The sequence below is a fragment of the Pinus tabuliformis genome, chromosome 2_2, assembly GCF_031772625.1.
Source record: "Pinus tabuliformis cultivar Carrire ecotype Pingquan chromosome 2_2, CPIR1, whole genome shotgun sequence".
Lineage (NCBI taxonomy): Eukaryota > Viridiplantae > Streptophyta > Pinopsida > Pinales > Pinaceae > Pinus > Pinus tabuliformis.
Genome location: NC_142300.1, coordinates 1,053,311,233 through 1,053,383,321, shown reverse-complemented (window position 1 = coordinate 1,053,383,321; position 72,089 = coordinate 1,053,311,233). Strand labels below are relative to the sequence as shown.

The window sequence follows — 72,089 nt, the reverse complement described above, 5'->3', positions numbered from 1 at the left end:
GAAAGTTGATAAACATAAAGCTCGTCTTGTTGCTAAAGGTTTTTCACAGGTTGAAGGCATTGACTACACTGAAACCTTCTCCCCTATTGCCAAAATGAACTCTATCCGCCTTGTTCTTTCCCTTGTTGCCTCGTTCAAATGGGAAGTCCATCAGATGGATGTTAAATCTGCCTTCTTGCATGGGGACTTGCATGAAGAAATCTACATGGAACAACCCATTGGCTTCATAAAAACAGACTCCAGCCTTGTATGTCGGCTTAAGAAATCCCTTTATGGTCTCAAGCAAGCTCCTCGAGCTTGGTATGCCAAAATGGATAACTTTCTTTTAGAATCTGGCTTTTCTAGGTGTCATTCTGACAATACTGTTTTCACCAAGAAAGTGGGCAAGTCTCTTATCATTCTTGTTCTTTATGTTGATGATCTTATCCTTACCGGTAGTGATCCCAACCTTATAAACCATGTGAAGTCCAGCCTTAAAAAGAAATTTGAAATGACAGACTTCGGACACTTACATTATTTTCTCGGTCTTCAAGTCTTGCAATCCAAGGAGGGTATTTCCCTTTCCCAGTCCAAGTATGCCTATGATATTCTACGCCATTTTCACATGGAAGACTGTAAGCCAGCCCCTTCTCCCTTTCAGTCTGGAGTCAAACTTTCAGTCACTTGTACTTCTCCTGAAGTTGATGCTACCTTATACCGTCAACTTGTAGGAAATTTTTGTATCTAACCCATACTCGTCCTGACCTTTCCTTTGTTGTTGGCCTTGTTGCTCGGTTTATGCAAAACCCACGTGAAAGTCATTGGAAAGTAGCTAAAAGAATACTTTGTTATGTTCGAGGTACAGTTCAGTTTGGGATTCATTACAGTGCCGAAGCAACTCCTCTATTGGTTGGTTTCACTGATTCTGATTGGGCTGGTGACCCTGATGATCGGAAGTCTACTGCAGGTTATGTGTTCACTCTTGGTTCAGGACCTATTACATGGGCTTGCAAGAAACAAGGTGCCATTTCTCTTTCATCAGCAGAAGCAGAGTATCGTGGTGCCGTAGAAGCTAGTAAGGAAGCTGTGTGGCTTCGTCAGATCCTGTCAGAGTTTGGCTTTCAGCAGCAGCATCCGACTACACTTTGGTGTGATAATCAAAGTGCCATTCAACTATGCAAAGATCCAGTCCAACATCAGCGCAGCAAACACATTGAACTGCACATGCACTTCATCAGAAAGCTCATTCACGACCATGTTCTTGAAGTGCAATATTGTTCAACGGATGATCAAGTTGCAGACATCTTCACAAAGGCTCTCACAGAGGCGAAGTTCACTAAACTTCAATTTATGGTTGGAGTTCAGGAAGTTGTCACTAAGGGAGGATAGGCTCTAGTGCCTCCTTCCTTCTCCTATTGTGTCATATTTGTAAATCCTATCCCAAGTTGTTCTTAAGGGGGGATGTTAAGATATTCTGACACATAGGAAATAGTTAAGTACAACTTGGTCTAGTATAGAGTTAGGTATAGAGTTAGGTAAAGTGTGTTTCTTTACCTTGTACATTTTGTAACTTACAATCCGACGGTCACAATATGTAGTGATCTGACGGTTCATTCTCTCCTCGATATTACCGACACTTGATCTGTGGCTTGACACCCGATTGGTCCATGATTTCTATTTAAAGCGCATGGAGGGTCATTTGTAGGGTAATCCATGCATGAGAGAAGCTTATGTAAATTTTCATTCTTTTATTAATAAATTGCCTGAAGTGGTCGCGTTGGCTCAGGCCGTGGACTGTTTCCTTCTTTGAGGGTTTTAACCACGTCAAAAATACTGGTGTAACTAGTGTATTGATCTGCGATCTGGTTGTGAGCGGTGTCCTTTGGTGTTTTGTCTGAGGAACTTATCCTGTAAATTCCTACAGTAGATCCATCCTAACCCTAGATTTATCAAATGCCAAGTGTGATAAAATCTCTTGAAATGCAAACTTCTCTTGAAGTGCAAAATTTCAAAACAAAATTGCATCTCGAGAGATTTCATTCCTCTCGACACTTGATAGACCCAAGATTAAAGTAGATTTATTTGATTCTTTATTTGTGTGTGTGTGCAACACTAAGAAAAAAGTTCATGCTAAGCATGAAAGGAATTATACACCTCCTTCATTTTGAGCAACATATCAATAAAATGTTTTAACTGTAAAAAGAAAAATTATTTTCAATTGTTTTGTTTTTATAATAATAATAATAATAGTATCCATTTTTAAGGTCACGGCCAAGCCAAACACCAAATTTGTGTATGAGACCCCCTTGTTTGTGGGACAAGGGACCCACCTCCGCGCAGTGATTTCACTGCTAAGTCTACGAAGGCATACATACTCTACCCCCCTCTGGTTTTGACCCTGTGACCTCTTGGGAGGAAACACATGCTCTTATATGTACATAATTGATAGTAAAATATTTTATTCAACATGAACATTGAAATATTTTATTTATGACCCACATTGTCCACATTAAAATGTGTTTTTTTGTTAATATTATACATCTCTCTCATACCAAGAAGCACACACTCTCTCTCTTTCTCTTACATTGATATAAAATTATTTTACTTACGACAAAATATTTTAAATATATGTGAAGTTGATATTGCCCCTGAGGCGGGCCAATTGGTGGTGGTTTTGTCATGTTCATGTTCCTATATATATGAAGTTGGTATTACCCAATTGGTGATGACCATGTTGTGAAGTATTATGCTTCATCTGTCCTACTCCCCTCTCTCGACCTGCCCCACTCAACACCCCCACAAACATTTAGCATGTAAGCCATGTATTGGGGTGGGTGTGTATGATTATAAAATATTATATTACTTTTATTAACTTTTATTATTTTTTTAATTGAGTCAACATTATAGTTTTTTACTATTAATTTTTTATATAACACTTCATTACAACATCTCTCTTTATTTTTTCTTCCCCACATTGCATAACACCTCTTCACAAAATTATTAGCTTGAAAATCTTGTATTTAAAACCACTAATCTTTTTGGACAAACATTTTATATTTGTATCTTTCCTATGTAGTTTCATTTATCAATGTTAACAAAAGCCTCATTCTGTAAAACCTAAAGAAGTTCACTTTATTTGATGCAAGTGTGTGTTCTTCAAAAACTAAAAATAAAAAGCTTAGTTTTGAAATTCTAGCCTGTTTGAATGTGATTTTGCGTTTGCCTATTGCACATTGGACTTCACTTTTGGAATTGAAACACTCTTCAAAATTTACTCACAAGCACATATTTTTGGTGAAATATTTTAAATAGTAGATATGTTCTCAAATATACTAGAATTAATGATTCTCATAGCAACTTGTGAAAATTTAATTGATTTATTGAGCTCTACAACCCTAACGGTCATGCGGCCATGAGCTAGGCAGCGCAAAAAAAATAGCAAGAGATACAGTGGACGACAAACACTGGTACCGAGATCTAACAGCAATGACAAAGAAAGGGAGGAGGGGAGAGATCCCCTCCTATAGAGATGCAGCAGCAGGGGAAGGACAAAACAATAGCACCTAGACAGAAGAAACAAGAAAACCGAGACCTGTCCTGGGGGCACAATGGCAAGGCGACAGTAGAGAAAGTGTTTACCTTGTGCTGCGGAGAAACCAAGATTTATCGTCCCAATGAATAAACGGGAGTGCTACAGAAGCTACATGAAAGATCATGCACTAATATGCAAATTCATCGGAGTATGGCCGGCAGAAAAGGACCTCACCAGATGGATCCAGCAAAAGTGGCAACCGCGAGGCCACATTAAACTAAAGCTGGGAGCACGAGGATTCTTTACGGTAATTTTCTCAAACCTGCAAGATAAATAAAAAGTATTTGAAAATGGTCCATATTTCCATTATAATGTGGGATTGTTTATGAGATATTGGGAAGAATGTTATAACCCAGATAAGGAAAAAAAATTAGCAGCACCAGTATGGATAAGATTATTCAGACTTCCAATGGACTTTAGAGATCCAGAAATACTAGAAGGAATAGGAAACACTATAGGAAGCTTTGTTAAAATAACAGAAACTACAAAGAAAGGACGATACACCTCATACGCAAAAATCTGTGTCTACATGAACATAGCTGACCCGATTCCAGACACAGTCGAGTTAGAATATCATGAAGAAGTATGGCAACAAACCCTGGATTACGAGCACATTCCTTTCAGATGCAGAAGATGCCATGAGTATGGCCACCTGTTCAAGGAATGCCCGCTCAACATAGAAGAAGAGGAAAGAGGAAACAAACCACAGAAGAGAAATCAAGAAGACAAGAAAGGGTTTCAAAAGGTAAAAAATAAAAAATAAAGATACACAAAGGAAAACCCCAAATAAACAATGAAAGAACAACAAATCAAGACAAGTTATTGAAATAGCTTTGAAATCCTTCAAGAAGAAGAGGAAGAAATGAGACTCAAATAATGGATTACCAGGGAGAAAGAAAAAAAGAAAATAGCACAAGTCAAGGTACAGCACACATCAAGTGGAAAGCTCAAGGCAAACCATCAGGTAAGGAGGACAAGGAAACAGGGGAGAAAATGGAAAATGTAGTAATGGAAATTGATACAAGCAGGGGAGAAGAAATAAGTTCAGAAGAATAAGTATTACGAAAACTCCTAAAAGAATGGAAACACCTGGATGAAAGATTCATCCCAGAGGAGCACAAAAAACTATATAGAAAGACCTTCCAACAATACCATGAAAAACAGGGCAAGGGAACGCTAGGAATGGTAGAACAACTAGACCTCCAATAGGACAATACTCAGGGCCTTCAAAGCAAAACAAAAGGAGGGAAAAAAAGAGGTAGAAGGAATATACAGGAATCAATACAACTCATGGGTGAAATGCTAGTGAATACTGAAAGAGTAGTTCCGCTCTCAGCGGTATTCCACCAAACCAACCCAACCACCTCATGATAGTCACATCTTGGAATATAAGGGGCCTGAACAGTCAAGGCAAACAGAGACACTTAGCGGAAAGGCTAAGAAGAGAAAAACCCCAAATAATGTTGTTACAGGAAACAAAAATCCCAAGGAGGAAAATGGAGGAGATCCTAAACAAAATCAAACCAAAATATGAATGCATGACCATAGATGCGAATGGAAGTGCGGGAGGTATTGCGATTTTATGGAACCCAACAGAAATCACAACTAACTATTGGATAGGAATGAAAAGGATTCTCACAGGGAAGTTCTGATTAATAAGAAACAGCAACTGGTTTCTAGTCTCGGCAGTTTATGGACCACATATTCCAATGGAAAAAGGAAGTTTCCTCCTCCAGCTCCAACAATTAGGTAACCTGCATAAAGAAAAATTGTGGTTGATAGTAGGGGACTTCAACATGACAACAGCAAAAGACGAAAAGAAAGGTGGTTTGCAAAGAGAAGAACCAGAAATGGAGAAATTCAGGGACCTACAGGCAGAACTGAAAATGATAGATATCCCAACTATAAATGGGAAATACACCTGGAACAATCAGCGAGGAGGGAGCAATCAAATAGCTTCTAGGTTAGACAGATTTCTTGCAACAGAACACCTCTTAGGAAAGGATATTTTCTACGAAGCTACAATCCTTTCATGTCTAGGGTCAGATCACTGGCCCATTAAACTAGAGATAGCTATGAATCAGCAGAACCAGAATAGACCCTTCAGGTTTGAGGCATTCTGGCTGAGAGATCCCAAATTTATAGAAAAAATGAAGACTTGGTGGAAGGAAAATGAGAACGAGAGGGAAGGAAGAAATAAAATGCACACTCTCCAACTAAGATTAAAAGATCTCAAAGAAAAAATTAAACAATGGAATAGAGAAGAATTTGGAAATATTCACAAAGATAAGGAACAATTGCAGATTTCAATGGAGAAAATACAACATAAAATCATAGACGAAGGAAGAAGTGAAGAATTAGCTAAAGAAGAGGGACTGGTGCTAAATAAAATAGAGGAAAAAAGAAAACAAGAGGAAATCTTATGGAAACAAAAATCCAAAATGCAATGGTTAAAAGAATAGAGAAATACGAAATTCTTCCATAAGGCAATGGTACAACACCAACAACAAAATAAAATAGTTTCCCTAAAAGATAAGCAAGGCAACAGGTTAACCCAAAAAGCAGCATTGGAGAATCTAATAGTGCGGCACTTCAAAGAAATCCTGACAGAACCCAACATCAGCAAGGAGGATGACATTGATAAAATAAGTCAAAACATCCCCAAAATTGTAAATAGAGAACAGAATTTGGCTCTCCTAAGAGTCATAAAGGAAGCTGAAGTGGAAGAGGTAGTACAGGGAATGGCAAAGAACAAAGCACCTGGACCAAATGGATTTAACTCGAAATCTTTCAAGCCATGTGGAGTTTCATGAGCCAAGACATAGTGAATGCAGAAGTAGAATCCCGCTGCACCAAAAGAATGCACCCGGATTTAAATGCTACTTTCCTAGCTCTGATTGTTGACACCTAATCCGAAACGGATGAGGTGAAGCTGGACAGTCATCTAGAAGATGAACTGATCCGTTTTGTATATGTATAAATAACAATTGTCTGATGAATAAAATCAACCAGTTCTGTCTTGCGCTCATTAATTGCTGGAGTTACCCTGGCCTGACATGGTATCAGAGCACAGGTCCCAGATTCCTTGTAACTCCTCTGGTCATAATGCATCTGGCCATAACGCCTCTGCCTGACATTCTGTTCACTGAGCGCTCCTCTGTCGTGAAAGATTTGCCACTGCCATATTCCCCTCTGTCCTGATGATGGACTGTCAGAGCTCATTCCGCTTCTATGCTAAAAGCTCTGTCGAAACTCTGCGAATCTCACTCATTCCTGAATACATTCGTTGAAGCGTCACTGCATTGGTAACGCCCTTCCCTCTTCCCTCACGCCTACTGGAATCATTCGAAACCCTAGCATTCTAGAGGTTGTAGCTCTGCGACCAATGTTCTTCAACATGGAAGTCAGGTTACATGCATCTGTACGTTTTTGCTCAGCTGAGATCCTTTCAGTTATTTAGCAGATGTAGAATTGGGTATTGAGTGTTGTCACCATAACGCTGCTTGGTATTGCCTCCCATACCACTTCTCTTAATGCCACCATATTCCCCGGCTTTGCCCCTTTTATTATTATTTCTCGGTCAAATTAGAGACGACGCAGTCTTCGAGCAGTAGCACCCTGCTGCTCTCGGATTTCTATACACACACGAGAAGGAGACCCCGTCTCTGGATTCATGGTTTTAATTATAGGCTGCCAGGGATTTAGAATTCCACGGATCTGTTGTTCTGTGTTGTGGGCCGTTACAGACTCATTTTAATGGCACAGTAAATAGATAGAACGGCTCTGTGGAGTGACATTCGTTCAGCTCGGCTCTGCAAGCATGTGGTCGCTGCTTATAGTTCGTCTGTGGGCTTAAAATCATGACCCCGCTCTTGAATACAGACGAAATAGTCAGTTGGACTGTGGTCCAGCTGTAGATCGGGGAGAATTTTGGGTTCAACATTTAGCTCACTGTAACTAGCCTAAGTTCGATTCTCAGCTCGCAATTAATCCAGGAATGGTGTTTGAAGACCATGTAATGGAATGGTCCCTTTGTGTGTTGAAATTTTTTAAGGGTGCGTTTGTGTGTTGAAACTTTATATAAGATTCTCTTGAAGCGCTGCTTGTAAAGACTGTGGTATCGCTGCATTTTTTTTATATAAGATTCTATTGAAGCGCTGCTTGTAAAGACTGTGGTATCGCTGCATTTTTTTATATAAGATTCTATTGAAGCGCTGCTTGTAAAGACTGTGGTATCGTTGCTTGGTATCACTGCGTTTTCCATGGAATTGCTGTGACATGAGCAGAGTATTGTCATCAGTATATGTAAGCGTTGAAGTTTTTTTTGAGTTGTTGATTTGGCAGCACCAGCCTTTAAATATTCCACAGCCTTTTTTTGATTGAGCAGTTTTATGTGATGATAGCAGTTTGTGGTTGAGCAGTTTTGGGTCTAAAGCATCTGTAGTATTACATGATATGCATTGATATATATTGAAGTGATATATGTTGAAGAGATCCCTTAGCGCCTTTTTTTTCTCTCAAAACACAGTAGTGTGGCAGTGATATAAGAAATGGTGATGCTGATGCATAAGGCTATGATATAAGGATTTTTTTTTTACAAAAGTTTTTGGCAGAGATATTTTTTTTTACAGAATGCATTCAATCATTTCTATGGTAGGAATAGTTCTCACTGGCAAGGAGAACTATTCAGAATGGTCTTGAATGGTAAAACACACCCTCATCTACAATGAGCTGTGGAAAGGAGTGTGTGTTGGAGAAGAAGACAAAGACCCTGTGCAGCCCACATCAGACAAAGAACTCGCCATTTGGGAAAACAAGAACAGCAAAGCCTTTGCATTGATCGCAGCATCTGTAAATGAGGAAGTAAGTCGTCATATTTCATCCTATTCCACTGCCTTTGAAGCTTTACAAAAGCTGAAAGAACTCTATGATACACATTCTGCACTTGAAGTTGTTCAGCTCATGATTAAACTCTTCACTCTTGAACTGAAAAATAATGATCCTCTTACTCTTGCATCTGAAATAAAGTCTATAGTGCATGATATTAAATCCACTAAGGTTGAGCTGGATATCTCTCTTATTGCCTTTCTCAAAGCACTCTATCCTACCTACTCTAACTATCTTGAGTCTTTACAAGCAAATGGAAATCTTAAAGATATAACCTTTGACACTCTTGTGAAAAAGTTTGCTGAAAGAGAGAAAGCCTTTGGAAAGAAAACAGTCCCTGAATCTTCTGAAGAGACTGTTTGCCTTGCTCATAAAGAAAAGCATCCTGCTCAAGATTCTACAAAAGGAAGAGGTGGACAAAGAGGAAGAGGAAGATACTTCATAGGCAGGGGGGCAGACATCCTCAAGCAGAAAAGGCAGATCTGCATTGCATTCGCTGCAAACGAAATGGGTCACATGATGCTTCTGCATGCAAGCTACCATGGGACAAGGTTGAGCAGAGAAGAAATCAGCAGAAAGGTAAAACTGATGACACAGACAAAGGTAAAGCACCTGAATCCGCTCACTATATTGAGGCACAATGTAACATTGGAGTAAATGAAGATTTGTTTAATGCTTCACTTGCTTCTTCAAAAAATGACTGGTTGCTTGATTCAGGAGCAACCTGTCATATGACTCATAGGAGAGATTTCTTTGAAAATTTCACTGACAATGTTGATGGAGCAGTATACTTTGCAGATCAGTCAAAAATCAAGCCATCAGGGCTTGGCACAATCAGGCTTAAACTGCCTGGTCTTCCAGACTTTCTTCTGGATCATGTTCTATATCTCCCACAGCTGAAGAGAAACTTGTTGTCCCTGGTCCACATCCGCCAGCAAGGTCACTCCATTCACATGTTTGATGGCAAGCTTGAGGTAAGAAAGGCATCTGACCACTCACTTGTCATGAGGGGTATAGAAGAAGAAAGACTCCTTAAACTGCAAGGAACCTCTGCTCATGTACAACATTTCTCATATATTTCTCATCATGAAGAAGGTGCACTTCCATCAAGTTTATTATGGCATGCTAGATTTGGACATTTAAACTATGATAGTCTCCGCTTGTTGAAGAAAAATGGTGTTGCTGGTTTCCCTACAATTCCTAGAAAACATAAACAATGTGATGCTTGCATTCTAGGAAAGCATAGCAAACAGTCTTTTCATGATTCACATTCAAGAGCACATAGGAAGCTTGAACTTATTCATTCAGATTTATGTGGTCCAATGCCTGTTCCTTCTGCAAATGGAAATAAATATATCATGACATTTATTGACGATTACACCAGAATGTGTTGGATTTACTTATTGAAGAACAAATCTGATGTTTTTCAAACATTCAAGAATTTTCATAAGTGGATTGAAAATGATGCACAATCTCATATTGGGTCTATTCGCACTGATAATGGAAAAGAATATACATCAAATGAATTTGAACACTATCTTCGCCAACATGGGATTAAACATCAAACACAGTATTTCCAACAATTGGTATCAGAGCTAGTACCTTCACACAAAGCCTAACAACTTGAAGGTTAATCAATTGTGCCTTATAATCCTCAACAGAATGGTGTAGCTGAAAGAATGAACAGAACAATTTTGAATATGGTACGATCCATGCTTTTCTTCAAAAATGTAAAGACAATGTTTTGGGCTGATGCTGTTCTATGTGCTGCATATATAAAGAATAGATGTCCATCTAGTGCTATAAGAAACAAGACTCCTTATGAATTGTGGTATGGACATGTTCCTTCGGTAAAACATCTCAGGATATTTGGTTCCACCTGTTATGCTTTAATACCAAAGGTACATAGAAACAAACTTGGTGCTAGAAGTCGTAAGTGTATCTTCCTGGGGTATTCAAACACATCTAAAGCATACCGCCTTTATGATGAAGTAAATAAAAAGTTTGTTTTATCTAGAGATGTCATTTTTCTTGAATCATCCAAATCTGACAGTGTTGTTGAGCGGCAACTTGATCGCTTGGATAGATTCACAAAACCGAAATCATTTCAAGAGTTTGATAATCAGATTCCACATCTTGAAGGGGGGATTCCTATACTAGATCAACATGTGGAATCTCCTTCTGAAGAACAATCTCCCCTGCATGACACTTCAACAACGGATGATGCTTTAAGTGATGTAATTGATAGAATTGGGAGACTTAATCTTGATTCAGTCCCAACTCAATCAACATAACAGCGTGGACCATCTCAGAAAGGTCCCCCAAAGTGGCTGACAAAGACACTTGAAAGTGTTCATCCTGATGAAATTGGAAAAACAGGAACCAGAAATACAAACCGACAAGATGGAGGTGATGTAGATAACTCTAATTCCCCTATTGATATGGATATTACTTATGATTGTGAATTGAACTTGTCTACAGATTTTGAACCAACTTCCTTCAAAGAAGCTGCTTCTCGTGATGAATGGAGAGAAGCGATGCAGAAGGAGTATGATGCCCTCATAAAGAATGGCACTTGGAAGCTGGTTGATCCTCCATTTGGAACCAAACCAATTGGCTGCAAGTGGGTCTACAAGAACAAGTACAAAGTTGATGGCTCACTTGACAAGCACAAAGCTAGGCTTGTGGCAAAAGGTTTTGCACAGAAGGAAGGGGTCGATTATGAGGAAACTTTTGCTCCCACAGCAAAATGGGCCACCATCCGGACACTCTTTGCACTAGCTGCTCAGAACGGTTGGAAAGTCCATCAAATGGATGTAAAAACTGCATTCTTGAATGGAGATCTAAAAGAGAATGTTTTTATGTCCCAGCCTGAAGGATTTGCTGTGAAAGGACATGAAAATAAAGTATGCAAACTTGTGAAGTCCTTGTATGGCCTCAAACAAGCACCACGAGCCTGGTATGAAAAACTAACTGAGCATCTTCTGAAACTCAACTTCAAACATTTTGATCTTGATGATGCAACTTTATTTGTCAAGAAAGTTGGCAAAACAGTTGTATATTTTGTGGTATATGTAGATGATCTTTTAATGACAGGGAACAATGAAAGCTATATTACATCCATAAAGAAAGAATTAGGAAAATTTTTTGAAATGACTGATTTGGGCTATGTTCATTACTATCTTGGCATTGAAGTAACCCAACATCCAAAGTCCATATTTCTTTCTCAAAAGAAATACATTGGAGATTTGTTAAATAGATTTGGCATGACAGAGTGCAATCCCCTTTCTACTCCAATGGAACAAAACTTGAAGCTCACATCTATTGAAGGAAAGGAATTTGAGGATGCAACAAAGTATAGACAGCTTGTAGGAAATCTCATCTACCTCACTACTACCAGACCAGACATTTCATTTGTTGTTGGAATCCTCTCCAGGTTTATGCAAAAGCCTTGTGAGGGACATTGGTCTGCTGCAAAAAGAATTCTAAGGTACTTGAAGGGAACTCAAGACCTTGGAATCAAGTATACACAGGTGGACGACTTCAACTTGATTGGATACTCTGATTCAGACTTCGATGGAGACAAAGAAACTGGGGTATCTACTTTAGGATATGCCATGAGTCTTGGATCAGGAGCTGTCTCCTGGAGATCACGCAAACAATCAGTACCAGCAGATTCCACAACAGAAGCAGAATACGTGGCAGCAGCTAAAGCAACAAAAGAAATTGTGTGGCTCAGGAAAATTCTTGAAGATTTGCAGGTAAAACAAATACAATCTACTCCACTCATGATTGATAACACATCTGCAATAAAGTTGGCCAAGAATCCAAAGTTCCATGATCGTACTAAGCACATCAATACTAAATATCATCTGATCCGACATCATGTTGAGGCCAAAACAATCCATCTCCGTCATTGTTCCACAAATGAGCAAATTGCAGACATCTTCACCAAAGCGCTTGGAAGAGAAAAGCTTGAAAGATTCAGAATGATGCTTGGACTCACCAACATCCCTTCAGATTAAGGGGGGGAATGTTGACACCTAATCCGAAACGGATGAGGTGAAGCTGGACAGTCATCTAGAAGATGAACTGATCCGTTTTGTATATGTATAAATAACAATTGTCTAATGAATAAAATCAACCAGTTCTGTCTTGCGCTCATTAATTGCTGGAGTTACCCTGGCCTGACACTGATACCAAAAATAAAAAAACAGAAGAGCCTCGAGGGTTTCGTCCGATAGCGCTCTGCAATGTGATATATAAAATTCTAGCTACAATCATGGTGAACCGTCTCAAACCAATACTATCAGAGCTGATATCCCCAAAACAAACGGAGTTCATAAAAGGCAGACAAATAGTAGATGGTATAATAGTAGCATAAAAAGCAATTCATTCATTGAAGAATTCAAAAACCAAAGGAATGATGATAAAAATTGACCTCGCAAAAGCTTATGATAGATTAAGCTGGAGATACCTGCAACGTATACTCAAGGCTTACGACTTTGATGACAGATGGATTAACTGGGTAATGTCAATGATCACTATGCCAGTAATGTCAATTCTATTAAACAGATCTCCAATAGAAGCCTTCAATCCATCCAAAGGACTCAGGCAGGGCGATCCGCTATCACCGTTCCTGTTCATCCTCACAGTGGATGGACTGGGAAGACTTATAAAAGCAAAAGTTAACAGCGAACAACTAAAGGGATTAAGACTATGGGGAAACAACCTACCTCTAACCCATCAACAGTTTGTCGACGATGTTATGTTATACAGACAGGCAACTCTTAAATAAACAAAAAAAATAATGGAAATTCTTAAAGAATTCACTAAGGCCTCGAGAACATAGGTAAACAAAGAAAAATCATAAATTTATTTCTTCGACACCCAGAATGCCTCCCTAGTGTTCCTTGCAAGAACCATGGGATTTAGAATCGACAAATTCCCAACTAAGTACTTAAGCATCCAGCTAAATGATAAGCAAAACAGAGTTGCTAATTGGGGAACCTTGATGAAGAAGTTGCAAAAGAACATGGAAAATTGGACTTTCAAGGCCCTCAATACTCCAAGTCGTATAATTCTGCTCAAATCGGTACTTCAATCCCTACCGATATATCAACTAACTAGCCAAGCTACACCCAAAACAATATGTCAAAAAATGATAGATATGTTTAAAAAATTTCTATGGCAAGGGGCAAGCAAGATAAAAAAGTGGTTGCTTCTACCCTAGAAGTGGCTAAGAAAACTCTTAACAGAAGGAAGTTTAGGAATGAGAAACACATATACCCTGAACCAGGTAATGGGAGCAAAGCTTTGGTGGCGATGGATACAAGGGGGCGAAGACCTATGAAAAAAGCTATGGAAAAGAAAATATGAGATGCCCAGGTTTTCAAAAGGTAAGTTGAGAAGCCAAACGGAAAAATTAAAATAAAAAAAAATAAAAAATAAAAAAAAAAATGCTCAACAATCTGGAATTTGGCAAGAGCCAACAGGGATTTGATTAGAGAGCACAGTTTTTGGGAAATAAGAGACAGGGACAAAGCAAACTTCTGGGAAGAGGCTTGGCAACAGAAAGACAAACTCAACCAACTACCTCAACTCCAAGAGATACACCAGTTCACCACACAAACTGAGAGGGGTGCAGTACGAAACTATTGGAGCTCGAAAATGGACTGATACTGGAAAAGGTGGAAAAATAAGGAAAACTGGCAGGACGCGCCAAAAACAATTCAATGGGGAATATATGAAAAAGAAATGGAAACAATGAAAATTGCGACCAAAGCAGGGACAGACAATATCAGATGGGGAAAGAGAATTAAAGGAATGTTCACAATAGCTTAAGGATGCCATCTAAAAGAAGGATATAACAGAAACCCAGAAACAAAAAAATGGGACAGCATTTGGAAAATAAAAACTTGGCCGAAGGTAGCATTTTTCACCTGGATCCTAAACCACAGGCGAGCTCTAACCTAGGACCAGCTAAGGAAAAAAGGAACACAAGACCCTTCGCATTGCGCGCTCTACCAAGTACAAAAAGAAACTATGGAGCACATAACTAACGACTGCAAAGTTAGCAACAACCTGTGGGGACAACACCAGGATCTTTTTGAAATCAATGACAGAGACCAAAATAGTATCAAAATAACAATAGAAAAATGGCGGAATAAACCTTACCAAAATACAATCTTGAACAGAGCGTGGAAACTTTCATTATGCTTCGTTCTATGGAACATTTGGAAAGAGAAAAACCGCTTGACCTTCAAAGAAGATGGTAGAGCAAAGGACGAGATATGGAACCAAATCACCCAAAATATAAGGGAGACCGTTCTCACAAAGAAATGGTACAAGGAAGATTGGAAAGCCAACTAGTCAGAGACAGGAATAATGGCTCACCTGCAACTAAAGTCAAGCATGACGAAAGTTACAGCAGGGAAATACCATAATAATGAGACGAAAGAGAGCAACTACTATAGCAATCCCCAACAGGACTTCGTCAAGTTGAATTTCGATGGGGCAACGAAGGGTAACCCAAGAGAGGCAGGGATAGAATCTTTAGAGACAACAAGGGAAAGACACTCAAAATTTACGTCATGGATTGCGGCAACGCAACCAACAACGAAGCTGAGCTTCATGCGCTGAGAAGAGGACTAGAGATCGCCATAAGGGAGAAGTACCAAAAGTTGCAGGTGGAAGGAGATGCGAAACTAGTGGTAGACATCATGAAACAACTACAGAATGGCACTTTAGCAAAAAAAAATGAGTCGAAGTTGGAGAACGGCCTGGTTAGTGGAGGAAATAAGCGACTTACTATGAAAGGTAGCCTACATCCTTCCCACCCATGTGAGAAGGAAGGGTAATGAACTAGCAGACAGCCTGGCAAATTGGGGATGTAGAAATGGAGGAAGGTCGTTGGATGAAAGCGAGGCCGAGCTAAGCCAGAAGGAGGAAATGGCGAACCTGAGACAATTACTCGAAAAGGATAAGGAAGGAAATATGAATAGGAGAGGAAATATAGAGAGTCCGCGGAGGAGAGATCGGGAAGAAGGAAGAGGACAACTAGAGGAAAGGATAGACGCAGAGAATGAAGTGAGAAGACAGGCGATCGGGCAACTAACAGAGTAGGGCAGGGAAGGTACGCACCCCAAGGGTACGAGGGAGAGAAAGAACCAAACTAATAGAGAGGAGGGTAGGACAGAGAACAGAGAGGCAGGCAGAGGAAGGACACCAAGTGGTAGAATGAGGTCAGAAGTGACACGGCAAGAGCAGCCGGGAGAAGGTGGGAATTAATGAAGGACATCGGGAGAAAGGACAGGAGGGCAGCATCCTGAGACAAGCTCGAAGGGATCCGTGTCGGTAACCAAGACAGCCAAATGTCGATAAGGGTCAAGGGTCGGAGTAAGAGAGAGATTAAAACCAAAGAAAACTCGCAAACAACTCTTTGCATGCAGACGAAGACGAGGAAAGGTGGCGAGAAGGGAGGTGGCAGCAGAGTGAAGACGCAGGCAGCAGCAAGAAGAAGCAGTCGCGCAGTAAGCAAGTATGTAGCCCCTTCACCCCCCAACTCTGAAAGCATCATGAGTCTCTGTAGCAGGAAGATTGATAATCAGCTTAGCTTCCGGTTTAAGATAGACAAAAACAAGGGAAAAGCCTCCAAAATTCCCAGAGCAGTAGACACCATTCCTGCAGACCATAGGCAATTCCTGAACAGAGAAAAAGGGAGGCAAGAGCTAACACCCAGAAAGGGAGAGGGCCAGCCTGCAAAATCAGCTAGCAGTATCCCCCGAAGGCTCTCGATCCAGGCCAGGCTCGTAGGAATGGAGGGGATTGTGACAGTAGCTATTAGGGAAGAAACCTGGGAAGGGAAAAGCCTAAGGACCAGAGGAATGCCAAAATTTAGGCGTCCTAAGGGGGAAGAGAGGAGCGGCACCAGGAACCCTGTAGATACGTTTGAGAAACCCTGGGGAAGGTGGGAAAAGAAAATTACCTTGATCCCATCTGAGGAGGAAAACTCGGGACCGAGGAGAAAGGAATGGAAGGGCTTAGAAAGCTATAAAGGGGGGGTTAAAGGAAGAAAACCTAAGAGAAACCTAACCCTACAAAAGAAATTAATAGTCACAAAACCCAAACAGCCTGGAAACAAAGAGGTAGATGGTACACAAACCTTGGCTAGAAACCAGAAGATAGAAGGCACATATAAAGGAAAGAAAAAGGGTAATTGGGGAATTGAACTCTGTCAAAACCATAAAACTGATGAATGCATCGATTTTGTGATAGGTAATCCAATACACTAGAGTAAGAACTCTGACCAAGACAGAACACACCAGACACAAGACAGCAGCACCCAAACAAGGAGAAATGGCCCCCAAAAGAGGAAACAGAGGAACCAAAAAGGAGGGAACAAGTGGACAACCAAAAAAAAGAGGCAAGAACCCTGATGGGGAACACATGAAGAAAATCATCGACGCCTACATGGAAGGAAATCCGCTGGAAGTTAGAGCTCAGATTGCGAGTTGGGAGAGAGATTTAAAAGCCAATCTCAAATACCGAGATATCCCCATGGATGAATGGGAAAGCATGGTGCCAGACCCAGGGTCCACTCGAGGGAGGCACTCACTGTTCAAGCAAACCATACAGCAATACTGGATTATGAAGAACGTGGTGGCTCGGGCCATGACCCTCCACCAAGAGCATGAGCATGCAGCGGGAGAAGAAACAGAGGCACAGAATCAGAACAAAGAAAAGGACCCAGTCCGTGCAGAACTATTACGGGAGATAGCGGCAATCTAGATCCAAGCATATAGAAACAACCTAGCACTGGGTAGAATTGAACAGACTCTGACAGACCTGAAATGGAGAATTGAGCAGCGAAGCGAGATACCAAGATCCAGTGCAAAGGCACCTGCACCAGTAACATCCTCTGATGAGGAGTGACACAGTGAACTAGTTGGATTCAAAAATGGTTTTGACTATGGTTTTGACTATGAACAGTATAATTATGTTTATTTTTATTTTGATAAGTAGAGTCAGTAGAATAGATAGCCAATACAATGCTACTAGATGGATAGCAATGAACTTATTTAAATTTTGGACAAAATTTAAAGCTGACACGTGGATACCTGGTTTTCTTTGTGAAAAGTTCTTTTGAAAATAGAAATAAATAGAGATCTGCCAAGCTCACAAAATATATATATACTAGAAGTAATATTGTTAGAATCTAAATCCATTCTAACATTTCAACAGCATGATGAAAACACTACATTTTCATTAATCAATTATATGATGCAAACAATATGTATTTTCATTGATCAATCTTAACAAAGAGTTAGCTTTCTAAATATTTTATGTGTGATTTTTTTATTAGTCTAGAGGTCTTTCTAACCTAGTGTGCAAAAGAAGTTGTAATGTCATGTTTTTTAATAATTAGGTTTATGAGAACCCATGGTATTACTCTAGAATTTACAAGTGCTGGGGATCAAATCTCTTGAAATGGAAAGACAATTTTGGATTCTAGATTTTGAATATAATATTTTAAAATATAATATAATTTTATTTTTTTAATAAAATTATTAATTTTTTATTGTGCCTGAGGCACTCTCTAGCCTAATATAGAATAAATGTTGTCTCATCCTATAAAAAATACAAATAAAATAATAAAAATAAAATAGTCATACATTAAAATAAAATAAAAATAACTTTTTGGAGTCATTGTATTCATCAATGGTTTTTACCATAGTATTCTTGACCCATGCTTTTTCCCATGATATTCTTCTTTAATGTAAGCTATTTAAAAGCTAAATTTTTTTTATTCTCCAAATAGAAGGATTTGATTGGTACTTTGGGTTAAAGAATAATTAGAATCAAATCTGGGAGAAGGTGAAAACCTCATGTATCTTCCTCTTGATTTACTCTTAATTTTGTGAAGTTCATTAGTTTAGGGACTTTTGATGAAAATTTTGTCAAATTTACCATGAAAAATGCTTAGTTGCAAAGGTTTAGTCAAACCCTTTGGAATTCAATATTAGCATAGACATCATTGTTTACAAGCATCAAAAGGATAATAATTTGCTATAGAGTATAGTGTGCAACAATTTTAAGATTTCTCGTTCTTTGTATTCTCATCATTATTTACATTTGGTTGATATTTCATTATGTTTCTAATCTAAGTGGTTGATTCATTAAGATTGATTTTGACTTCCTCTCTTGTTTTCTTAAATTTTATTATTTACATTTGGTTGATATTTCAGTATGTTTCTAATACAAGTGATTGATTCATTAAGATTGATTTTAACTTCCTCTTTTTTTTTCTTTAAGTTTATTTTTGGTTTTTTTTAGTTCGTAAGTTCAATATTCATTTAGGTTGAGAAAATTAAATTTAAAAATTTTACGATCATTTATTTTGGTTTACGAAATGAGGGGTTTTAAAAAAGAAAGGGAATATTAGTTTGGTTATAATTATTATTAATTAAAAAATGTATTTTAATTTTATAGAAATGTTTCAAATTATTCTATGTTCTTTGGAAATAAATAAATAACTTAAATCTTTAAGAATGAAAATCTATTTTTGTAAATTATTAATAGATTGTTTTTAGTGATTTGGTTTTCTTGGAATAAGAATAATGAAATAGTAGTAATAACAAAAGTATAATTATTTTTACCTGGTTAACAAATGAGTTATGATAGGTTTTACCATATTCTTAAAAAAAAATTGTACTAAATTACTTTTTAAATATAAATAAAAGGGATATCCATTTTGTTATAAAAATTATTAATTAAAAACTATATTTTAATTTTATAAAAAATTTCCAAATTATTTTTAATTTGTTAAGAGTCTATGTTTTTTTGGAAATAAGTAGATAAGTTAAGCCTTTAAAATTAAATTCTACTTTTTGTAAAATATTAGTAAATTATTTTAATTGATGTGGTTTTCTTGAAACATAGTGATGATTTATTTGACATTACCAAAAGCAATAACAAATACCAATTATTTTTATCCATTAACAAATGAATTATAATAAGTTTTACCACCCTTTTGAAAAACAAAAAAAAATCAAAGTTGTAATAAATTAAGTTAAAAATATAAATATAAATCGTTATTTGTATTTTATTAATTAAAATTTAATATTTACCACCCTAGATCCATCTTAACTCGATCTATGAGCGAAGAGGAATCAAATCTCTTTTCACACTAAAAAAGATTTGCACATCAATAGCCTCTTATATTCTCTACACCTGCATGGAATCAAATCTCTTTTCACACTAAAAAAGATTTGCACATCAATAGCCTCTTATATTCTCTACACCTGCATGGAATCAAATCTCTTTTCACACTAAAAAAAATTTGCACATCAATAGCCTCTTATATTCTCTACACCTGCTTGGAATCAAATCTCTTTTCACACTAAAAAATATTTACACATCAATAGCCTCTTATATTCTCTACACCTGCATTTACAGAAATTAAATAGTTTTAAACATAACTAACAAACAATTGCCATATCAACATCCTCTCAAGATTGTGAATATCCATTTCCTAAACAAATTGAACATCCATAAGCATATAATAACAAATATATGTGATTATAATTATTTTCTCAATGTATAAGTGGTATTACAATGAGTAGGTATTGGTACCACTTGTTGAGTGGAGAGGCTCATTCTACAGTCCAATATTAGGAGATGTGTGAGAGGCTCATTCTACAGTCCAATATGAGGGGATAAATAATTTTAAACATAACTAACAAACAATTGCCATATCCACATCCTCTCAAGATTGTGAATATCCATTTCCTAAACAAATTGAACATCCATAAGCATATAATAACAAATATATGTGATTGTAATTATTTTTTCAATGTATAAGTGGTATTACAATGAGTAAGTATTGATACCACTTGTTGAGTGGAGAGGCTCATACTACAGTCCAATATGAGATGTATGAGAGGCTCATTCTACAGTCCAATATGAGGGAATGTGTAAGTTTGTCCGTCCATGCCCCTTTAAAATAAAAATTATGTTCTAAATAGAAAAATAATATCGGCTATAATTTAAAAAAAAATGAATATGCTGTAAAATAAAATAAAAATGTTTGAATCAGATGTTTAAATCTTATACTTTTCAAAAATATCCTAACAAGAGATTTAAATAAGCTATTTGAATATCTATGTTAACTATCAATTTCATATATATATAATAAAAAAAACAATTATGGTTAAAATTTTTATTTGGTCCTATATATACTTTATTTAGCATTTAAAAATACAATTTAAACAATGAAAAATAACACATTGTATTTTACACTTCAAAAATATTTACACGTGAAGAGATCCCTCTAGGCTCATGTTAGATCCGTACTTAAGATGGAACTCCACTGGTAATTCAAAAAACAAGGTACGAGCATGGAACTCTAGCTAATTATGACACTGCAAAGCTGAACCTAAACCTAATTGAATGTAATGCTATTATTCTTTTACCAATAGATTCGTACTTGCTACCAGCTCATGTTAGTTGCTCTCTTAAGATGGATCTCCGCTGGTAATTCAAAAAACAAGGTACAAGCATGAACTCTAGCTAATTATGACACTGCAAAGCTGAACCTAAACCTAATTGAATGTAATGGTACTATTCTTTTACCAATAGATCCGTACTTGCTCTTAGCTCATGTTAGATCCATACTTAAGATGGATCTCTGCTGGTAATTCAAAAAACAAGGTACAAGCATGGAACTCTAGCTAATTATGACACCGCAAAAAACAAGGTACAAGCATGGAACTCTAGCTAATTATGACACTGCAAAGCTGAACCTAAACCTAATTGAATATACTGGTATTATTCTTTTACCAATGGATCCATACCTATTCTCAGCTCATGTAGATCCGTACTTAAAAAGGATCTCCATTGGTAATTCAAAAAACAAAGTAAACATGAAATTCTAGCTAATTATGACACTGCAAAGCTGAATCTAAACCTAATTGAATGTAATGGTATTATTCTTTTACCAATATTTAAATCGCAAACTGTTAATATATTTACTTCATAGTAAAATCCAAAGCTGTAAATTTCGATGACATATTCACTTCATTATAAAACCTCAAACTGTCAATTACATTTGCTTAATTATCAAATCCCATATCGGAGGGTGCCTACACATCTTTTAACATCAATACATAGACTAGTATTTCATGCAACTTCAAAATAAAATAAAATAAAAATTCGTAAGTTCAGCATAGATTCAAAGCCTACACATATTTTAACATCAATATATTGACTAGTATTTCATCCAACTTTAAAATAAAATAAATCATATATTGACTAGTATTTCATTCAAGTCATTAACTTTCGGCCAGCAGTGAAACTAGAACAGGCAAACTTTACAATAACAGAGAAGTCCAGTCCTCGCAAACACAGTCAAAGCATAATTAAAATATAAATTTTCAAACACAGTCAAAGCATAATTAAAATATAAATTTTCAAACACAGCAACCACTCAATTCCACTGTCTGTAAAATAGTGTACATTATTGCTGGAGAAAAGACCAAAAGAATGCGTAGGGAACAGTAATTATTCTTTAAATACAAACGGAAAACACGCAATCCCCACTATAAACCTGATTTGTTACCTATGTATGTTATTTTAGAAATCGTTTGTGTTAGGAATTATATCTGGTGTGTTTTCTGCTAGTATTAAAAGCTCTCTACTGAATGAAATCGCATTTTCTAGATACACCAACTTAATGTTGATGGAGTTTATCTTGAACTGAAAATTGCCCTCGTCTTCTTATTTCCATGTTTCTACTTTAACTAAAATTGGATAGTATGTTACTTCTCCATGTTTGTTTTTAGGCCTGGAACTGTTCCTGGTGATTCTGGGAGTTGCATTTACAGAGGACGGTAAGGAATTTTGTTCTGATCTATAACCATTTTCCATTGAGTTGCTATTTGTTGAATGCTCATTCGATAATATCCTTTTTCTGAATGATGCTTGCTTCTCGATGTTTGGCACTGGGGAGGATACTTGATCACTATCAGTACATTCAGGACAATTACTGTCTGAAATACTTTGTGAGGTGTCATCTATTGTGAATTGCTTGGGAGGTTGATCCAGCCCTTTTGTTGTTTCTAGATGAATAACACCTCAACCCATGGATCACATTAGGCTCTTGAAGACATTGGATTTCATCAGTTGTGCATTTTGTACAATAGGATCCAGAAAACCTCCTTGCATGCTTCATTCCATTAACCATATCCATCTCTAGGCACTTTGATTCATCAGAAGCAAATAATTGCTTGCAGTGAAGCACGACCCTTATAATTCCCTTCAAGACTCAAGTGTCTTGACAAGGTCATATGCCAAAACTAGTCACTAGACCCTTATGCAAATAATTGCTTGCAGCCTCGCACAATGGTCCAGCAGACACCCTGAGACAATGTGGCATTCCTGGACATCTTAACCTATGATCCCATTGACCCTAAAATCTAAAACGCATTCCAATTCATCAATAGTACCTTGCTTTGAAACAAATACAGCCACCCACTTTATTGTTAGCCATGGAGTACTTCAGTATTCTGATATAATTGAACTCTGAGTTACGCTGTGATTGTCTAATGGTACTTGGCTTGGAGCAATTGGGCATTGCTTGCTTCTCTCTTTATTTACTTCCGTGGAGATACGCAGTTCCTATCCAGGGTCCTCTCTCGGAGATGGCTGCAAGCAGTAGGTGACATAAATCGGGGCATGCTTAACTCTATAGATCTATCTACAATACTACATGAGTCAGCAGATTCTATGTCAATGGCATATTAATCCTGACCAGTAGAAGTTTGTGTCATCTGATTTTCTAAGGGATCATTCTTAAGGATTTTCTTCTTTTCCCTTGAAAGAAGTTTAATGGTTTGGATATGCTTTAATCACTCTTTGGCATCCACCTTCAAGGAGTTGCATATGCAGGATGATATTAGCCATGGCACATATTCTCTGTTCCTTGGCTTCCTTCATTGACAACAGAATACACTCCCATTAATTTCATACAATATTATGATAATTTGCTTATAGATAGATAACATCATCTATCTTCTGTAATATGTAGAAGAAACACAATTATTTAATATAGAAGATGATATAGGGAGACATATAGCTGACATCTCCCTCCCAAGTTGTGTGCCTTGTGCCCTGGTTCCGAAATTCAGAGAACAAACTGTCTCAGCTAGATCATCTTCCTTAGGAATTATATGGCGAAGCATCACAACCCCTTGAATCATTTCCTGCATATTAATATCAAAAATTGAATGGGATATTCTATATCCAACGTTCAAAAAGCATGAAACCGAAATATATATTTTCATGTGGGTACACCAAATAAAATGTATTACCCCCAAGGGATAGCTCAGTTGGTCGAGTCCCTGTTGCTAAGTGCCTCACCTATCGGGAGGTCATGGGGTCAAATCTCCTTGACGCCTTTGGGGTTAGGCCTTGCTAGTTTTGGCTGGCGGGTAGATCCCTTCAGGTTGATCTACCTGGATTTTCCCGCCACTCACGATCTGTGAACCACCTTGAAAAAAAAACTAAATAAAATTTATTAACAGAGTAATATGGATACTGAGAGAGTGTCTGAGTAATAAAGTTAGTTAGCTATTCTGCAAGTACAAAGGAAACAAGCATTCCTACGAGTTGTTATATTAAAGTTGTTGCTTCAAAGTTACTAGCATAAAGAAGATCGAAAGCTAGAAAGGCATACCCTTTCCAGGGAAACTCATAATGAGAAAGGGAACACCTAATAATCTGATGTTTCTAAAATATGTATTTGTTTTTTCTCATGCAAACTAGCTGGCCAACTTAAAAAAGCAAGGCAATATCTACATAATGTTTTATCTTCATGCAAAATTAATTGTAATCAAGTCAATAGGCTGTCTTGCTTATAAAAGGCAACCTCTCTCTCGTAATAGAATGGTGGAATTCTTTTCAGGATCTTGTTGTTTATCTCTCTGCTGTTTTCATTGTGTAATATATGATTAATAATTTTCAAATCTGCATGTAGATAAATTGGTATCAGAGAGAATGATCTCAACACGCAGCTGCTCAACATGGAGTAGACGGGAGCCATCCATCCATTCAAATAATATTTTTTATAGCCTCATGGCTTAGCAGTTCCAAGCCCTTCCCAATGCATCTTCCTCAAAGCGATTGGAGCCATCTCATCACTGAGATCTACATTTTGATCCATTTGGGTGGATGAAAATCATGCTGCCTCATAAAGCAACCACATTCTAGGACTCAACCAAGGACTTGCCAATCTAGGATTTAGCCATGGCTCTCCACGAGCTAATCAATCTGCAGCAACAAAGACGCCCTCCAGGGTACATGGAGCAGGATACACACTTTCAATTGCCCAAATTTTCAGGCCAAATGAATGGGAGGCTGTCAATTCTTGGATACGCAATCTCTCCACCTATTTCAAAACATGTCTTAAGATGGCAAAGGACATGAAGCTTCATATCACCAGCCTACAATTGGAAGGCATGGCACAAGCATGGTGGGATACCCAGTTAGAGAATATATCCTTGGTCATTGAGCTTAGAGAGATAGAATAGACCAGCCCTGCTCGCATCACATCATGGGATGACTTTTTTCAGGGATTAAGATCATGCTTCTATCCCCTAGAATATCTCCAGAATCTCCGTGCAAAATGGTTGCAGCTCCACCAACTACTGAATCAATCAATACAAGCCTACATCGAGGTATTCTACAAGTTGCACATTCAACTACATATCTCTGATCCAAAAGAGGTACTCATTATCAAATTTAATTCTAGTTTGTTAATGGTTTTTAGTCGAGAAGTTGAATCAATAGTCCTTCCTTGGGAAAGACCTTTCTCCGAGCCTTGGTCGTGGAAGGTAAAGTGGCTCCTCAAATCTGATCTTCTCAACCCAAATATGGTCCCTCTCCTACTGGTCCTTCTAACATGACCCCTGCCTCATCCTCCACACCTCGCAATACCCCCTAGTGTACCTTCCATAAGACCAATTCGCATACTTCTACTGATTGTCAAGCACTTAAAAATGTGTGCACCAACAAGACTCTTTTTACTGAGGTCGAGCAACCAGATTCCCCTCTCCATCCTGCAGTTGTTTCTCTCGACAATCCTACCAAAGTAGACCCCTCTCTCATCCTCATGATTGCTAATGAAGCCGGCACCTCTGCTATACCTCTATTTACCCATAATTGTCAGATCAAGCATGAATTAGCTACTCTTATCATCGACAATGGGAGTCAAAAGAATCTTGTGACCCAATACTTGGTTCAACGCCTTAACTTCCCACCACTCCACACCCAGCCCCATATCAGCTCGGTTGGGTAGAAAAGAAAAGCCCTCGTCTTACTGTCTCTCAGTATTGTGCAATGACCTTTACTATTGGCCCTTTCCGTGATACTGTGGGGTGTGATGTTTCTCCTCTCAATTGTGTCGATCTATTACTTGAAATTCCATATCAACAAGCTAGGCACGTTGTTTAACATGATAGAGATCACCAACACCACTTGTAGTACAAGGGTGGTCACACCTATGTACTTGCATCCTCTTCGCTTAAACCAACACAACCCCCTGTTGGCAAAGCTCTCGTTAAGAAAGTCGGTTTGAACCAATTTGTTTCTTTGTGTTTGGCTTGCCTTGTCAAACCAAATAACCTCACTAATTCGATACCCCCTGGTATCGTTCCCCTGCTTCAAGAATTAGCAGATGTATGCACACAACCCACGAGGCTACCCCCAGCATGTTCTATTGAAGACACAATCGCTCTGGTAGACACCTCCAGTGGCCTCTCACTAACTTACCTCGCCCTCTACCAGAATGCCAAAACCATCGTTGTGGAACTGCATGGCTTGCGGATTCGAAAACGCAATGTGGAGTTGGTGCTCTCCCCCAATTTCATTGCCCTGCCATGCATCCACCTCGCTATCTCTCCATTGGAGAAATCCTCACTGCCGCCAATCCATTCAGCATAGAAAACAAGATTAAGAAGCAGGCTCAGGATTCGGATACGTGATCATTTTCACAATCAAAAATCTGATAACAAAGGCCTGTGCCACCCAATTGCCTGTTATTCCCATAGAGGGTAACACAAAACCAGAGGGTTGTATTTCTAGTTTAGGCCACCTCTTGCAATCTACCATTAGCGGTTTCCATTCAGTGGACATCAAGCAGGAGGACATTGCCATGCTTCCGTACTTGTATGGGACAACGGGAAAGAGTAAGGGAGTCATGTCCAACCATGGAAGTTTGATTGTAGGAATTCTGAGCAAGGACGATATGGGAGCAGGGGACAAGATATATTTGTGCATCGTCCCGATGTTTCATGTTTTAGGTTTATCTATACCATTTCTTGCATTGCAACTGGGAATACCATGGCAGTCATGCCCAAGTTCGATTTGGGTGAAACGCTTTTGACCATAGAGCACTACAGAGTGAATTCCCTGCCTGTTTCTCCACCCATCCTGGTAGCTCTAAATAAGTCTCCGACTATTACTCAGTATGTTTTGTCTTCGCTTCAGTCGATCGAGTCCAGCAGAGCACCGCTTGGCAAAGACATCCATCACCGTCACTACCTTCATCACTATCACCCCTTAAACATGGGGAGAGATAAGTTGCAGATCAAGAAAATAGAACAAAGCACAAACAGGCAAGTTACCTTCTCCAAATGGAGAAATGGCCTCATCAAAAAGGCATTTGAGCCTTCCATTCTCTGTGACGTTGATATTGCGCTCATTATGTTCTCACTGTCTGGAAGATTGAGCCAATTTTCTGGCAAGAAATGCAGGATAGAGAATGTTATTGCACAGTTTGTCAATCTGCAAAGGCATGAACAGGGCAGGCTTCAAAATTAAGAATTTCTCAATCGAGCACTAAAGAAATTGAAGTGCAAGAGCAAACTTGCAAATCATCTGCCCAATGCAAGAAATATTTCCAGTGTAGTCGATTTACAGATGGAAATTCACAGATGGCAAATGCAACTAGAGGATGAAAAACAAAGGCTCAGATGTTTGGAAGCAGAACCTCATATGATAACATCGTTACAGGAGGTCATGTACTACAAGAGGATGCTCGAAGAGCCTTTAAACAGAGTTTGTCTAAGGAAACAATTACTGGAAGAAAATCCGATGACTTCCTACAACCAAGATACTTGCAACAAAACGTGAATCCAAACAGTGCAAGTACCACTGACAATCAACTGGTCTGCTAGATCATACAAAGAGATCAGCAATCAGGTGTTCAGAATTTTTAGAACACAGCCATTCAAATGGCATACTTACTATCAGGGATTGTGTAAAAGAATGTATGCTGAATATTGTAGTTTTCCCAGGACATCCACAGGGAGGGTATGGTAATTATCTACTGGGCAGCCACGCAAGCGATCACTCAAGCCCAGCGCAGATGCAATTTGATTATACAACCTTGGAAGGCAATGTTAGTGATCATGACCAGCACCACCAACATCATCCTCATCATAACATGGGTGAACATGGTTCTCCTGTCGGTCTAGCGCCCTCCCAAAGGCAGCCACCATAGGTAGCAGCTGCTGCTAGATTAATGTCATCAATGGCACAAAATGAGTACTCTGTTGCAGGGAATGATGGAAAACGTTCCATAAGTCATTTGTCCTCTTTGTCAATTGTCACCCCAATTTATATTCTGCTGCAGAGTAAGCAATAACAATAACAATGTGGCAAAGCATCTGAGAAATTTCGGAGGGTTAAGTAGGGTTTTTGGTGTGAAGAAGACATCGGCTGAGATTCTTGCAGAGGTACCTGATTGGTTGACCTATGAATTTACTCCAGCTGTGAAAGACAAGATAGTCCTACAACCAAGATACTTGCAACAAAACTTGAATCCAAACAATGCAAGTACCAATGACAATCAACTGGTCTGCTAGATCATACAAAGAGATCAGCAATCAAGTGTTCAGAATTTTTAGAACACAGCCATTCAAATGGCATGCTTACTATCAAGGATTGTGTAAAAGAATGTATGCTGAATGGAGTAGTTTTCCCAGGGCATCCACAGGGAGGGCATGGTAATTATCTGCTGGGCAGCCATGCAAGCGATCACTCAAGCCCAGCACAAATGCAATTTGATTATACAACCTTGGAAGGCAATGTTAGTGATCATGACCAGCACCACCAACAACATCATTCTCATCATCAATGTGGAAAAAGTCGAAGTCGGGATTAATTCGGCAAGGGTCCAAAAGTTGAAAAACTCGTCAAAGTCGGGAGTTTTTTGAAAAAGTCGGCAAAAAGTCGGCAAAATTAAAAAAACACAAAATTATTCATTTTATTTTTTATTTTTTTTAACATCTAGAGTATCCACAACATCAAATAAATGCATTTCCACATAAACATGTAAAGAAAGCTAATATATAATATGTATATGAAGTCTAATGCTACATCACATATCAAAATAGTGAATCAACTCCTGAATTTTGAGTCCTGTCCAAGTCTCAACTCTCAAGAGTCAAAATATCAACAAAAAATATAATAAATGTATATCATGAGTCATCTAAAAGTCATCAAGTAATCAGTCACTCAAATCCTCTTCCCCTTTTAATTTTTGTTTCCGCTAATTGTATTAAGAAATAAGTCATGCATTTATTCAGTAGATTGTAATTTGCTTGGGTAATAAGGTGTCAGGAGGTAGGTCCAATGAAAATTAACAGTGAGTATCACAGTAGATGTGAAAATTAACGCTTGGTGAATCCAAGCTGCTTATTTTCTGAGAAAACAATAGATGTCAAATTATTAACCTAGCCTTGGCATCTATTATTCAAAAACTCTTGGAGGTAAAATCCACTTCTGATACATAACCTTTCCCCACATTTACAGGGAATTCACCACTAAAGAAGATTCCCTTTCAAAACATGCTCTCATTGCAGGAAGGATCTTTGCTGTCACAAGATTTCACAGGTACTTTGTTCCTGTCTGAAAAATGGGTTCTTTTTTGAGGCACTAGTTTTGTTTTTTTTGGACAGGTTGTTGTTATTTGATCTTCATGACCTCCTCTTTGTTGTTTCTCCTGGAAGCATTCAACAACTGTTACAATGTTTTAAACTCCGACTCCGACTCCGATTCCGACTTGGTATCAACTAGGCCGGCTCGATTTCAATGACTCGGTCGTTGTAAAAAATACATTAAATATTTATTTTTTATAAAAACACATAATTTTAAAGATTTTCATTCATGTTTCCAAACACACAACATTAGAATATAGATAGAAGACAACATATGATCAAAGTAGGCTCATGAATATATCAATTATATCAAAATGGCACCTAGTGCATTGTCCAATACATACACGATGATGATATAGAGATCAAAACAAAAACACATAACCAAGGAGGCTATAAATGGCCTCTACAACAAAAGTCTGTGACCAGTACTACTGGCTACTGCTAGAGTTGCCAACATCATCTGGCTCAGTGTTACTTGGGAGCAGGAGCGAAAGTGGGGAGCGAGAGTGAAAACGGGAGCGGAAGCGACATTTTCAGAAGCTCCTGGTTTGGGAGCGAATCCCAGAGGAGTTCGACAACCAATGTCACTAACATCAAGGTACATAGGGGGATTGGTGCTCTTGATTAAATACGAGTTCCATACCCTAATACATGACAAAATTCAATGGAAACATTGCAATCCTCCAATCCTGAAATCCTGAAAAACTGATAAGTCTGCTGGATTTTGAATGAAATCTAAAATTCTACTTTCTCCATATGAAATCCAATGAGGCCGAAACCACTCTCAAACATCCCGAGTCATTTCATGGTAATGTTAAAAATTTAAGTAAAATGATGAAAATGAAGATTAAGGAGAATGTCACTTTTACTTTAAGAATTTAACATTACCATGAAATTTGAATAGCATATCAATAGTAGAGAGCATTTGAGTGTGTTAAATAGGGTTTGGGAGGGGGAAATGGACCCCAAATAAATTTAACTAATTCATAAAACACATTGGAGTCCAAACCAATCAACAAACACTTCAAAATTTCATTAAAAAATTGTCAAATCGCTGTTTTAATGGGATTACGGGCCGCTGGTTATGACTCTGCCGAGTCAATACGGAAACGACCGAGTTGGCCGAGTCAGCCATGACTCAGCCTACTGAACCGTTTCCTCCACCGAGTCACATTTCTGGGCAATGAAACGGATCAACTCGGCCGTTTCCGTTTCAAATCGGCCGAATTTTAAAACTATGCAACTATAACAATGTTTTTGATGGTGTGGGTTCTTTCTACGGAAGACTGTTGTATGCCTGTCCTTTTGGTACTTTTGTAATCTTTTGAAGGGGCAGTGGCTGTTAGAGTCTGGATCACTGAAAGCCTGGAGGCTTAGCCAATGTATACTTTGCTTCTAACTAGAAATATGAAGTATAAAGATTTGTTTTTCCTTGAAAAACAAAAACATATCTTAACCTCAAAACTAACAAATTACAAATGACACTGCTATGCTCGCAAGAAGTATGACAAACAATACAATGCAATAACTTGAAAATGCATGGATGAAAGCTTCAATTTATAGTTTTTTCACCTTTGCGGCCTCTTTATCCGCGGCCTGGGAAGGAAGGAAGACTTTTTGGGTCGACTCCCGATTTATAAGGAAAAAATCGCGATTTTTTCCTTTGTGAAAAAGTCAGGGAATTAGATAGTTTAGTTCAAAAAATCGTGTTTTTAGGATTAAATCGGGATTTTTTGCAGATTTTTTCCACACTACTCATCATAACATGGGTGAATATGGTTCTCCTGTCGGTCTAGCGCCCTCCCAATGGCAGCAGCTGCTGCTAGCTTGATGTCATGAATGGCACAAAATGAGTACTCTGTTGCAGGGAATGATGGAAAACATTTGTCATTCCAGAAGTCATTTGTCCTCCTCTTTGTCAATTGTCACCCCAATTTAAATTCTGCTGCAGAGTAAGCAATAACAACAATAATGTGGCAAAGCATCTGAGAAATATTGGAGGGTTAAGTAGGGTTTTTGGTGTGAAGAAGACATCGGCTGAGATTCTTGCAGAGGTACCTGAATGGTTGACCTATGATTTTACTCCAGCTGTGAAAGACAAGATAGATTGTCTATGGGGAGGAGATTGGAAAGGTCAGGCTCAGAAATGGTTCCTTCTTAAATTCACTGGAGACGAGAAAGAAATTAACCTAGCAGGTGATGGGACTCAAGCAGCTGAATTCTCAGAATCGAAGTGGTGGCAGAAGCAGGGACCGCTTCCGGCTCTAAACAGGGAGGAATTGGGAAACCAAGAAAGGCGTACCCTTTCCAAGGGAACTCATAATGAGGAAGGAAGCACCTAAAAATGTATTTAATGTTTCTAAAATATGTATTTGCTTTTTCTCATGCAAACTAGTTGGGAAACTTAAAAAATGAAGGCAATATCTAAATAATGTTTTGTTGTTTCCATGCAAAACTATTTGTAATCAAGTTAATAAGAAGGCGCCTTGCTTATAAAAGGTAACCTCTCCCTCATAATAGAATGGTGGTATTCTTTTCAGAATCTTGCTGTTTATCTCTCTGATGTTTTCATTATGTCAGGTATGATTAATTTTTTTCAGATCTGCAAGTAGATCAAAGATCCTCTTCATACTTTCGAATCCAAAAGTCCAAGTACCTATAAGATATGTGAGGCTGTTTTCCCTGCAATATACTGATAACATCTCCAAAGGCAGAAAGTGACAAGTTTATAGCTTTTGCTTCTTCCATAGTTTGGCCACTAGCCTGTGTCTTAAGAATTTGTTCGCTTCCACCTAAATTAACCATCCACAACTTACCTGTTATGGCGTATGTCTCATCGCCTCTCAAACCCCTAGTGACAATCCTGATCAAGCTGAAAAGAGGAACAGCTTTCTTCAGTAAAAGCTTTCTAATATGCATTTTCTGAAAAACCAGATTTCCCAGTAAGCAAAATTATGCTGAAAGGTGTATTAATACATCTAACCTTTAGTGTTGTATCTAGATGTCTACCTGTAATACATATCTTCTTGCTTACAGAGACAAAAGGATGTCACGAATCCACTGGACTTGAGGTTTTTCATTCTTTAAGATTTTGCTGAGGACCTCAATCAGGAAAAAACAGAGCACAAAATTTAGTAAACCCCATTGCCACAGTGCAACTCACCTATGTGACCTGCTTGAAGCCTCATTGACATTGGTCCACACAGTAGATCTTGTCCGTCTGCCAATAAGGTACCATAGAAATGCTTGTTTGAAATCCATCGCTACAACTTCAATCAGATTTTTAATCTCCATACCGCTTGGTGCATCCATTTGAATTAAAAGGCTATACCAATATTAGAAAGCTCTTCAATCTATTCAAATCTTTAAATCAAACTCTGCGAGAGAATAGAAGCACATTTCAAAATCTTGATTTGAGAGGCAAATCAATCCCAACACTTAAATAACCAAAATTTTCCTTATGCAGAATATAAAATGGCATTATGTAATTACTACCACAATCCAGAATTACTATTGCAGCACCGCAAACATATTAATAAATCCATTTAGAAACATGGAAGACCTGGTAAAAACAAGCAAAATTTGTAAATATGAAGAGCATTTTAACACAGAGAAGAATTAAATAGAAACACATATCTATATATGTTTAGCTTTCAAGGTTAAAATGTGTATACTATAATCTAGAACCTGAATTAAAAGTGTTTGAACCAAAAAGTGTAAATACATAAGACCCTCCGGTATAAACCCCCTGAGTCAAGTTAAACTTAGAAAGCATCAGAACTGCAAAAAGGGAATCCCTAGTGCCCTCTATCCTGAACCCTAAGAATAGATAAAACCCTAAAATAGAGCTCAGAATCCCCAGCCATGAAAAAGTCCGAAAACTCTGGTTACACTAAGGCACAGAAGTCCAGCACCTTTTCTCCAAAGTACCCCTCATTATTACATTCAAATCTGTGACCATAGATTGAGTAATGCAGGTATGTCCACAGAAGCAAGACCAAGAATCACACCATCATGCTCCCGAGGATTAAAATTGTCATGCCGATTATTTGGGTAATATTATTGCTGCAGAGAATGGTACGTTGTTTTTCTTGTTCCTGCATGTCATTATTTTTCCTTTAACTTTCTTTTATCAATTTCCATAAGACATGAGCATGCAGAACATTTTTCCCCGCTATCAACCTAATAGTCTACAGGCTCAGTTTGTTCTACAAACTCATCTAAGCTTGGTAAAGCACATCTTTGTTTGCCAGTAAAAAAAAAAATTACAATCAAAGAAGCCACACTTGGTTGAGGAATACATGAGAATTTTGGGAGGGGATGGGAAACGAACAAAAGATTCATCTTTAGCTGGGATCAACATTCCCAGAGAATTGTTCTCTCCGGTATAGCCATAATATGTAATGATAATCGGGAGATATACTTTGAAAGACAACGGAATGCAGTTACCTGGAATGCCTTGGGAAGAAGCAAAGGTTAAACGAGTTAGCGCATCTGTTTTTACATAAAAGGCGCAGGTTCGAATCCTGTCATCTTTAGGTGAACCCTATTACGCCTTAGGTTATACTCACTACCTTTATAAAATGAATGAAATAACAGCAATGACTTATAAAATCACTCGGACTTTCAAATTCGAAAAGGTTAAGCGGAAAATAACGAGGCCAGAGCATAAGAGTACCACTTCGACTGGGGAAAATACAACAAAATAAAAATTGCACAAATTTTAACCCAATTTTATTATGCCAAGTTGCTGAGTGTTTTGCTGTTTTTGACACAAGGGCATATACAGCTTGTAAGTCCAAGCCATACTTGTCGTACTTCAAAAATTATAATATCTGATTGTGATTGTGGGTGGACGTTGTAGCAAATGAGGTGGAAACCCTAACTACAACCAGAATCCTGTTTGCAGGGGCTAGAGGGAAATCAATAAAAGAGATGTAAAGGCATAGGTAATACTCCATAACTGCAACTGAACCTTGCAAATTTGGAGTCAAGACACGACTGAGACACCTTTGTCTATCCTGCCCAGAGGAAAAGGCCAAGAACAACACTGTGGAGTTGACCCTTTGGAGGTGAAGACTCCTCGTGGATTATCCAGACTATTTTTCATCACCATTGAATCCGACGATGAACAAGGGGTCACGGATCAATTGTGATTCACTGAGCCAAATGGTAAGAAACTGTCAGCCAGGTTGAGACCATAACCTAGTACATTAAAAGAGATGAAAGAATGAGTAGCAGACTCCATATCCCCTGCAATCCTCAAACAGACATGCCTGGCAACCTGACCTGTCAGTTAATTCATAGTTTAATTCTCTTAGATTTTGGTTTTTTTTGAATTATTCTAAATTTGACAGAGATTAGTGGGAATGAGTTGTAAAATCTGCATAATCTCAATACACTGAAAAAAAACAATGACAGTAAATATATTTATATATTTAAATTCATATTTTCAAAAAAAACAAAAACAATCGTATAACTAAATTCTTACGAAATAATCAAAACGCGGATAAGTTAGACTATCCAATAAACCCTTATCTTCGATTGAGCAAGCCCAGAGTTTAATCGTATTTGGAGCATTGAGTGATGATATGAGCAAACCCTAGCCTTCGATTGTGCAAGCCCGGAGTCGAATCGTATTTGGAGAAATAAGTGATGATATGTGCAAGAGTAAAGTGATATATCAGTAGACGAGTGGCGGTTCAGAACACCTACATGGTCTTCTAACAGATCTGAACGGCCAACAGCATACGCCATGGATTAAGGCATAACTAACTAATAATTTTTTTGAAAGTGCAGAAAGTTCACAGGCTTTAGGTATATTTTAGCATATAGTCTTGTACAACAATAAATGTGTGTGCTTTTTTTAATCGATAAGATTCGGGTGTGACAAGTTGTTGGAGGAAGATTTTGTTTTATGTTTTATTGATTTTTTAAATGCATGTTTATGTATTAAATTTTATTAAAAATTTGGTGTAAAAGAATTTTGGAAATTGTGAGAGAGTAGAATACTTGAGGGAGTATAATGTATTTTATGTAATTAAATTTTGATGTGCTGTTATATATTTAGGAATTTTTTATTTTTATTTTTTTTGGTAAAATATTTTAATAGAGTAAAAGAATTTGTGGTTGATAATGGTTATTAAGTTTGATTATGATTTATGATGATGAGACATTTTAGATTATGTTTAAGCATGGTTGATTATGTTTAAAATGTAGTATGATTCACTATTGATGTTAAATGAAGGTAGATTTGGGTATGGTAGATTATATTTAACTATTTTTAACCACAGTTGACCATGTTTAACTATGGTTAATTATGACTGATTATATTTAGTTATTGGTGATTGTGGTTGACTGTCGTTGACCATGTTTCACTATAGTTGAATGTGGTTGAGTTTTTGAGCGGTTGTGTTGCATTACAATGTTCATCCAAAGTTATCCATGTTTAACTATGATAATTGTGGTTGACAATGTTCCACTTACGCTTTTATTATTTTGGAAAAAACAAAACAAGAGAAAAATGCTAAGTATTCTTTAGTAGACATGAAAATGAAGAATTTAGAGTTAAATATCTAGGTTAGTGAACACATAAATCAGTGTTACATGCTAAAGCTATGAGTGACATGGACTACCCAATAGGGCTCTACTTGCAAAGGGAATCTCTCAAACTTAATGAAGCTCCATGATAAAGCAAAGCCTATATCGATGTTGTATGGGAGTTTCGAGTGACTATGGTAAGGTTAAGGAAGTTTTGAGCACGACCTTTTAAAGATGTGGCATGTTATGATAAAGCAGCTTAATGAAGCTCCATGATAAAAGCAAAGCTTATATCGATGTTGTATAGGAGTTTCAAGTGATTATGGTAAGGTTAAGGAAGTTTTGAGTACGACATTTTTAAAATGTGGTATTTTTTTTAAGGAATGGTTAGTGTGGTGGTTGTATAATCATGGATATATAGTATGTGTGGTGGTTGCATAATCATGGATATATAGTATGTGTGGTGGTTGCATAATTATGGATATATATTAAAGTATGTGTAAATGCTTATAAAGGTGTAAAAGATAATTGTTATAAGTGAAAAAGGGATTGTTAAAATTTTTATTTAAAAATAAAAATGTTAAAGTTTATAAAATCAAAGCATTTTAGGATAAGTGAAAAAGGCATGTTCGAGAATGAATTTGGAGTGATGGCTAGGGTTACCGAGACTGCTCTCTGCGCCGACGCCGCAATCCAGACCAAAGCTCTGAGCAGCAACGGAGAATGATGGATGGCCCACAGGAAATCAGACGTTGTTGAGGAAGGGACGGACAGAAAGCAAAAGAGGGAAGAGGCTCTGCTTCCAGCATGCTTGCGATCAGAACGGTATCGGACTCAAGGCGGTCCCTTGCAACAGAGGCTCAACTGGAACCACGCATAGACGATCCTGGGCAGGAAGGAGGCATTTCGCACCCACAGCCCCCGGTACCCAGGCAGCATAGCGGAATGCTAAAGGCGACTCAAAGGGCAGCTCGTTAAGGAGGAGCACAAAGTCGTCGGATCCGGCCCCGACCCTACTCCACGTGGCCACCCTTCTACGGTCGCTATATTGAGATATGCCCACGACCCAGATCCGGAGAAGAAAGGACCAGTTGGGGCATCGATCGGGCTAGATCCATCAGACTCAGTTTCTTTGACAGCAGATCGAGCCCTACACCAGGCAGATCCAGTCAACCCTGACCTGGATCTGATCCAAATCTTCATAAAAACACCAGAAGGAAAGAATATCTACAAGAGAATCACGAGAGGGAGATGGATCCAAGATTTAAGACGCGAAATCCAGACACACTTAGGCATACCAGCAAGCATGCAAAACCTGATTTACTCAGGACACAGCCTACAAGATAACCACACACTACAGGATTATGGTATTGACACAGACTCGAATATCATAGTCAATTTGCGGCTGCGAGGTGGATGCTCTGGTACCAGTTCAAAGGGCACAAACACGTTTAAGGACGCAGTCAAAGGAAAGGAAAAAGCCCAAACCAAACCAGCATTATCCCCTGAACTACCAGGGCCCTACATAGTGGAGCAAAAATCTCAGAATCCTGCCTTCACAGTCTCAATACCTGAGGTAAATGGGTTGTACTCTGATTTTCTTACCAAAGCAGTCATATGCAGATTTAATGGGTTTTGGCCCAAATCTGATCTTTTGCACCAATGGATTTTTGTTGCTTGGTCACCAACTTGTGAAATCCTTTTATGTTCCAAAGGGTTTTTTATTGTCAGATTCACCACAGTTCAAGAAAAGGAATACATACTTAATAAAGGACCATGGTTCTGGGGCAACACAGGGCTCTTCATGACCCCTTGGTTCCCAGAATTTGACGCCAACACAATGGTGGTATCAAAAATTCCAGTTTGGGTCAGATTACACAACCTCCCATTACACTTCTAGCATCATCAAGTGTTAGAAGGTATAGGGAACTCCCTAGGAAAGTTCCTAAAGATTGATGTGGACAGATTCACAAGGGGCATATTCACTTTCGCCAGGATATGCGTCGAAGTAGACCTTAGTCAAGGACTACCAGACAGTATTACATTGATCTTCAATGATACACACTGGACACAACCTCTGGATTATGAAAATACAGCTTTTCAGTGCCGTGGATGTTTGCAGACAGGCCACCTTCACAGTGCCTACCCACAAGCTAAAAAAGATCCCAAAAGGAACAAAAAGCAACCCAAAAAACCAAAAGGCTGGCAATGCACAGACATTTTGGGAGAAGAAGCAGGACAAGCAGAAGCAACAGAAAATAATGCAGAAAAGGAATCACAAAAGGATCAGAACAGCACACAAAAGGAGGAGACAGACCATACCATTGCCTGCATTTTGAGGCCCAACAACCCCTTATCGCATCAGGAGTCCCAAATAACAAGAATGGAAGTACATAGCAGCAAACGAACTCATGGATCAGAGGGATCTGATTCTGACAAAGAATATCCTATACACAGATGAAAATCAAATGTCCATTGTAACTTCCACTCCCAACACTGGAGGTTGGAGAAAAGTGGAAAAGAAGAAAGGTAGAAAAGAATAGGTTGCTGTAATTTCTAGGTTCTTTTATGTATTCTGTTTGACAGAATCAGCTCATTTTGCATATGCTATTTAGCATCTACAACATGTAATTTTGTCTTAGAAATAAAATTAAGATTTAAATAAATAAATAAATGAGTGAAAAAAGACATTGTTAAAAATTGTATTTAAAGAAGAAAAAAAAAATGTTAAGGTTTATAAAATCAAAGCATTTTAAGATGAATAAAGCTTAACCAAATATTATATGCATGCTAGAGATCACAAATAAAACTTCATAAAGATACATATTATGAAATGGCTTGAGATAGATAACATGAAGGAAAGGCCATTCACTTTGTTTTCAGCACTGGAACTGGTCCTGTTGATTCTGGGAGATGCATTTACAGGGCACTGTCATAAATTTTGTTTTGATCCGTGACCATTTTCCATTGAGTTGTTAGAGGTTGAATGCTTATTGGACAATATATCCTTTTTCTGAATGATGTTTGCAATCAGTACCTTCAGGACACTAACTCTCTGAAATACTTTGTGAGGCGTCATCTATATTGTGAATCAGTACCTTCGGGACACGAACTCTCTGAAATACTTTGTGAGGCGTCATCTATATTGTGAATTGCCTGGGAGGTGATCCAGTGGCTCTTTTGTTGTTTGTAGACGAAGAACACCTCAACCTATGAATTATATTAGGCTCTGAAAGATATTGGATTTCATCAGTTGTGAATTTTGTAGAATCGGATCCAGAAACCTCCTTTTCTTTGAGACTGTAGCATGCTTCGTTCCATTATAAATATCCATCTCAAGGGGCTTGCACAATGGACCAGTAGATACCCTGCGACAATGTGACATTGATGGACATTACCTATGATCATCATTGACCCTAAATTCTGAAGCACATTCCAATTCATCAATTCTACCCTGGTTGGAAACAAATACAGCCACCCCCTTATTGTTAGCCATAGAATACTTAGTATTCTGTTACAATTGAACTTTGATTTACGCTGTGATTGGCTAATTGTACTTGCCTTTGAGCAATTGCACATTGCTTTGGCATAATTGGGTAGAGATTATCTCGTTCCATTCCTTTCTTCTCTCTTTATTTCCTTTCCTGGAGATATGCAGTTCCTATCCTGAGTCCTCTTTCGGAGCTATAGATCTATCTAAAACACCACATGACTCAGCAAATTCTATGTCAACGACATATCATTCCTGACCAGTAGAAGTTTGTAACATCTGATTTTCTGAGGAGGGGTCACTCTTAGACACTTTCTTCTTTTCCGTTGAAGGAAATTCAGGAGTTTGGATATGCTTTACCGCTCTTTCGCACTCACCTTCAAATTGTCTCATATGTAGCATGATATTAGACATGGCACGTGTTTTGTGTTCCTTGGCTTCCTTCATAGAAAACAGAATACTCTCCCATATTTTCATACAGTATTGAGATAATTTACTTACGGATAGATAACATCATCTCTTTTCTGAATATATAGAAGAAACACAATTATTTAATCTGAAAGAGGATATAGGGAGACATATAGCTGACATCTCCCTCCCAAGTTGTGTGCCTTGTGCCCTGGTCCCGAAACTCGGAGAACAAGTAGTCTCAGCTTTAATCATCTTCCTTGGGAATTATATGGAGAAGCATCACAACCTTTGAATCATTTCCGGCATATTAATATCAACAAATCGAATGGGATATTCTATATCCAACATACCAAAAGCGTTATATCCAACATACCAAAAGCTTGAAACCATAATGTATATTTTCATGTGGGTACACTAAATAAAATTTATTGACAGAAAGAGTATTATGGATACTGAGACAGTCTCTGAGTATTTGAGTTAGTTTGCTATTCTGCAAGTACAAAAGAAAACACGTATTCCTACCAATTGTTAGATTAGAGCTGTTGCTTCAAAGTTGCTAGCATAAAGAAGATCAAAAGCTGCAAGAACCTATTCATGCTTTCGAATTCAAAAGTTCAAGTACCTGTCAGATATGTGAGGCTATTTTCTCCTGTTAACGTCCCAGGGGCAGAAAGTGACAAGTTTATAGCTTTTGCTTTTTCTATAGTTTGGCTCAAAGTTATTTAGGAGCAGGAGCGAAAACAGGGAGTGGGAGCGATATTTTCAGAAGCTCCTAGTTTGGGAGCGAATTGGGGGAGCGAATCGGGGAGTGAATTTTTATATAATATAGTTTTTTTCTATTTTGATGCATATATGTCAACAAAAGCATGTAGAATGATGAATTAGATATAAAAAGCATAAAAACATAGATTGAACCATATAACATCAATCATCTAAAAGTTATAATCTTCATCAATCACCTCCACAAGTTAGTAACATACAACATATTGGGTCTCAAGATTCATCAATCTTAATGTTTCAAGCTTTCCAAATTCAACCTGTAACATTTATTATCATTGATTACCAAAGTTGTACTTATAAACTAAGTGTAACCATTACAACAAATAATATCTAACATGAAATGAAATGTTATAAAATGAAATGAAATGAAACAACTTTCAACTTTCATGAAGCATCATATTCATAATTCATTACCAATGAGTTATAATTGCCAACTTCAAACTTAAATTGTCATATATTGTTTACAAAAAATATCATAATAAATATGAAAGAGTCAACAGTTATAAAAACTACTAGAAACTAGAAAAGACAAGTAAATCTATTATCTATTGCTAATACTATTGCTAATATTTGGGCCTCCTGCCACCACGAGAAATGTTTAAATTTTTAGTCTTGTTGGAAAATCAGGATCTTTGTCATTAATATCACCCTCTAAGCATTAATATCCAGAGGTATCTTTGTCATTACCTCTGGATCTATATAGGGATCTTTTTCATTAATATCACCCTCTAAGCATTAACATAAGATAGAAAAAACGTAGCATGTCATGTCAATTTTTGGTTTGAGTGATGGGTACATTTTTAGTAGGGTCATGATAGAAGAGTTCGACAACCAATGTCACTAACATCAAGGTACATAGAGGGATTGGTGCTCTTGATTAAATACGAGTTCCATACCCTAATACATGACAAAATCCAATGGAAACATCGCAATCCCCCATCTTGAGATCCTGAAAAATTGATAAATCCGCTGGATTTGGAATGAGATCTAAAATTTTACTTTCTCCATATAAAATCCAATGAGATCGGAACCACTCTCAAACATCCTGAGCCATTTCATAGTAATATTAAAAATTTAAGTTCTTTTACTTTAAGAATTTAACATTACTATGAATCACATATCAATACTAAGGCCATAGGCTAGACTTGATTAGTAGGTTACCCCACTCAAAATTTATTTGTTTCTTTGAAAAAAAAATTACATTTGAAATGTTACTGCAGAAAAAATTGCAAAACAAAATGGCTCCTGGGGTCAGGAGCAGCTTCGAGAGGGGGAGCCGTGGCCACTAGGCTGCGTCTAGGGAATACGTTCAATTCCACCTAAATTAACCATCCACAACTTGTTATCACGTGTCTCATCACCTCTCAAACCTCTAATGACAATTCTCATCAAGCGGAAAAAAGAAACGCATCTCATTCGGAAAAGCTTTCTAGTGTATATTTTCTTTACCAATTTCTGAAAAACTAAATTTCCCAGTAAGCAAAAATCTACTCAAAGATGCATTAATATCTCTAACCTTTAGTGTTGTATCTAGATGTCGACCTCTAATACATATATTCTTGATTACAGAGACAAAAGGAAGTCACGAATCAACTGGACTTGAGGCTTTTTCATTCTTTAAGATTTTTCTGAGGATATCATTCCGGAAAAACAGTGCACAAAATTTAGTAAACACTACTGCAACAGTGCAACTCGCCTATGTGACCTGCTTGAAGCCTCATTGGCATTGGTCCAACAGTAGATCATGTTCGCCTGCCAATACGGTACTTTTGAAATGATTGTTTGAAATCCATCACTACAAACTTCACTCAGATTTTTCATCTCCACACTATTTGGTGCATCCATTTGAACTGAAAGGCTATACCAATACTAGAAAAGTTCATCAATCTATTCAAATCTTTAAATCAAACTCTGTAAGAGAATAACTTGATTTGAGAGGCAAATCAATCCCAACACTCAAATAACTAAAATTTTCCTTAAGCCGAAGACAAAATGGCATTATGTAATTACTACCACAATCCAGAATTACTATTGCCACGCCGGAATCATATCAATAGACCCATTCAAAAACATGGAAGACCCGGTAAAAACAAGCAAAAAATTGTAAATATGAAGGGCATTTTAACACAGAAGCATTAAATAGAAAACACATACCTATATATACTTAGTTTTCAAGGTTAAAATGTGTATACTATAATCTAGAACCTGAATTAACAGTGCATGAACCAATAAGTGTAAATACATAAGACCCTCCAGTATAAACCCCTGAGTCAAGTTTAACTTAGAAAGCGTCAGAACAGCAAAAAGGGGATCCCTAATGCCCTCCATCCTGAACCCTAAGAATAGATAGAACCCTGAAAAGAGCTCAGAATCCCTAGCCATGAAAAAGTCCGGAAACTCTAGCTACACTGAGGCACAGACGTTACCTTCTCTCCAAAGTTACCCTCGTTACTGCATTCAAATCAGTGACCATAGGTTGTGTAATGCAGGTATGTTGACATAAGCAAGACCAAGAATCACACCATAGTGTCCCGAGGATGAAAAACGTAATGCCGGTGATTTGGGGAATGGTACGTTCTTCTTCTTGTTCATGCATGTCATTATTTTTCCTTTAATTTTATTTTCTCAATTGTCAGAAGACATGAGCATGCAGAACAATTTTCCCCACTATCAACCTGATAGTCCGCAGGCTCAGTTTGTTCTACAAATTCATCTAAACTTGCAAAAACAAATCTTTTTTTGCCAGTAATTTTTTTACAATCAAAGAAGCCACATTTGGTTAAGGGATACATGACAATTTTAGGAGGCAAATGGAAACGAACCAAAGGTTCATCTTTAGCTGGGAATGATGGAAACGAACCAAAGGTTCATCTTTAGCTGGGATCAACATTCCCAGAGAATCGCTCTCTCCAGTCTAGCCGTGCAATGTACTAATAATCGGGGAGGTATGCTTCGAAAGAACACAAAGCGCAATTACTTGAATTGCCTTGGGAAGACGAAAAAGGTAAGCGGGTTAGCGCATCTGTTTTTACATAAAGGCACAGATTCGAATCCTGTTATCTTTAGGTGAACCCAATTACGCCTTAGGTTATTCTCACTGCCTTTATAATATAAATGAAATGACAGCACTGGTTTATAAAATCACTCAGACTTTCAAATTCGAAAAGGTTATGCGGAAAATGCGAGGCCAGAAGCTGAGAGTGACACTTGGACTGGCAAAATCACAACAAATAATAAATACAGAAAACTTTACCCAATTTTATGTTGCCAAGTTGCTAAGTGTTTTGCTAGTTTGACATCAATGCAGATACAACTTGCAAGTCCAAATCATAACTGTCCTACTTCAAAAATTATAATATCTGATTGTGGGTGGTCGTTGTACCAAAGGAGGTGGAAACCCTAACTGCATCCAGAATTTTGTTAGCAGAAGCTTGGGGGAAACAAATTAAGAGCTATAATGGCATAGGTAATACCCATCACTGCAACTGAACCTTGCAAATTTGGAGTCAATACACGACTGCGAGACATTTGTCCATCCTGCCACGAGGAAAACGCCAAGAATAACTCTGTGGACTTGACCCGTCGGAGGTGAGGAAAACGCCAAGAATAACTCTGTGGACTTGACCCTTCGGAGGTGAGGAAAACGCCAAGAATAACTCTGTGGACTTGACCCTTCGGAGGTGAAGACAACTCGTGGATTATTCAACCTATTTTCATCACCCATGACTCCGACGATGAACAAGGGGTCCCGGATCAATTGTGATTCACTGCGGCAAATGATAAGAAACCGTCAGCCAGAAGTTGAGGCCGTGACCTAGTACTTTAACAGATCGAAAAATGTGTGGCAGACTACATATCCCTTGCAACTGTCGAATAAGTATGCCTCGCAACATTATCTATTACCTAGATAGCATAGTTTAACTGTTTTTAACGGAAATTATTTCAATAATGAGTTGCAAAACTGGACGGATTTAAGTTTAATTTATAAATAAATAAATATGGGTTAAAGATAATTTATGGAATAGATTGATTTTTTATTTGGTTGATTGATTATCCTAAGAGCTAGCTGCTAAAATATCTGCATGCTTTTCTTTGTTGTTTTTGAAAGCTTTCATTCTAAAATGAAATGTTTTATTGTTTTCACTCTTTTAGAAAAACAAAAAATACATATTTTTTCCTCCCACACTTCTTACTGTTTCCAATCTTCCATAAGAGCAAAAAATTAATATTTTTCCTCCCTCACTTTTTCTGGCCTTTTCCTAGGTCATGTTTCATAACTAAGTTGATGAGAATTAGTCTTTCACTAAACAATAAGAGTTTTGGCTCTCCAAGAAATATTGGCCTCTGATGTACACTTTAAACCAACCATATGTTAAACCTAAACTCAAACCACACTTTGATTTAGGCATCACACTAACTAATAAAAAAATTAAAATTAAAATTAAGTCGAGAAAGTAAATAGATTTTGACATAAATTCGCCTAAGAAATAGTGGAAATTTTGGTAATTTTGAGAAATTTCTGTTACAGTTTTTAAATTTCAAGATATTGGAGCCAAGAGGTTTTTGATGCTACTGAATCTATTTCCATCATAAAAAACAATTTAAATAAGCATATGAAGTTTAAAAAAAATTGTAGAATTCCTGTAAAACAAAAATAACTTTCCGCCCCAATTCTCTAAACAATGTCTATAAGATTATTTTAAGATACATTTTTTAAAATTTTAATTTAATGGTTAATAATTAATGTATGCATACAAATTAAATAGCTTATAAATATTACTATCTTTCTTATTAGTCACATGATTATTTATTTGGTGGGCATGCTCCAAAAATAACCATTAAATTCAAATATAAATTTAATTAGTAATATTTCTATTTTATAAAAAATTATTTAATAATGTAAAGGAAAATTAACCTTTATAAATTGGAAAATATATAAAGAAAAGAAAATTAATCAATAAAAATAGAAAAAAATGAAAAAAAAAATATATATATTTGATGATTTTTTTAATATTTTTTTATTATATAATTAAAATTTATGTATTTATATTTAAATTGGAAAAGTTGTACTTTGAGTGTTAAGTTGGTAACACACGATAGGATTGTTAAATTGGAAAAGTTGTACTTTGATTTGAAATAATAATTGTTGTATTAGAGTTAGGTTGTTTAGCGTATTTGTGTTAAGTTGGTAATACACAAATAAAATATTGAGTGATGAAAGTTGACTATATATAATTTATCACTTATTTTACCAATGAAATATTTAAAACCATTGTGAAGAAATATTGATTTTCTAGAATGGACAATTTCTACTAAGAGGAAATAACAAGTACATATTACTTTTGCCTCATTTTAGGTTATTTAATTTTTTTGCCGTGTCTGGTATAGTGGCATTCAAAATGTATGTTTTATTCTTATTTTCATTTGTATTCCCTATTATTGATGATTATCTCATTTAGGAAATTATATATAATTGTTGTAAATCAAGACAATGTATTATTACTCTACATCAAGTTGAACTCGGCCCAAAGGATGGCAGATTAAAAGAATCCTACTATTGTTGTATATTGGTTGCTTCAATAGTAGGTTTTGGATGACATTGTTTGCTTAAAGAGATCTTTGCTTAATGTACCACAACCAGTTGTCATAAGTTATATCATAGTGCATAGTAATCTACATATGCATTTGTGGAGTAACTCATAAACAATACATTGCCCCATCTCCATGGAGTCTCATAGTTTGTCTATACATATCAAACAGTCATGGTGCCATATGCCCACTTTTCTTAGCAATGAGAAATGAGATCTTCTTGTCACCTACAATATAAGATGTGACAACTATTCAAATGATGGTTCTTATATTACCAACAATGGAAACTTTTATAATTCTATATCATCTAATGGACCCGTATATGCATGGAGCTTTAGTATGAACTCTCTAGTATGGTATTCACCTAATGTTTTACACTACCAACAAAATAATTTGCCACTTAAAAGGTAAGTGGAACAGATTTCCACTCATAAGCATAGACAACCTTATTGTTTACGATTATGAATAGGCAACAGTGATGAGAATCATTTGGAAACCCGTCATTTGGAAATCATCTACCTAGGTTTGATATTTTCATCATTATTTAATAGTAAACCAAAAAACATAACCCGTGGCAAAAAGCCAAATTAAATATTTTTAGGATTCAACCAAAATAATCTAGCCCATAACCCATATTTTTTAATCCAAATTAAATACTTTTGAAAGATCTTGATCCGAATTTAAACAGGAACGCCACAAATTACAGATATAATCATAAATACAGAGATGCAGCAAAAATAATGTTTCATTTAATTAATGTAAAATACTGAAATATGCTTACAAACAAAAATGGAACTATACCAGCTAGGGCGATGGTAGCTTATCTCTGAGAAGAGATGTGGCGGCTACATGCCTCTATATTGTGTTACAATGAGGCTCTAAGGCCTATTTATTATTGAGAAACAATGGAAAACCTAAACATCCAAAAACCTAATCCTAGGAGATGAAACGCCAAACTGTGCATCCTGTTTGGGTATATTGGTACATCAACTTCCCGGGGTTGTAACTTTGGCATATGATCTCTGTTTGGCGCGCACAATACCTCGTTAGAAAGATCTATCCGAGGACCACAACTTTGGAAAAAGCAACACATCGTCCCATGTTGCATCCAGTTTTCCCAAAAAACGTCGTTTAGGGCCTCAAAACGGCTCCGGAAGTTCAGGACCCGAAAAAATGCTAAAAATAGTAAATTGTGCTACAATTAAGGAAACTGAAAAACCGAAAGAGACAGTTGTGGGGGTCCAAGTGGGATAGGTGGGTGGCCACCAACATCCACCTGGATCATTCCTCCCCCTTTAGGAAGCAATGGTCCCCATTGTGTTGAGTTCCTCCATGAGATTAGGAAACTTCTGTTGAACTTGGTCCCCAGTGAGTTGTTCTGCAACCTCTGTTGTGTCCAGTGATGGTGAGAAGCATGGTTGACGATGGTCCACATTGAACACTCGGTGCAAGCGAAGGAATGGGGGAATGTTGTGCTCCAAAGCATTGTTTCCCACAACCTTGGTAATGGTGTAAGGACCATATTGGAGTGGTCGGAGCTTTTGATGGGCTCTTGTAAGGCGTTCTTTCTACAGATGCAACCAGACTTTGTCACCCACCTGAAACTTGTGTGGCACCTGATGTTGATCATGTCACTGCTTGTACTTGGAATTTTCCATAATAGAGTGACGATAGATCGACTAGCTGGGTAGAGGTGCTCTAGGAGTCAGATCGAATGAATGCTTGACCTGACAATGCAATGATACCCCTGTGGGTGAGGAGAATATGTCCCTGTCTTCTTTCATGACCATATCCACTTGTTGTTGTTGCTGCGTGGAGGAACCCTTCGCGGGGGTCATGGATGTGGCGATGATCTTCCCCTTACTTTGGGAAGAACCAGACAAAAAAATAATTATCCTAGTCTGGGAGATGATCTTACTGCATTTCTTAGCAGAGATCAAAGAGGTGGCGTAGGTGGGGCTACCTTTGGTATCCTATATAATGAATTACCCAAAGAAATAATAATATCGCGAGGCCTTGGCTCATACACAACATGTCTCTTCCATAAGTATGGTTGGCCTAATAATACATCACAAACATCAAGAGGTGCAACATCACACAATACCTCATCTGTGAAGGGCTTGATGTTATACGGAAGGCGACATTGTTGGTGGACTCAGAGATCTCGTCCTTGGTAAAGCCACCCGATACTATGCGGCTGTGGGTGTGGTGTAGTTGATAGGCCCAACCACTTCACGACCTCTGGTAAAATGAGGTTCTTTTGGCTGCCACTGTCGATAATGAATTGCAGCAGTGAACCCTTCACCCACATTTGTGAGTGGAAAAGACGGCCCCCTCCTCTAGATCTTCGAGCTCATTCTTCTGGACCTTGGAGGTGGCAACAGTGGCGCTCGGCTCTGCATCAATGATCTGTGTCCCTTTGCCATTCCCCTTGTCGGGTTCTGACTCAGGGTCGGAACATGCATCTGATTCTAAAGCCTTCAACTCGGCCGCTAGCAACTGCTTGGTCTGACACTCACTTGTGTTATGAGTGGGGCTCTTATGGAACTCACACCACTTTCCTGTGTCCTTCTTCGACTTCGTGGTGTTGTTCTTTTTTTGCGGCTTCGATGGGTTGTCTTGGGTCACCCTACCTTGGCTTTGTTGTTCTTCGGATTCGCAGATCCAAAGTCTTGCTTCTTTTGTTTAAACTTCTGCTCGATCTTGACAGCATATCGGTATGTCATGTCGAGCAAGGAGATGATCAGGAACTCCATCTCGTCCTGGATGTACCTGTATAGGAAGCCGCGGTATTTGAGTACCAAATGCAACTCAGAATCCTTGATACCCAACTTTGTGCGAAGGGTACGAAAAATATTTGTCAACTCCGGCACATCTTGGTCCATTCCCTGTTGCAGCGTGGTCCACTTTATGTATTGATCCTCATAGCTTTTGACAGGGTAGTACTGCTCCTTGATGGCATCCCATAATGAATTCCATGTGGGTGCGGCTGAAAATAGTGAGCCTGTACTTTCATCCTTCTGCTCGCAATAGGTTTCCCACCAGTCCTTGACGTGGGGGGTTACTTTGAGAAGAGTGAAAGTAATCTTTTCCCGGCTGGAAAAATCATGAACAAAAAAATAACCCTCTAGCAGATTTAACCATTTATCTACGGCATCGACGTCTATCTGACCCTCGAATATGGGGATTTCAAAATTAACTTGTACCTTAAAGGGTGTGGCATTTTCCATAATAGCTGTTGGAAGCCGATGTGTCGCCTCTGGGTAGCCGCTGAAGGATCTGGGCAAAGTTTTCCATCATCGCGTTCCTTTGTCACTCGAGGGCATCTTCGAGCAAGATTTTGATAGGATCTCCTGCCCCCTCGTCTTTCTTTTCATCTGCCATGGGAGGCCGTTGGGATCTGCGAGGCTGCTCTTGCAAAGGTTCGACTAGTTCAAGTCCTAATTCCTTATATCTCGACCTCGTTGGGGACATGCAAAGAAAGATAGAGAAAGAGCAAACCGTTCTGACACCACTGATCCGGATTTAAACAAGAACGCCACAAATTACAGACATAACCATAAATACATAGATGCAACAAAAATAATACTTCATTTCATTAGTGTAAAATATTGAAATATGCTTACAAACAGAAATGGAACTAAACCAACTAGGGCGATGGTAGCTTATCTCTTAGAAGAGATGTGTCAGCTACATGCCTCTAAACTGTGTTACAATGAGGCTCGAAGGCCTATTTATTGTTGAGAAACAATGGGAAACCCTAAACATCCAAAAACCTAACCCTATGAGATGAGATGCCAAATTGTGGGTCCCATTTGGGTAAATTAGTACATCAACTTCCCGGGGTCGTAACTTTGGCATATGATCTCCGTTTGACGCACACAATACCTCGTTAGAAAGATCTATCTAAGGACTACAACTTTGGGAAGAGAAACATTAGTCCATGGATCCATGTTGCTCCCAATTTTCCCAAAAAACGTCATTTAGGGCCTCAAAACGGCTCCAAAAGTTCAGGACCCGAAAAACTGCTAAAAATAGTAAATTGTGCTACAATGAAGGAAACTGAAAAATTGAAAGAGACAGTTGTGGGGGTCCAAGTGAGATAGGTGGGTGGCCACCAACATCCACCTGGATCAGATCCTTACCACAAATCAAAGAGTGTTTTTTTATTGGAGTTGGGATTTGAAAAACATTTGATTTATTATAAATATAATAATAATTTTTACAATTTGTAAAAACAGAGTATCCCATTACAATTTTTAGGCAATAAAGTAAAATATTAAGCGATAGAAAAAAATTGTATTCTACCATAAAAACATGTGAGTAAACTCATGTTGTTCCATGTGAATTGCAAGGTTACCCCAATGTTAGTGCCCCCAATTAAACGAACAATACAAGTACCCTGGTGGCTCGTCTTTCACGTTCACTTCCCCACTCTCACATTGTAAGCCATGGCTAACTCGGTCTTCCTGTGGCTTGTCCTTCACCTTAGCTTCCCTACTCTGACATCCCTCTACAGATCTCACAAGTCTGGTACTATGTTGACTATCCATGGACACAGAGCTTCTAATTCTTTTCCCTTTATGATGATTATGTTTGTGCTCAAAATTCATGTTATTACTCTTCTCCACAGGTATCACAATTGAGACTCGATAACTTCCTTGTTTACATCTTATTCTTGTTTTGTTCCTTATGTAAAGACTTAAATTATGATGGGGGGTAACTGATAGAAAATATATTATTTACCTAATTATCAAATATTTTTAAAGATTTTGATTTTGAATGATTTTCTTGCAAAGCTTAAGAATAAAAAATCACTACACCTATTTAAAAATGATGCACGAATATAGCAACAATATCTAGAAATAATGACATAAAATATATGAGGTAGTTATCCATATTGAAATATTTATTTTTGCAATGTTAAATATTATAAATTACATTGGTCAATGCTATGACAACATTGTTTTATCAACATTTAATGAAATGATTGATTTAATCAATAATGTCAATGTGTGAGTTTGTTATGTTGTTGGTACATACAACAACAACCATTGAACTTTCTAAATGTGATACTTATCCATGTGTCTCGTAGCCCTTAAGCAAGGTTGAGCAGTTTGGGCTTGTGGAGAAAGGAAAAAAGAGTTGTTCGCGATTGAAAATATTAAAAGAAAAAGATTATTTATATTTTTCAAATTTGAATTTATGGTGTGCTTTTATGGCTAGACAAGGAAACCATACAAAAATATAATAGATAAAATTGTTACTCTGTAAATCAAATTAAGTCAATTAATTATTTGAAAATAAACCATTAAATAAATTCAAAATTATTAATACTTACGATAATAAATGTTTATATTTTTTGATAGAGCTTTTAGAATTATCAAGAATTATTAGGTGGATGGTGGAGATTTAAACTCCATAGAATAATGTAGAATATTATTAGTAGTATGCACAAATAAAAAGTTGAGATTTACCTCCAAAATAGCTATGTTATTTTTTTCCTTTCAATTAAATTGATTAATTAAATAAAATGCCATATTAACAAGTGTTATGGTTTTTTGGGACATATGGTATTGATAAGCCATGGTATTGTAACAAAGGTTATGTCATATGTTGAATAAATTTACACTAATTGGTGCATATATGTCATGTCTACACTAAAAGATTAGGCGTAAAGATGTGAGGTCAGCCATAAAATGTGAGGTCATATGGTGAACACATGTCACGCCTAGACTAAAAAAGCAAAACAAAATCTGAGATAAACTTATTCAAAAGAAAGACTTATCAGCCTAACAAAAAATATTATTATTATTAAATTAAAAATATCGATTTTATTATTATTAAATTATTAATTTGTATTATTGATTTTATTCATAAAATGTAAATAAATTAGTTGAAATGACATTAGTCCTCGCAAATTGTAACAAAAAGGAAAGTGAATCGAAAATAGCAAGTTTAGTAAAAAGACCACATTTAGTGAAGTAAAAAGGCAATGTTTAGTAAAAAGACCATATTTCATAATAATAGGAAAAAGTAACATTTGTTATGCACAGAGAAAAATACTCAATAGAAGGTCACGTTGCACTTTCTTTCATAAAAATAAAAATTAGAAAATATGTCCAGGTGTATGGCGTTCAATGTGATGTACATGTGTCTTAGTCTTCTTTTTTCTGATACTAACAGAAAACTTGTCTACAATGCTCAACAAATTTTCAAGGCGCAAACCTCTAACTTTAATTTTGTAAAATCAAGAATGTAGAAATCAATATTGTATATCATATACTCAAAAATTGACCTGTTTCACAATATAATGTACAAATTTTGCTTTAAACAATATACAAAATCTCTTCAAGTTTCAATCCTCAGCGATTGTGGAGTTCTGTAATGAATGAGATTCCCGATGTAGTTATGTGATGAATGAGATTCCCGACGTAGTTCTGTAATGAATGAGATTCCCGACGTAATCCTCAGCGATTGTGGAGTTCCATAATGAGATTCTTGGTGTAAAAATGTTTGGCCAACCATAAAATGTGAGGTCATATGTTGCACAAACATTAGCGTAAAATGTGAGGTCATATGTGCATAGATGTCACATGTAGGTTAAAAAGGTAGACGAAAATGGTTAACTGATTCAAAAGAAAGGCCTATTGACCTAAATATTCATTGACAAATTGATGTGCGTCTAAAAAAATAAACAAGGTAAACCCTCTCGAGGTTAGGAAGGGGATCTTTTATAATACATTGGCCCATATTCTTCTAATGTAACTTGGTAATTAATGAGGCAGGATATAGCTTTAACATACTAAATCTTTTGATCTAGCTTAATCAATGGAAAGCACAATGAGTTCAAGAAATATACCATAACCTTCCATATTCATTCATCTTAAGGATTTTAAAGTTACATCCAACCATTACATATCTCTTTTCTTAATTAATCTCCCTTCTTCTTAATTTATTTTTTTTATATCATTTCTATTCTTGGCATAATATTATGATTTATATTATTTATTTAATTAAAAAAACAATTAAAATATTCTAACTAATTTACTTCCTTCTTATTTATTTTTTTCACTAATACTCAAAATTTTCAAATAATATTCTATTAATAAAATATCTTCTAATATTTAAATAATAAAATATCTCTTAATATTTACATATTTATTTTACTAATATCTATATTATATTAATATTTTTACTATCTATTTTAATAATTTCCATAAATATATCTCTATAATTTTCTTTTACACTCTCTCCCAGGGTATGTCCATACAAAATTGTAAAACGATTCAAAAATGCACGCAAAGTTTACTCACAGAAAAACTAAAGCATTATAAAAAAAGCTCATTAACAAACTAAAGCATTATAAAAAAAGCTCATTAACAACCCTTTGTGATCCTCACTATAATTAAAATTGGGCTTCCCTATGTAGACACAACCATCAGAACATGATGAGAATTATTGTAATGTGTACTTTTGATTTTAAAGGAACCATCTACCCATCTTTCTATTGCAATATATAAGTTAGTTAAATGTATAATATATTCCATAAATAACACTAATATCAATCCTAAAAGGTTAGCTCAATCTTTTGATCTTAACTATATTAAGATCCTCTTCAGTTAACTATATTAGGAACTCGACTAATTCTATATTCAATAAAGCACTAATTTTCAATAACAAACTTACCTAATTTTTGGTTTACTCTTAAAAGAAAAAGAAAGGCTTATCAAAAGAAATTATAAAATTTTTGTGGATTATAGTTTTATTTAAAATAATAATTATTATTATTAATAACTTTTTTTTTTCCAAATAAAAAGATATGGGAGTTAAAAAAAAAAAAAATTGAGTTCTTACTCACAATCATTATATTTCTTATATTTACTAATATTTTTTGAAGGTTTGAGATTGAGCATAGAATTAATGATAAAAATATGTAATATATAAGAAACATATATACATATTAGAAAAAAATATGTAGTAACATTCTTAACACTGGAGATTAGTCCCCATTTTATCATGTAGGTTCTTAATTTGTAAATAGGCTTTGTTACAATACCATGGCTTATCAATACCACATGCAAAAAAAACATAACTCATTTCATATGGCACTTGTACATATGATATTTTTTTGAATAAATGAATTTAATTATAAGGGCAAAAAATGTCCCCCAATGGGGGTGTTAATGAGGTTGAAGCACGGGCCTTGGAGGCAGTGCCCGCCATCCTCAGACGTGATGGGCAATTAAGAGAAGAGGACATGGCCTGCCATCATGTGCTTCAGCATGCAATGCTCCATTTGGCATCTGCGATTAATTTTTGTCGCACGACGAGTTTAGGCTCTATTAGTTGTGGCTCAACTGGAGGCGAGGTTTAGTCCTCTACCTCTTATTGCATGTATTGTGTCTTGTCTTTGTTAGTGAAGAGTTTGTAGTGGAGACAAGGAATTGTGGCAGAGAGAGGTGAAGGTGTTGACTTGAGAGGGTGGTGGAGGAACCGACAAAGATTCTTGGGCATTTTGGCCCATGTATTGTCATTGGGAACTTGGAATTCTTGTGGGCTGGCGTCGATATCAATTTCTCCTTTCTTCGCGGAATTTCAAGTTATCTTCTCTCTAAGTCTGGTTATTTTGGTTATTTACAATGTCATGTCTAGGTTTGAGGTCTTAGAGTATTTGCCTTTGTGTCTGAAGCACCAATCTTAGGTTGTGGTTAAGGATTGGGGTGGTTTGTCATTTTGTATGCATAACCTGGTTCGGGGCCCCTTGAATTGGTCAAAGTCTGGGCAGTCTATTATTGCATGGGTTAATTATTTTGGACATTGTTGTGTTAAGTTTATAGTGAGGTTGGAAAGGCCCTAGTGGGTGGCATATGGGGTCGTGTGTGTTGCGTAGGCATTTGGGGCTCTTAGCTACATTTGTGTCTCATCCTTAGTTTAATGGTGTCGGGGTTTGAATCCTTTGTAGAGGCTTTTGAGCCTTTTGTCTTCCACAACATAGTCTATGTCAAGTATGAGGTTTATGTATTGGGTTACGGGGACGATATTTTAGGGTGGCGTCCTAGTCCTGTCACTGGTGGGTCTAGTTTATTCTCTTGTTTCTTTATAGGGAGAGGAATTCACAACAGTTGTTCCAGGTGTGCCCCCTAAGTTTTAACTATGTCGCTGAGGCAAAGAATGAGGTGTAGACAGGGAGGAGGTGGCAGTGCTACTCAAGGTCAAAGAGGAGCAAGGCTTTTCGCTCATGACTCAGTTGTCACCTATTTCAATGTGGTTCCACCAAAAACTAGGAAAGAAATTCAAAAGCTTGAAACTCGAGTGGGGGTTGAAAGGTGATCCCATTTAGACTCTAAAATCATGGAGGACATGTCGGCATGGGTTCTTGACTTTGGGCATGCCAGGGGTAGGAAGAAGCAATATATGAATTATGTGGCTCTGCACTAGCAGATGAAGACCCTCTTGGGCATGGTCTTGAAAGATAAGCAAGTGGAGTGGTATAATTTCTTCACCTCCTTGTAAGACATCAAAATGATGCTTAGAAACTAGTGTATCTACCTAGACAGGATTGATTCCCACCTGGAACATGTGGAAGGCCATATTGCTTGTGAATCAGATAGTGGTGATATGATGGACCCTTTGGGCTCAAGTGTGAGGGTTCCTACAACAATCTCCTCTTTGGACAATGACCAGTGACCAAGAAAGGTGGCATTACAGTTTGGTGGCTTATGCTTCTATCTTCGACCTAGTCAATAGGGCACATATTTATTATGAAGGTCTTGATTTTCGTCTATTTATTTGCTCGTCTTGGTGTATTGTTCGGTGTCTTGTTTAATATGGTGCTAGATATGGCATATATGTAGGTTTGTTTTGATAATTATATATGTTGGTTATGTAATGTGTTGTGAATTAAAGGTTTTTGACGTTGGCCTGGGCGCTCTATGTTTTTGTTAGCAAGGTGTCGTCTATGGAAAATATGTGGGTATTTTTTGAAAATTATATATGTTGGCAAAATGTGTTACGGGTTAATGAATTTGTCGTTAGCTTGGGCACACAATTGTGTATCAATTCTTTTGTATTTGGACTTGTATGAGGACTTTTCAGTTTGAGTTTTGCTAGTCGAAGTGTGTCGAGGAGAAGTAGACTCCCATGGGAGTAATTAAGAAATTTATGTATCTCTGTTTTTTCTGAGTAATACAAAGTGTTAATTTACAACAACAAAAAAAGGGCGAAAAAAGGTATAACTACTAGAAATAAATCTCAGCCTTTGATTTGTGCATGCTATTAAGAATATTCTAAAATACTCTATGGAGGTTAAATCCCTACCATCCACCTAATAATTATTGATAATTAATTTATAATTATGAAAGCCATATTCCAACATAATTATGGCATAGTCTAACTTATAGACGAAATGACCTTTTACACAACCATTTTTCTGGTTAGTTTTAATCAAAATCCTATAGAGATTTTTAAAAACTTGAGTTTAAATTGTTTAATCTGCATAATTTGAGTGCTCCAGGAATCTTCAATTGTGCTAAATCTATTTATGCATTCAAAAATGTATTTTAAACAACAAAAAATCTTCAAATTCTATTACCAGTGAATTCTGGTGAAAATGGTTATTTCGTCTATTAATCATTAGGTGATGGTAAGATTTAACCTCCATAAAATATTCTATAATATTCTTGGTAGTATATACAAAATTTATTACCAAAGTAATTATGTGTTTTTCGCTCTTTGAATTAAATTCATTAATTAAAAAAATGTCTTGTGAACAAGTGTCATATGAAATAAGTAGTGGTTTTTTGGGCATATGGTATTGATAAGTCATGGTGTTGTAACAATGTCTATTTAGAGATTAAGAATCTTCATAATTTAGTGGGGGTGAATCTCCATAGTTAAGAATATTGATACATGTTATGTTTTTTTTAAATGCATATATGCTTAACTTATATATTAATTCTTTTTTATCATTATTATTAATTATTGTTATTTTAAATAAAGTTATAATTTAATTAATCCTTATGAATTTTTTTTAAGTCTAGCAACTTGAAATGTATGATGAAGTAAGTGTTTTGATGCTTATACTAGTCATTAAATTTATATGGCTACGCTAATGTATTATATTCGAAAAATATGTAATTGGGTGTGAAAGATTGTTTGAAGAACATTTTTTTTTTCAAATTTTTTATTCTATTGTATGCTTGTGTTAAACTTTATAAAAACTTTAGTGTTAATGGATTTAGGAAATCTTGAGATTATGAAATATTTTAGGAAGTACGATATATCTCATAAATTCAATTTTGGTGTGATATTTTATATTTAGATTTTTTTTTGTGTGACACATTCGATCTAATTAAAATTTCTATCTTTGTGGGGTTTAGTTGCGGTTTACTATGGTTAATAAGTTTGACTATGGTTTACGATGATTAGATATGTTAGATTATGTTTAACTATGGTTGTTATGGTCAACTTGACCATCTTTGACCATGGTTTATTATGTTTGAAAATATGTATGATTCACCATACTTGATGATGCTAAATGATGGTTTGAGCATGGTTGATTATATTTGACCATTGTTAACCATGGTTGGCCATGTTTAACTATGGTTGACTATAATTGACCATATTTGATTATGGTTGACTATAGCTAACCATGTATGACTATTGTTGACCATGTTTCACTATAGTTGAATGTGGTTGAGTAGTTACATTCCTAAATAGCTTTGTTGCATTGAATCATTCATCAATGGTTGTCCATGTTTACCTATGGATAATTATGGTTGACCATGTTCCATTTAGGCTTTCATACTTTGGAAAAAATAAAACAAGAGAAAAATGATAAGTAAGCTCTAGTGGATATGGAGATGGGGATTTTGGAGCTAAACATCTGGGTGAGTGAACAAATTTACATCACATGTTAGGGCTATATTAGGCATTTTGATGAGCATGGACTACTCAATAGGACTCTACTTGCAAAGTGAATCTCTCAAACTTAATGAAGCTCTATGATAGAGCAAAACTTATATCAGTGTTGAGTAGGAGCCTCTAGTGATTATGGTAAGGTTAAGGAAGTTTTGAGCACGTCATCTTAAGTTTGTGGTATAGTTAGTTTTTTTTACAATAGTGGATGGTGTGGAAGTTGTATAATCATGGATATATGTTAAGCCATGTGCAATTGTGCCTTAAGGTGCAAAACGTATGTTGCTATAAGGTGAAAAAAGTTGAAATGTTTTATTTTTAAATTTGGTTGGGGACTGGAACATTATCATCTTCAAAAAAAAGTCAATATTGAGGATCTGTAAAATCAAAGCATTTTAGGATTAATAAAGTTAACCAAATGCTGTATAAATGTTAGAGATGATAAATAAAACTTTATATAGAGATATATTGTAAAATGACTTGAGATAGATAACATGAAGGAAAGTCCATTCACTTTGTCTCTTGTCTATAGGAGAAATCACAAATAGGGGCAAATATGGAGAATACTTAGCTCAGATAAGGTCAAGAGATAAAACAATTATCAATATAGAAAAAAAGAGAAAGGAGGAAAGATGTGATACATAGACATATATCTTTTTACCAAAAAAGATATTAAAATATTGCAACGTTGAGATAAAAGTGTTGATAAAGTAAACTAAGAACATTGTCATCTTATCAAAGTACATATTATTGCATTCTTAGAAGTGGCTACAAAAATTTGGTGAATCCTAGATGTTAGGTTTTTGAAAACAAAACATATTTAATATATAAACAAACGATTAAATTTCATTTATTTATTTATTAATTTTTTTGTAACACATTTCTTTAATAAACCCAGAGGGACATTTTGTTCCAAAAAAAATTGGTCCTAATGAATTTGATATAAGACAAGGGCTACATGGTATGTTATGAAACCAGCTCAAGAAAAGATAGAAAAGATAGATCAACGCCTTAGAATTCAGCCTCTTCGAGGGGGCAACCTCCTTTACATTACATAAATGAACAATTCTTGGATGATACAAATGAGAAAACCTCTTTTCTATATATAGGAGTCTAAGGAGTCACAATATAATCCAGCCGACCTAACAATAATAATATAAAACCACAAAAATAACAATAGAGGGATTCTATGGGGCACAGAAATAACAACATGGGGGTAATAGGGGCACAACAATATAAATAAGGGGTATAACTACAATAGTAATGGGGTAATCACTAGTATTATAGGGACCCAACATGCCCCTCTCCTTCAAAAAAGTGTTGTCCTCAACGCTTGAGTAGTTCTGGATACTTCTGCATAAAATTCTCATCCTCCCATGTGGAATCTTCAGCGGATAAGTTCTTCCACTTGATAAGATACTCTGAAATTGATCGATTTCGTAGTTGTCGAGTTCTTGTTTCTGTGACTGCTTCCAGTTCCAATATAATTTTTCCTTCCTCGTCAAGTTCTGGCAATATTGTTTGAATTGGGAGCTTGTCGCCTATAACCTTCTTTAAACATGAAACATGGAAAACTGGGTGCAATCGAGAAGCTGCAGGAAGCTCCAATTTGTATGCCATAGTACCAATCTTTTGCAACACCTTGTACGGACCATAATACTTTGGTGATAATTTATTATCCTTCTTAGCTTGCTTTAGGGACATTTGCTTATATGGTTGTAGCCGTAGGAATACCCAATCACCTACATCAAAACTTTTTTCACTGCGATGTTGATCTGCTTGTTGTTTCATTCTATTTTGTGCCAACACGAGGTTATCCTTTAAGAGTTGGAGGACTTGTTGTTGATGTTCGATGTGATGTTCCACTGCCTGAACCTTAGAATTTTCTCTTAAATATGATGTGATGGATGGTGGTTGATACCCATAAAGTGCCATAAATGGGGTCATTTTTGTTGCTGTATGGAAGGAAGTGTTATACCACCATTCAGCCAGAGGCAACCATTTGACCCATTGTGTCTGTTTATCAGATACAAAGCAACGAAGATATCCTTCCAAACATTTGTTTACTATCTCAGTTTGCCCATCAGATTGAGGATGATAAGATGAGCTATGAGCTAACTGAGTACCAAGACAAGAAAATAATTCTGTCCAAAAATTTCCAGTGAAAATGGGATCTCTGTCACTTACAATAATCTTTGGGTTTCCATGTAGCTTTTGAATTGTTTCCATAAATGCAGTAGAAACTGTACTGGCTTTAAATGGATGTGATAATGCACAAAAGTGTGCATACTTGGTAAGTCTGTCAACTACCACCATGATGACACTCTTTCCCTCAGACTTGGGTAAACCTGTGATAAAATCCATTGAAACCTCCTCCCAACGTTGGCTTGGAATGGATAAAGGTTGTAATAGACCTGGTGTCTTAATTGTTTCAACTTTATTTTGTTGGCAAACCAAACATTCCGCCACAAACTTTTGAATATCTGATTTAAGGCCATCCCAAAAAAATTCCTTCTTAACCCTGTGGTAAGTTTTTAAAAATCCTGAGTGCCCTCCTAAGGGAGAAGTGTGCAATTCCATAAGAATCTTTTGTTTTAGCTGGGAATTCTTACAGAGGTATAAGCGATCTTTGTACCATAACGAATCATTTTGCCAGCTAAATGTATCAGACGTATTGGAATCTTGTTGTAGCTTTCGAATAAGTGCCCACACTTCTTCATCATTCTTCCATTCCTCCCTTGCTTCGTTTATCCAGTTGGATAATAGAAATGGCGCACAACAATGCTTCCACATCCTCATCCTTTCTTGAGAGTGCATCTGCCACCACATTTTGCTTCCCTTTTTTGTAGATGATTTCAAAGTCATAACCCAACATCTTTGTGACCCACTTTTGTTGCTCTTCAGAGGATAATCTTTGTTCTAAAAAGTATTTAAGGCTATCATGATCCGTTTTTACCTTGAAGTGTCTTCCCATTAGGTAGGGTCGCCATTTCTTAAGTGCATGGAGTATTGCCAACATTTCCTTCTCATAAATAGCTTTGCTTAAAAACTTTCCCTTGATTGGACGACTTTCAAAAGCAATGGGTCTTTCATCTTGCATTAGAACAGCACCAATTCCATTTCCTGAAGCATCACATTCCACAATAAAGGTTTTTGTGAAGTCCGGTGTAGCTAAGACCGGTGCTTGGCACATTGCCTCTTTAAGATGTTCAAAGGCCTTTGTTGCTTCCGGAGTCCATGAAAATGCATCTTTCTTCAATAATGTTGTTAGAGGTGCTGCTATTCTCCCATAATTCTTAACAAACTTGCGATAATACCCTGTCAACCCAAGAAATCCTCGCAGATGCTTTATGGATGTGGGGATTTTCCATTCCTTAATGGCTTTAATTTTGCTAGGGTCTACCTTAACTCCTTCATGAGATACAATATGACCCAAATATTCCACCTCCTGGACTCCAAAGAAACATTTGGATCTTTTTGCATATAATTGTTTCTCCTCCAATAGTTGTAGCACCTTGTCAACATGTTCAACATGATCCTTCCAAGACTTGTTGTAGATTAGTATATCATCAAAAAATACTAACACAAATTTTCTAAGGAATGGTTTGAAAATTGAATTCATCAAACCTTGAAATGTTGAAGGTGCATTGGTAAGGCCAAAAGGCATGACCAAAAATTCATAATGACCCTCATGAGTTCTAAATGTCGTTTTCGGAATGTCTTCAATCTTCATTCTGATTTGATGATATCCTGAACGAAGATCCAACTTGGTGAAGTAAATTGATCCATGCAATTCATCCAGTAATTCATCAATGACAGGAATGGGGAACTTATCTTTAATAGTGAGCTTGTTGAGCTCCCTATAATCCGGACACATGCGCCATGATCCATCCTTCTTGTGCACCAATACTACTGGAGCAGAGAAAGAACTTTGACTCGTTGAATTATACCAGCCTCTAGCATTTCTGCAACCATACGTTCAATTTCACTTTTTTGGACATAGGGATATCTGTACGGCCTGATGTTTGGAGGAACACTTCCTGGAATCAGATGAATAGCATGATCATGATCACGCATAGGTGGGAGACCCTTGGGAGTCTCAAATACCTTGGAATGATTGTCCAGGACTTTTGGAGATCTGGAGAAATAGATGATTCCAATGTGGAAACATCTAGCGAACATAATTGTGCAATTACACCTCTTTGCTCCTTTTTTAGAAGCTTTGTCATACCATTAGAGCTGATTATCTTTCCTGGTTTCCCTGCAATACCCCTTAATTCAACTTCCTTTCCTTCCGTAGAAAATTTGATGAAAAGTTCTTGAAAATTAAAAGCTATTGTACCCAAGGATTGTAGCCATTGGACTCCTAGTACAACATCAGCACCTCCCATTGGAATGGAAAGCATTGGGCTAGTCAATACATATTCTCCCATGGATAGCTTGATATTATGGCACTTTCCAAAGCAATTTATTGTTCCTCCATTTGCAATCATCACTTGACACTCTGGTGCTGGATATAGGAAGCAATTCAATTCTTTTGCTACCCTACAATGAATAAAATTGTGGGTGCTTCCTGAATCAATCAACACTATTACCTTTTTCTTCTTGATTTGTCCTTCTATCTTGATGGTTTGAGGAGTGGTAATTCCCGCCAATGCATTACAAGATATGGTCGGATTTATTTGTTCTTCATCTAGGCTTTGTTTCTGGAGTATATCTTCTTCTTTTGACCTTTCTTGCTCCTTTTCTTCTTCCTCTTCACAATCTATGTAGAATAATTTCTTCTCAGCACACTTATGACCTTTAGTGTATTTGCTATCACAACTGTAACAAAGCCCTTTTGCTCTTTTTTCTTCCAATTGTTGTGGTGTCAACCTTATAGGTTGTGGAAGACTAGGGGCAACAACACTTCCGTCTTTATAGTTGTGAGTGGTATGCTTCCTGGTTGCCATAATTTTGCTTTCCATTTTTCTTGCTAACCTGAATGCCTTTTCTAATGAATCAGGTTCCCAAAGGCGAACATCATGTTGGATATTATCCTTTAAAGACCCTATGAACACATCAATCCTATGCTCCTCTGGAATATCTTTTACCCTTATGTTCAATTTTTGGAACTCCTCAATGTGCTCCATTACTGAACCCTTTTGTTTGAGACTTATCAATTGGCTAAAAAAAGTGTTGCTTTTTGTATCCTCATAATGTGCTATCAATTCTTCCGTAAAAATTGCCCAAGTGATAAATTTTTTACGAGAGAAAAGCCATTGATACCATACAAACTGATTTGGTTCCAAATATACAATTGCCATACGTACCTTTTGTGTGTTTTGCACATTATTGAGATCGAAGAACTGCTCCATCTGTAATATCCATGTGGCGGGATCCTTGCCATCAAACTTCCTCATATCGATTTTTGGAATATGGTGGGTCTTCGATCCAACATTAGAGTCTATGGAATCATGATTAACATTGCTTTTGTTCACATCATGAGTTTCCTTTACAACCTTTTCACCATTAGTAAGTATTTCTTGTAGAAAATTTGTCAAATCTGTCTTCAAATCTGCCATGTCTGTTTTCAAATCTGTCTTCAAATCTGCCATGCCTGTCTTCAAATTTGTGTTCAAATCTATCTTCAAATTGTCCATCTTAGCTTCCATGCCATTCATCTTAGCTTCCACGCCACTTATCTTAGCTTCTGTTAACTTTTGTGAGCGTGACATTTGTTGCACTTGTTCTTGTAATTTTGATATATCATGTAGCATTTCTTCCTCTTCTTCATGAGTCATGCTAGAGCTTTCAGGTTCCTTACTAGGTGTTTGCATTTTATTTCCTCGGGGCATCAGTTACTGTTATAGACATTTTTGTGCCTCGCAGCATGGAGCATGAAATGTCAATAATTACAGGGATCATCAGTCCCTAAACATGTTGTTCTTACCCCTAGAAGAACAAGGTCAGCAAACCACAGCACTTCCCATCAGTTCTCCACCTGAAAACACTCAAAAACAGGCTATTTTTGGATCATGTCAGCTGCTCCACTGAGCATCTGCGCTGGAATGCAACTGCTCCTCCTTGTACCTGCGCTGAAAGTCAAATCTAATGAAGGCTACCTGCGCTGGGCGAGATTGGCCAAGTGGCACAGTCATTCTGCAAGGTGTCAATTGCCCAGGAAGCTTCCAAACTGACACTTGGTTCATGGGATTCGCCCTGTGATGAGTAAGAGGTACTTGATCTCCATGTGTAAGCAAGGATCTCCAAGTGGACTCAAGAACTGAAGTTTAACTGAAGAGGGAGAGGACACAAGGCAGCCTTATGTCAGTCTCAAGCTGACTCATCCTTTCTTCTTCTCTCCTATATATAGAGCTCTTCTATGAGGTCTAGGGAGGCTGGAATTTTGTGCAAAGCAAGGAAGTGCTGTTGGTTTACAGTTAGAGCTATTGGGTGATTGCTTTTATAGAGGTGAAGAGGAGATTTCTTGCTGCTGGGGAGGTGCTGCTGGATTGGAGCCATTGATGGTTGTAACCTTCTCAGAACCCTGTTACTTTTATCAATAAAGCTTTGAATGTTCTCCTATATACTTGTATTACATTGATGTATTGTATTTACTTGTATATTTGATTCACTCTAATCCATGCATCAGTTATGAGTACATGTATCTTGTAGTTTTCTTCTCTCGGTTGTGCAGGATCTGTGTGTAGCTGGACCGGCAAAGGGAGCAAGGAGCTGGGAACAAGAGACAAAGAGAGAGGATAAGGATCGACAAAAGCGAAAGACACCGGTTGGTTAATCTTTTCTTCCTTCTCTCTGTACTTTCATAAAGGAAAACATTAAAGCTTTACTTTCAGTTGTTGCTAAAGACTGTCACCTTTAGAGTAGGGATAGGGTCATCCGAGTCGGATACTTTTCCCCACAACAAACTGGCGACTCCGCTGGGGAGCCTAGTATCTTGTTGGTGTTTGTAGTATTTTGCTATTCATTTCTTGAAGAAAAGAGTACCAAATCGAAAAGCTTTTGACTATATCAAAAGCGAAGTAGAAGGAGAGCTACTCTTGCTCATTTACTGAGCAAATTCAAGATTTGAAGAGCTGATCTACAAAAGACTCTTTACTCTTTGTGATAGCTTTTCATCCTCTTGATCATCCCTTAGCCTGTACTTGACCTATAGCTTTTTATTTCAGCAAAAACAGTGCATTTTTGAGCTTTTTATGACCCGGAATTCCTTGTAAACGCAACTCTCGTGTCTCAGTGCAGGCTGTCCACAGGCAGTCTGCATTTCAGCGCAGGTACTCCCTTCGGGAACTGCGCTGAGAATCAAACTGACAGACCAGAGCCTGCGCTGGTCCAGTTAGCCAGTGTCTTGCTGAGGTTTCCCTTAGTGTCTGAGCCCTGTTTTCACTGATTTTTGCTGATTGCTTGCTGGTCATTGTACTTGCTGTAAACCATTCTCCTTGACATTATTCCGCCTCAGTTGTGTGATGAAACTGTGAGTGTTCTTTCAGTATTTCTTGTTTCAGTTACAGTTTCCCATTGTGAAAAGCGAACCAGTATAGCTGTGGCCTCTTAGATCCTGAACTGTAAAAGTGTCTTTGTGATCTTAAGAGCTAGTTTTATTACTGTTCATGGCTGTTTGAGTTTGTTTGTTTTTCACTTTATGGTTTGAATTCATACATTTTTAGTGTTGAAACAAGTACCTGTAAGGCGTCTTTTCATTTTAGACAAAACTTGTTTGTTTACGCTTCAAATTGAATTCGAAAATTATACAACAGTTTCCTTTTGTCTACATCAACATTAAGGGAAAAGAAAAGAAATACATGCATCTTGCATTTGCATTTTGATAAGTTTGCGTGATTGATCTAGGAGAAAGTGCATTAGTTTGTGCTTTGTGCTCTGTGTGGAAAGATAGTGTTTTTCTCTCCCCTCAGTAGTTAGGATTTTCAAAGCTAAAAAGATTGTAAAGCTTGCTTATCATTTTAGCTGCATTTAGGAATTTGTACCAATACATCTCGTGGTGATCCTGAAAGACAAACTGCTAAACAAGATCAACTTAAAATATATTGAATGAATCTAAAAACGCATTGTAACATAACGCTCACAATAGAGGTCTAGGTAGAGACGTGTTCCGGCGTCGTTAAACGTAGTGACTGTCGATCTCTACGAAGGTGGGTGATTCCTCCTGAGGGACGATAGCACTAATACGGACTTGTGCTCCCACGTACCGTCGCGTATATTGGGAGACCCCTATAGGCATTTATCCTTTATCCTTAGGAAGCCGTGTCGGCCGCCCTACTGATCGCGATGCAGTGAACACAGCATTCACGAAGATCGACCACCCGTACCGTAAAACGTATTCTGTGGTTTTGCGAAAGGTTTGGCACACCCTCTGCCTAGATCTCCAGAGCAGTTTCTTTTGGCCTTTTTCAAACTCTATAACTGAAAAAGTCCAACCGAGCATTTGTCACTTCGGGCTCGTTAATACATCGAAGGCGACTAGAGTCATCTTTAGCTTTTTCTCGACTCTTAAAACATGAAAAAGCAAAGTTGTGTCTAAAAGCGTCTAATAAAATTCATTCAATACGGAAACATAATTCCCCTTTGTATTTTAGTTGATCAAGTAATCCGCAACCGTGGAGGAAAGTCAATTAAAACTCCGTCGTTCGGGGAGACTCGCGAGTCAACCATCTTTGTCTCCGGAACCGAGAGTAGTACGGACGAAGCGAACTCGCTTGACCAGGTCAAAATCTCCCATTGAAGTTAGAACAACAGTTCCGACAACATCTGAGATCCTGGTCACTCCTGATATTTCTGGAATCCCTGCCTCTATTGAAGAAGTTCAACAGCAACAGAGGGACAGTTGTACTGATCCTAGTCTGAAGACAAGTACTTGCATAACTGAACCAGTTCCATCTGAAACCGGTCCACAGAGTCTTGTTGTTCAAACAATTGTCGCTGTCGAAGCAACCCCTTCTTCGGCACCAGAAATCTTTTACGGACCTGACGGTCTTCCTCTTCCTCCTGGTCTGATCGCAATAGAGGAAATCGTAGAGGACCAGCAAGCAAATACTCCAACTCATTTTGGAGTAGGCACCACTCTTTTTCCTTCTGCATCAGAAGTTTGTCCATCGCCACAGGAAGTTCCTGTAGAATCGATAGGCAGTTTATTGGATAGACTTAAAATGTCTGAACAACCGTCGACATCTAGGACTGTGCCAAATGACACAGCGACAGCAGAAGCTCTTGCTGTCACTCCAACGATGTTTGCCGGCATACCAGCCGTCCCGACTAGCTCTCATCAGCTAGAAGGAGTCCACCCAGGGACTATTATGACAACTTGGTCTGTTCCAGTTTGTTCTTCCGGTATAATACCCGGTAATTCTTATGTTGAAACTAGACAAATTGATCCCTTTGGGAATCAGTTTGGACCATCCAGTCCTCAAAGGCAATCTATACCCTTGAGCTCCGGATTGTTACCGTATGGGGGGCAATATGCCCTTTCACTTCCTCTTCCGGGGGGATACCCATACGGCAGTTTTCAACCACATTCAGGTTTGACTGAAGTAACGACGAGTGGTTGGGTACCTATGTTACCCCAACAACCAAGAGTTGTATATTCCATGCAACAATGTGTACCTATGTCTAGTATCCCGACGACGCCAGCAATTGTAACCGTGTCGCAAGTTCAATCGATGCCTGTTGTATGTCAACCCCAAGTTGTAATGCAACAGCCCATTGAACCTGCAACACAACCACAATCGCCAACTGCCGGGACGACACAGATACAAACGGGAACCATAACCCCGCATCTTGGTCCGTCGGTTAGTATCGCACAGCAAAACATGGCTTCCCAACCATGGATGGTGCAATACCAACAACCTCAGTTTCAACAGGTGTACCAGGGATCTGAACAACAGATCTTTGCGAATAGTGGGCAACCCTATATTCAGAACGGGTTAAATCAACCACTTTACAGTGGCCAAGCCCACCAGCCCTATCAGTCATATCAACATCAGTTGCATTATGCTGGTATGCAAAGGCCTACTGCTCAGGCGATTCCATCGTATCCTGGGTACGCCTCGCCAAACCTGAGTCAGCAGTTGCCATTCGTGGCAACTCTAGAATTACCAGATTTACATCGATTGACGAACGATCCAATCGCCTATGCCCATTGGTGGCCAGCGATTCCTCACAAACTTCCTTCGGACATTCCTAAATTCAATGGAAATCCTGGCGAAGACCCGTCGAATCATGTGATGACATTCCATCTGTGGTGTTCGTCGAATACCTTGAATGATGATTCGATAAGGCTTCGCCTTTTCCAGAGGACATTGACTGGTCCGGCGGCTAAATGGTATATTGAATTACCTAGAGCCTCTTTCGACAATTTTAGTTCCCTAGCCACGACTTTCTTAACACACTTTCAGTTACCTATAAGGTACGAAACTGGAACAGAGATCTTGACCAATTTCAAGCAGACAACGGCCACACATATATCAGATCATATACATGAGTGGCGTCGTCGTCGCAGAATGGTAAAGACCTATGTTCCAGATCAGCTATTAGCTGAGTGGTTTATAAAGTCGCTTCTTCCTGCTATAACAGAAGATGTGGCCAAGGGAGGCGTCGTAACAGAGGAGCAGGTTATTGCTCGTGCTCAATATTTGGACTTAGTATATACTCAGTCGGGCACGCTCTATGATAAGATACTTGACGCCCCCAGACCGGAATTTTCAATCCCTCCTCCTCCCGGATCGAATAGTGACTCTCATGCCGGTGATGGCGTGATTGGAACTGCAAACGCTAAGTCGACAAAGGATTCAAATAAGAAAGCCCGTAAGACTTCGAATCAAAAAGCAAATCAAGAGATTCTTGCTTCGGAGGTGAATGCTGTATCTACGGATAAAGGCAAAAACTCCAATCAACCAGGAAGCAAGAAGAAACAAAACAAAGGGAAGAAGAAGAAACAGGGTGAGTCATCCCCTCAAAAAACTTCTTCGAACCCTCCTGGGCAAGGGAAACAAAATTATCCATGTCATATATGCGATGAGGATCATTCGACAAACAACTGTCCGTTCAAAGCTGAGTTAAAGAGGTTCTTTAAAAGTTCCCAAACTTCAGCTGTGTTGACTGATCCATTTCCCACCCCAGGTCAAAATATGGTTGATAGTGGAAATGCTTCCCCGTCACAAGTGCTTATGTTGTCGGTTTCTAAGCAGAATGATGCTTTGATCTCGACCAGGAATAAAGATTATGGGAATCCGCCGGTGTCGAACGACAAAGGGAAAGATCAACCTAGTAGTTCGACAACAACTTCGGCAGAAGCTGTACCCCCCCTCACGCATGAATTAACAATAAAGCCACCTAAGGGAGTAGTACACAAGTCGACATTTAATCCTCGCGCCAGAGCGGCGCAACATTATAACATAGTGGAAGATTTGGCCCAATCGCCATCTGCTATGTCGACTCTTGAGGTACTGCAAAATTGTCCATCCCAAAGGCAGGCATTGTTATCAGCAATTGGTGGAGTGGATCCTAAAGATTCCAATCTTGTATCCTTTGATCACAAAGGATATGATCCTCAGTTACCAGCGCAACTAGCTTTCCTTATTCAAGTGAAAGCACTCAACAAAACTGTTCATAGAACGATTATTGATGAGGGAGCATCGACATGTATCATGTCGATGAGTTGCTGGAAGACTCTTGGATCTCCAACCTTGTCGCGATCTTCGACGACATTGAAAGCATTTGACGGTAGGACGTACACTCCGTACGGTATCCTAAATAACTTCAAAGTTGAACTAGGAGGAAAAACAGTGGAAATTGATGTCGAAGTCATTGATGGCAATCTTGACTATAACATCCTACTGGGAAGACCATGGATATATGCCATGGCAGCTGTAGTGTCGACATATTTTAGGAAGATCGCATTCCCGTTTGAAGGAGGGATTACGGTCGTCGACCAGCATAATTTCCTCCCTAATGGTTCACAAGTTACTGGAAGCATTCCCCTGATCCATGGGAGCGACCATTCAGTGCAAGATATTGGAGTAGGTTTGCTAAAAGATCCCACAATGATGGGAACTTTTACGTTGCCACCTTTGTAGCAACATGCAACATGGTATCTTCTTCAAAGGTCGCAGGAGACAAAGTCGTCATGGATTATCAAGTGGTGTTGCCACCTAGCCCTATAGAAATATTGTAGCAATCAATGTTTCAGGCATGGGAGGCGAGCCCAAATCAACGCTCGTCAAGCGTTTGGGTAGATAGGTCTGGAGAATATGGTACCCCATTAGATCCATGGTCAAAAGTTCATGGGACTGACGAAGGAATCTTACAATCAATGATGATTGAGGGGGCACCATGGAATGATCACCACCATCGTTCCCTTCTTCCAGAGTGTGAAGAAGAAACTCAACACGACCTATATCACCCTTCAGTATTTGAATTCCTAACAAATACTGTAAATACGGTGGATTCAGAGCGAAACCTATCCAATATTGAAGAGACCGTAGCCATAAACATCTCGACAAAACCTGATATTGTAGAGAATATTCATGTCGGCAAAAGTTGTTCCCCTTCAGAACTGGAAATATATGGTGCTCTCTTTCGCGAATTTAGAGATGTCTTTGCATGGTCATATGATGAAATGCCAGGCATTGACTCGAGCATAGTTGAACATGAGATTAAAATGTATCCTGATGTCAAACCAGTAAGACAACGGCTTCGGCAGTGCACCCCAAGAAAGCCGCTGCCATTAAGGCAGAAGTTGAAAAACTTCTCCATGCTGGATTCATCTACCCGGTTCCTCTAACCGATTGGGTATCGAATATTGTCCCTGTTATGAAAAAACAAGGGACGATAAGAGTGTGCGTCGACTATAGGGATGTAAACCAAGCTTGTCCAAAGGACAACTACCCTACACCCTTCATCGACCAGATAATTGATGAATGCGCCGGATGTGAAATCTTTTCCTTTATGGATGGATTTTCCGGGTATAATCAAATAAATATCCGCCCACAGGACCAGTCTAAGACTGCATTTATTTGTCCGTGGGGCACATTCGCTTATCGAAAATTACCCTTTGGTTTAAAGAACGCAGGGGCGACGTTTCAGAGGGCAATGAATTATGCCTTCCATGACATCAAGAACATCGTTCAACCTTACCTCGACGATCTTCCGGCTCATTCGCGGAAGCGGACTGATCATCCGCGACATTTGAGAGCAATATTTCTACGTTGCCGACACTACAAGATAAGACTCAATCCGCACAAGTGTGTGTTTTGCGTCGGTTCTGGTCGTTTACTTGGCTTTGTAGTCTCTAAGGATGGGATTCGTCTCGACCCCTGTAAGGTTCAGGCAATCATTAATTTGCCTCCACCTTCAAATTTGCTTCAGATTCAGAAACTCCAAGGGAAAGCAAACTTTCTGAGGAGGTTCATTCCAAATTACGCAGAACTTGCCAAAGGTTATACTCGTCTTTTGAAAAAAGATGTACCTTTTGTCTGGGACCAGGTTGCGCAAGCTTCCTTTGACGCTCTGAAAGATTCCTAGTAAGAGCGTCATTAATGTACGCCCCGGACTATCAAAGAGATTTTAACCTGTATCTAGCTGCAGCAGATACGACCATTGCGATGGTCTTAGTGCAAGAAGTCGATGGAATTGAACATCCTATTTATTATTTAAGTAAAAACTTAAATGACACAGAAAGAAAATATTCCTATGTTGAAAAACTAGCGCTTGCTGCTGTTCAAGCGATTCAAAGGTTTCGACATTATGTCCTCTTTAGGAAAACTACCATTCTGTCAGATTGCAACCCCATGACGTATATACTGTCGCGACAGTTGCTTGGGGGCAAATATTCAAAATGGATAGCGATCCTTCAAGAGTTTGATCTGGATTTTGTAAAATCCAAATCGAA

General features: G+C 37.7%; 2 protein-coding genes, 1 long non-coding RNA gene and 1 pseudogene across 6 annotated transcripts; 3 read left to right on the top strand and 1 right to left on the bottom strand.

Annotated features, from left to right (window-relative positions):
- Positions 1 to 20,691: 20,691 nt before the first annotated feature.
- On the bottom strand, positions 20,692 to 44,270 carry LOC149197016 (kinesin-like protein KIN-14U). Of its 4 annotated transcripts, none has more exons than XR_016254733.1 (3): positions 44,149 to 44,270; positions 32,618 to 32,831; positions 20,692 to 20,989 (listed from the first exon to the last, which is right to left on the bottom strand). XR_016254733.1 is itself a non-coding variant. In XM_089405708.1 (3 exons), exons 2-3 carry the CDS (start codon positions 32,764 to 32,766, stop codon positions 32,068 to 32,070), a joined length of 408 nt encoding a protein of 135 aa, XP_089261834.1. In that variant the 5' UTR covers positions 32,767 to 32,831; positions 44,149 to 44,270. The 4 variants fall into 4 exon arrangements, 2 of the variants coding, with proteins under 2 accessions (XP_089261834.1, XP_089261835.1); XR_016254732.1 differs by lacking the exon at positions 20,692 to 20,989 and adding an exon at positions 21,785 to 24,005; XM_089405708.1 differs by lacking the exon at positions 20,692 to 20,989 and adding an exon at positions 32,068 to 32,326.
- LOC149197018 (agamous-like MADS-box protein AGL104) lies at positions 24,016 to 28,106 on the top strand (annotated as a pseudogene).
- Positions 27,786 to 31,799, top strand: LOC149197017 (uncharacterized). Its single transcript, XM_089408529.1, has 3 exons — positions 27,786 to 27,831; positions 28,100 to 28,371; positions 31,344 to 31,799. The coding sequence occupies exons 1-3, from the start codon at positions 27,786 to 27,788 to the stop codon at positions 31,794 to 31,796; spliced, it is 771 nt and encodes a 256-aa protein (XP_089264655.1). The 3' UTR covers positions 31,797 to 31,799.
- LOC149197015 (uncharacterized) lies at positions 42,443 to 44,572 on the top strand. Its single transcript, XR_016254734.1, has 3 exons — positions 42,443 to 43,502; positions 43,541 to 44,263; positions 44,356 to 44,572. It is a non-coding gene; the product is annotated as an uncharacterized LOC149197015 (long non-coding RNA).
- Positions 44,573 to 72,089: the final 27,517 nt, after the last annotated feature.

Bases quoted from the DNA above. Each gene is read 5' to 3' on its own strand.
- LOC149197017 (XM_089408529.1), top strand. From the start codon at position 27,786: ATGCTGAATATTGTAGTTTTCCCAGGACATCCACAGGGAGGGTATG. The intron at 27,832-28,099 runs GTAATTATCTAC...ACGTTCCATAAG, and splicing joins ACATCCACAGGGAGGGTATG to TCATTTGTCCTCTTTGTCAA. The intron at 28,372-31,343 runs GTCTGCTAGATC...AAAACATTTGTC, and splicing joins GTACCAATGACAATCAACTG to ATTCCAGAAGTCATTTGTCC.
- LOC149197016 (XM_089405708.1), bottom strand. From the start codon at position 32,766: ATGGATGCACCAAGCGGTATGGAGATTAAAAATCTGATTGAAGTTGTA. The intron at 32,327-32,617 runs GTGAGTTGCACT...TCCTCTTTTCAG, and splicing joins GCTTCAAGCAGGTCACATAG to CTTGATCAGGATTGTCACTA.